At 43.2% G+C, this 71,802-nt stretch overlaps 3 protein-coding genes across 3 annotated transcripts; 1 reads left to right on the top strand and 2 right to left on the bottom strand.

Annotated features, from left to right (window-relative positions):
- Positions 1 to 745: 745 nt before the first annotated feature.
- RRM1 (ribonucleotide reductase catalytic subunit M1) lies at positions 746 to 35,147 on the top strand (the record flags this gene model as incomplete). Its single annotated transcript, XM_080691189.1, has 19 exons — positions 746 to 764; positions 3,498 to 3,586; positions 8,181 to 8,358; positions 10,150 to 10,250; positions 11,359 to 11,418; positions 11,897 to 11,936; positions 12,722 to 12,884; positions 15,707 to 15,848; positions 18,199 to 18,282; positions 20,600 to 20,761; positions 21,132 to 21,211; positions 22,971 to 23,172; positions 25,671 to 25,820; positions 26,027 to 26,248; positions 27,778 to 27,854; positions 29,644 to 29,779; positions 31,607 to 31,702; positions 33,007 to 33,195; positions 34,959 to 35,147. The coding sequence occupies 19 exons, from the start codon at positions 746 to 748 to the stop codon at positions 35,145 to 35,147; spliced, it is 2,379 nt and encodes a 792-aa protein (XP_080547315.1).
- Positions 35,148 to 41,031: 5,884 nt separating this feature from the next.
- Positions 41,032 to 42,051, bottom strand: LOC308270396 (olfactory receptor 52Z1P-like; the record flags this gene model as incomplete). Its single annotated transcript, XM_080706271.1, has 1 exon — positions 41,032 to 42,051. One exon carries the CDS (start codon positions 42,049 to 42,051, stop codon positions 41,032 to 41,034), a length of 1,020 nt encoding a protein of 339 aa, XP_080562397.1.
- Positions 42,052 to 58,639: 16,588 nt separating this feature from the next.
- On the bottom strand, positions 58,640 to 59,644 carry LOC308274825 (olfactory receptor 52K1-like; the record flags this gene model as incomplete). The annotated part of the gene is made up of 1 exon (XM_080712728.1): positions 58,640 to 59,644. The coding sequence occupies one exon, from the start codon at positions 59,642 to 59,644 to the stop codon at positions 58,640 to 58,642; it is 1,005 nt and encodes a 334-aa protein (XP_080568854.1).
- Between the last annotated feature and the right edge of the window lie 12,158 nt (positions 59,645 to 71,802).

Genomic DNA, 71,802 nt, shown 5'->3' on the forward strand with positions numbered 1-71,802 from the left:
TCAGAGGTAGAATCCTGCCCAGTAACACACACCGCACACAGAGCAAATGAGTCATGGCTCGTGGCTCTGGTTGGAAATCTCACAGGGCTCCCATTTCCTTCAGGATGAAATCCAAACGCCGTTGGCCTGTCTTGGCTTTCCTCCAACTCTTCAGAGCCGGGCTTCTGGCCGACCTGACAGTCCTGAGGCTCCCGCTGCCCGGGACCCCGCGCCCTCCGCTACAGCCCACGTCGGGCGGCGTCCCTGTCTTACAATGATAGAACAGTGGAAGCCAGAAAGCGTGTGCACGGCTGGGTTCCCGTGGCGATTTCAGAGGCTCAGCGAGGCAGGTCTCCGCTCGCGCAAGGGCCGGGGCAGGCTGGAGGGCTGGGGCTCCGCTCTGCCCTCACCCAAGATGGCGGCGGGGGAGCGGCGTCCGCGCCCGCCGCCACACGGCCGTGGCTTGCCCATACTCAACATGGCGGCCGCATGCGCTGCCCGCGGATCTCGGCCCTTTCGACCCCGGGCGTGGGCAGCGTCGAGCGACGTCAGTGAGCTCCGTCGCGCCGCCTTGTGCGTCACGGTGGCGGGAGCGGGAAGGAGTTCGGATTGTGGCGCCTCTGCGCTGGCGGGGAAAGTGCCGACTGTCTCCGGTTCCGGCCCCTGCGCCCCAGCTGCCCTTCGCCCGCCGCGGCACCGTCTCGGCCCCCCGCGTCCCGGAGCTGCAGCCGCGTCTCGACCTCTCCGCGCCCCAGCCTGAGCAACGATGCATGTGATCAAGCGAGGTGAGGGTCCGCGGCGGCGGCGGCGGGCGAGGCGGGACGCGGCTGCGGGCCCCGCTTCCCGCCCTGGCTTCCCGCCGCGCCTTCCCGCCCTGTCAGCCGGCTCAGCCCGTCTCCATCCTCCCGGCCATCGTGCCGCCCCCCGAAAAGAGTCGGTCCTGCCCTGCCTCGAGCGGCCCCTGTTCGCACCCAGCACTTTGCAGGCGCCGCTGTTCCCAACGTAAGCCTCAGAGATAGCGGTCGTCACCTCCACTTACTGAGGAAGAACCCCAAGCTCAGGGAGGGGTTGGGGGCGACTCGAAGGCCCCCAGGTAGTTGAGAGTGCCGCCAGGGTTCGGACCTGGAGCTGACGGTCGTATTTTACTTGATCATCGTGGGGTTGCTGATTTGCCTGAAGCACAGGAGGAAGCAAGGACCGAAGGGACTTTGAGCCTCACTGGGGCACTTGTCATTTTCCTGGTCACTTTTGTGGGGTGAGGGTGGGTGGAGTGAAAACACATTCCAGACACAGGCAGTACTGTAATTTGCCCTTGGAGAGATTGTGCTGCCCTGTGCCCTAGGAATTGTCCACAGGGAAGTTTGTGACTGGGACTAACTGTTCTTTCTCTCAAGAGAAGAATACTGAATCAAAGAAAGGTGGCCAAGGCTTCTGACAGAATGAGGACTGGGAAGGCCCAGGGACTTGCATTTTTTTTTTTTTTTCAACAGTTACCTTCCGATTAGACTTGCTGTGTCCCTTTGTGCCCGGCCCTTTGCTGGGAGCTTTTAAACGACATAGCCACCACTTTGTGAATAGATTGGAAAAGCAAAAGTAGCCCTAACGAGGCATATTAGAAAGGTAGGAATAGATTTTGAGGTGAATCTGCTTGCCTCTTAAAACAACAAAGTTCTTCCAAAGTTATAGACATTTACCAAATACTGGTTGACTGACTGGATGTTTGTGTCTCCATTCCAAAGATGGAAATGGCTCACATTTATCATAGGATCTGCCATGAATAGATTCACAAAGAATAACTGAAAATAATTATGTAGAAATGTAGAATGTGATTGCCATGTCGCTAGACAGGTTGGTGGTTTGTGTCCAGATTGGTTTGACTACACCCAAGAGATGGAAAGGTAAACAGTGGTGGTCCTTCTTTGTTTTTGATATCTTGAGAAGTTCATCATCTGCATTTCCCTAGCTCTCCATTTCCGTGGATGAGATCAACTACCAAAATACAGAGTACACTTTTATTGGTCTGTTCTTGTGATTGACAGATGAGCATTCAATTTTTAGGACTTTACCAAGAGATATATGTCTTATCATAAGACAAGTCAGTAATAAATTAAAAATATATGGACATACATAATTGGAGTAAGTAATAACTTGAATTTTAACCTTATGGATCTACTTTGAAACACTGGTTTAAAAAGTGCTATCTACAATAAGCTCTAAAAGGCAAAACTTTGTTTTACATTCCTTCAGAGAACATAATTTAATCCAGATGGTTTCTGCTGTTAGACTCTGCCATTGTAGCAGTCAACAAAACTTGTTGATTTTTAAAATGTACTTCGATTTGCTTATTTTATTTGTATTAATGGGGATTGAGCCCAGGGCTCTACCCTCAACCATATATATATATTTTAAATGTAGATAGATTTTGCTTCTCAGTGTGTTCTTTTGTCCCCACTTATTTTTGTCATGCCTGTGAACTCACAGACTTAACTCTTGTAGTTTGTGTTCTTTTTAATGTAATTTTTAGGAGGGCAATCAGCAGTTTTCTTGTTAAACACTGTGAGGAAAGTAATAAAACATAGAAGGCACTGCCATCTTCAAAAACTTTAAAGTTGTTAGAGATCTAGGAATAATACCTTGGAAAATTATTAGATAACAGAAGGCAATAGTAGAGGAGTTTTTTTTTTTTGTTTTTTTTTTTAATCTCCTGCTACCTTGAGCTGTTTTTCCCAATAGTATATTGAGATTAAGAAAAAGTTGAGCCAGGTGTGGTGGCGCATGCTTGTAATCCCAGTACTTGGGAAGCTGAGATAGGAGGATCCTGTGGGTTCAAAGCCAGACTCAGCTACTTAGTGAGACGTGTTTCCAAATAAAAATATTTGTTTTTTTGTTTTGTTTTGTTTTTTGGTGGTACTGGGGGTGGAACCCAGAGGCTTTCTACCTCCAGGCTATACTCCCAGACCTTTTTTATATTTTATTTGGAAACAGGGTCTCACTAAGTTACTGAGAGCCTCACTTAGTAGCTGAGGCTGGCTTGTCTCAGCCTCCCAAGCACGGGGATTACAAGCGTGCGCCACCATGCCCGGCGCAAATAAAAATATTTGTAAATAGGTCTGAGAGTGGATCTCAGAGGTAGAATGCCCCAGGTTCCGTCTCTAGTACTGAAAAAAAGAAAAGAAAAGAAAAAGTTGAAAGCCATTGCAACAAATGACAGAGTAGCTGACTAAGTTGTAAACTGTGCTTTGGTATTTAGTGTGTTGTTTTCAAAGTTCTGGATTGTAAGCCATAGTAATATATACACTTTATATAAATGTACACAAGCAGTATATGAATGTATATACATAAAACTCAAAATTCAGAGAAAACAATATACAATCTCTAGATGAATTTACTGGTGGTCTGAATCTTCTATCTGAAATAGCATTCATTTCGTGTTGGTTAATTTTAAAAGTTCATATATTGACTCCATTTGATTCTTTGACGTTTTCATCTTACATGAACTGTATGGTTTGATTCCTCAGATGGCCGCCAAGAGCGGGTTATGTTCGACAAAATTACATCTCGAATCCAGAAACTTTGTTATGGACTCAATATGGACTTTGTTGATCCTGTAAGTAAATATGTATCTTGGGTTCCTTGCTTCATAGGATTCCTTCTACTTGTCTCTTTTCTCTAGCCCTTCACTTACCTGATATACCTTGGTTTTGCTATTCTGGTTCTGACCTTGGATATAAAATGTGAATTTAATGCTTTAAGCTTTTTTTCCTTAATTTTAGCTCTCTGAGTTCTCACTTTTCAGAGAACTATGAATGAGAACAAAGAGGAAAACTTGATATTAACATTTACTGTCAGATATTTTCTTGAGTAAATTGCTTCATTTATATTGGTAAAGCTTTTTTTAAAGTGACAACAAGGCATGGTAGCACATGCTTGTAGTCCCAGTACTTGGGAGGCTGAGAAAGGAAGATTACAGATTTGAGTTCAGTCTCAGCAATTTATGAGACCGTTTCAAAAGGATGAGGGCTGAGTGGGTGGGGTGTAGCAAAGAGGCAGAATGCCCAGTACCAAATAAATAAAATTGTAATTTGAGTAAGAATTGGTTTGAAGTTTGCTTTTTGTGTGTGTGTGTGTGTGTGTGTGTGTGTGTGCTGGAGTTTCTGAAAGACCTACCTCCGGGCTACACTCCCAGACCTATTTTTAAACTTTTTAAAATTTGGAAACCAGGTCTCTTAAGCCAGCCTGGCTGGCTTGGAACCTGCATGATCCTCCTGTTTCCGCCTCTCATGCTCCGGGATTACAAGTGTGTGCTACCATGCCCGGTGTTTTTTTTTTTTTTTTTTTTTTTAAGTGTTTTGTTTTGTTACAAAACAAAACAAAACACTGGGGGTGGAATCCAGGGGCATTCTGCCTCTAAGCTATACTCCCAGCCCTATTTTTTATTTTTATTTTTTTGCAGTACTGGGGATGGGACCCAGGGACATTCTACCTTCGAGCTGTACTCCCAGCCCTATTTTTTTAATTATTTATTTATTTATTTGGTGGTACTGGGGGTGGAACCCAGAGGCTTTCTACCTCCGGGCTATACTCCCAGACCTATTTTATATTTTATTTGGAAACAGGGTCTCACTAAGTTGCTGAGAGCCTCACTAAGTAGCTGAGGCTGGCTTCGAACCTGCGCAATCCTCCTGTCTCAGCCTCCCAAGCACGGGGATTACAAGCGTGCGCCACCACGCCCAGCTTTTTATTCTTTATTTTGAAACAGGGTCTCACTGGGTTGCAAAGGACCTTATTAAGTAGCTGAGGCTAGCTGTGAACTGCTATCCTCTATCTCAGTCTCCCAAATGCTAGGATTACAAGTGTGTGCCACCATGCCTGGCTTTGAAGTTTGCTTCTTAAAGTCTAGGTGGAGGAGATGGGCGTGGTGGTGCACGCTTGTAATCCCCGCACTTGGGAGGCTGAGACAGGAGGATCGTGCAGGTTCGAAGCCAGCCTCAGCTGGTTTAAGAGACCCTGTTTCCAAATAAAATATAAAAATAGGTCTGGGAGTGTAGCCCGGAGGCAGAAGGCCCCTGGGTTCCATCCCCAGTACCACCAAAAAAAAAAAAAAAACCAACACAAAACAAAATCTACGTGGAGCCAGACATGTTGGGGCATGCCAGTAATCCCAGTATTTGGGAGGCATGGTAGTGTGGGCTGGGTTATAGCTCACAGGTAGAATGCCTCTGGGTTCCATTCCCAGTACCCCCTTTGCCCCCCCCAAAAAAAATAAAGCAAGTTACTTTGTTCTTTTTCCTTATCTTTTTAAACTCTGCTCTAGACCCTCATCTTCTCTTATCTGGACTACATTCCACAATGATCTCTGAAGTGTCTTCCTAGTCTTTCTCTAACCTTGCTCATGTCAAATTCATCTTCATATAGTTTCTACAATGACCTTCCTGCTGGGCGTGGTGGCACACACGTGTATTCCCAGTATTTGGGAGGCTAAGATAGGTTTGCAGGTTCGCAGCCAGCCTCAGCTACTTAGTGAAGCCCTCTAATTTAGTGAGATTCTGTTTCAAAAATAAAGAATAAAGCCGGGCATGGCAGAGCATGCTTGTAATCCCAGCGTTTGGGAGCTGATACCTGAGGATTATGGTTCATGGACAGCTTCATTTACTTAGAGGCCCTCCGTAACTTAGTGAGACCCTGTTTCAAAATAAAGAATAAAAAATAGGGCAGGGGGTGTAGCTCAGAGGTTGAATGCCCCTGGATTTCATCCTCAGACACACAAAAGTAAGTAAGTAAATAAATAAATAAATAAATAAATAAATAAATAAATAAATAAATAATAAATAAATAAATAATAAATAAAAAAAGAATAAAAAGCCAGGTGTGGTGGTGCACACTTGTAATTTCAGTACTTGGGAGGCTGAGACAGGAGGACTGTGCAGGTTCAAAGCCAGCCTCAGCTACTTAGTGAGGCTCTCAGCAACTTAATGAGATCCTGTTTCCAAATAAAATATCAAAATAGGTCTGGGAATGTAGCCCGGAGGTAGAAAGCCTCTGGGTTCCATCCCCAGTACCACACACACACACACACACACACACACACACACACACACACAATAAAAATAAAGAATAAAAAATAAGATTGGGGGTGTAGCTCAGAGGTAGAATGCCCCTGAGTTCAGTAGTTCAGTCTGTCTGTCTGTCTGTCTGTCTGTCTGTCTGTCTGTCTCTCTCTCTCTCTCTCTCTCTCTCTCTCTCTCTCTCACACACACACATTCTCTCTCTCTCTCTCTCTCTCTCTCTCTCTCTCTCTCTTTCAATAAATAAATAAATAAGTAAATAAATAACCTTTTTAAAATGAGAATCTTTTAGGAACCCTTTTTCAAATGCACTGGTATTACCCCAATCTTATTTAAGAATTTTATTTGTCCTGCTGTAGCATGTCTGCTCCCCTCATAGCTTTAGCCACATGGTATAGAAATTAATTACATGTCTCTATCATCTCCTAGAATTAATTAATCTATTTAGTGTTAGTGGTAGTAGGGGTTGAACCCAGGGATATTCTACCTCTGAGCTATACTCCCAGCCCTATCTTATTTTTTTATTTTGAAATGGTGTCGCTAAGTATCTGAGGGCCTTGCTAAATTGCTAAAGCCAACTTTGAACTTCTGATCTTCCTGTCTCTGCCTCCCAAATACTGGGGTTACAGGCATGTGCCATCATGCCTGGCTTATATCCTAGAGTGAAGGATGAATGGTATCTTATTCTTGTGATAGCCATATAGCTTGACATGTATTTAATTAGGTAGCTGGTAAATGTTTAGTTGATCAAAGTGAGAAAATTTTATGTACTTGTTAAAAAGTCAAGCCAGGTGTGGTGGCACATGCTTGTAATCCCGGCGTTTGGGAGGCTGAGACAGGAGGATCATAGTTTGTGGACAGCCTCAACTACTACTTAGTGAGGCCCTTTGCAACTCAGTGAGACCCTGTTTCAAATAAAGAATAAAAATCGGGCTAGGGGTGTAACTCAGAGGTAGAATGCCCCTGGCATTCTCAAATAAGAAGTCTCTTTTACATTTAGGACCTGTGTACACTAATCAAAATAGTAGAATGTTATTGTTGAGATGAACTTGAGACCTCATCCTGTTCTTTTGTTTTCTAGATAAGAAGGGTCCAAAGAGAAGGGGCATGATTTAAGTTAATGGGAGTGTAAAGAACTGAGGTCCCTTGAATCTTAGGTATTCTATTGCTTCATGCAAGCAAGCCGACTCCAGCTTCCTCGGGTAGATTGTATGGGAAAAGTCTGGATGCTGTTAGATCTGGCACAGTTAGCACACTGATAATATCTTATGCTGAGTGTTCTGATTTCTTGCCATCTAGCACCAGAACTGTCTGTATGACTAAACTACTATCTGTTTATTTATATATTTTTGTGGTACTAAGGGAGTAGATCCAGGGGCAGTCTACTGCCAGGCTACACCCCTACTCCAATTTTATTTTATTTTTAAATTTTGAAATAGGTTAATGAGAGTCTCACTACTTGCTGAGGATATCCTTGAACTTGTGATCCTCCTGTTTCAGCCTTCCAGGTACGGGATTACAGCCCTGTACCACCATGCCCGGCTACTAAACTACTTTTATACCTTCTTTTTGTGTGTGTTACTGCAGATTGAACCCAGGGGTGTTCCACCTCTGAGCTAGACCCCAACCTTTTCTTTTTTTTTTTTTTTAATTTTGAAATAGGGTCTCACTAAGTTGCTAAGGCTATCATTGAATATGTGATCTTGTCTCCACCTCCCAAGTACTGGGATTATTCTTTGTGTGTGTGTGTGTGTGTGTGGTACTAGGGATTGCAGCAGGGGCATTTTATTCTTTATTTTGAAATAAGGTGTCTGTAAATTGCTGAGACTGTCCTTGAACCTTTGATCCTCCTGTCTTGGCCTTCCAAGTATGGGGATTAGAGGTATAAACCACCATGCCTGGCTAGACTTTTTTTTTTTAAATGATGCCTCTTCACTATATATATTATGTTTTCTGGTAGTTCTTTTGGCTTATGAATCCTCACTACTAGGTTTCCCACATTCTGAAAGAGTTTTTCAGCAAAGGAAATTGTTTATATATTATAATAGAAATATGACTGTTTTCTTAATTGTTTTTGTTTTAAGGAAGCTATTTTTTCTCAGAAATCTCAATTAACTCTTGGTTTTGTGTTTATAGGCTCAGATCACCATGAAAGTAATCCAAGGCTTATACAGTGGAGTCACCACCGTGGAACTAGATACTTTGGCTGCTGAAACAGCTGCAACCTTGACTACTAAGCACCCAGACTACGCCATCTTGGCAGCCAGAATTGCTGTCTCTAACTTGCACAAAGAAACTAAGAAAGTGTTCAGTGGTGAGTCTGAGGCGAAAAAGTTAGAAAGAACTTAGTATTCTCAGAAAATTACTAAGTAGTAATTATATGAATTTTTTAAAGTACATCTTATTTATAAAAGCAAAGTGTTCAGTTTGATGACAAGGGAATTAGAACTTTCTTTTTCATGCTCCTGACCTACTTCGTGAAAGAGTTACTGGATCCCTGTCCTTTATACTTTTTGTCATCCCTTCCTTTCTATGTTTTCATCCTTCTTGTGGTATTGGGGATGGAACCTCGGTGTATTATATCATCAAGCTATACCTCCCATTTCTTTATTTTGAAATAGGGACTCCCTAGATTGCTGAGAGTGTGGCTAAGTGGCTGAGGCTGGTATTGAACCTGTTACCCTCCTATCTCAGTATCCCAAGTACTGGGATTACAAGCATGCACCACTATGTTTGGTTCTTTTTTTTTGGGGGGGGGTGGTACTGGGGTTCCTGGAAATGCTTCTACCTCCAGGCTACACTCCCAGACCTATTTTATATTTTTATTTGGAAACAGGGTCTCTTAAGTCAGAGAGGCTGGCTTTGAACCTCTGTGATCCTCCTGTCTCCGCCTCCCAATCTTGAGGATTACAAGCGTGGTGGCAAGTTTTGTTTTCTTTTTTTTTTTTTTTATTTGGAAACAGGGTCTCCTAAGCCAGCGCGCGCGTCTAGCTTCGAACTCGAACCTGCGCGATCCTCCTGTCTCTGCCTCCCAAGCGCGGGGATTACAAGTGTGCGCCACCACGCCCGGCTGCAAGTTTTGTTTTCTAAAGCCCATCTTTAGGCTGTTGGTGGTGGTGTGATTGGAAAAAATGAACAAGGTATTGTTTTTGTGTTAAACAATGTTACAGTGATCTTTTGTCATGATTATTAGTCACTTATCACTTTGTTTTAACAGATTAGGGAATGTGGGTGAGGAAGTTAAATATTTCATTTAGTATATAAGAAGCCAGAGATTAGAAATCTTTTGAGGCCAGGCATGGTGGTACACATTTGTAATCCCAGTACTTGGGAGGCTGAGACAGGAGGATTGCTCAGGTTCGAAGCCAACCTCAGCTATTTAGTGAGGCTCTCAGCAACTTATTGAGACCCAGTTTCCAAATAAATATAAAATAAAAAATAGGTCTGGGAATGTATCCCAGAGGTAGAAAGCCCCCCTAAATTCCATTCCCAGTACAAAAAAAAATAGAAAGAAAGAAAAGAAAGAAATCTTTTGGTTCTCAATTCCAGATCTATTATGGAAGGCCTCAAACATTATATCCCTCTTCAGTAGATTTATTGTGAAGATGTTAGTCCCCTGAAATTGAGCTATAGATTCAATTCAGTGCCAATCAAAATACTACCATTCATATGTATGTAAGTTCCATGCATAAACGAAGAGGCCAGATATTGCTCTGTTGTCTTAAAGAATCACACAGAGAAAGAGCTTACTAAGTTTGTATGTAGAACAGTGACTACTGAGGATAGAATCTGAGTTTTAGCTTGAGTTTCTTTTCAGATAGAAAAAAATGAGCAGTAGAGAATATAATTTATGCATTCCCTTATATTTCAACCAGTAACTCTTAGCAAGGAATGGGTATCAGAATTATTTAGGAATTTCTTTTTAAACTACCAAAACTTAACTTTCACTTTAACTTCAAAAGATTATTTTCTTAAATAAGGTATATATTCAGCATGGTTTATTGAGCACTTCCTATGCTGGACACTAAAGTGGGTTGGGATGAAAAAGGTGATTGAGAACAAGCTATGAAGTGGTTTTGACATATTTTATTTTATTTTTATTTAGATGTTATGGAGGACCTCAGCAACTACATAAATCCACATAATGGCAAACATTCTCCCATGGTGGCCAAGTCAACACTGGATATTGTTTTGGCCAATAAGGATGTATGTATAACATTTCTGGTGGAAATTCTTTGATAGACTTACTTTTTTTTAAATTATTTTATACTACTGGGGATTTGAATTCAGGGGCATTCTACCTCTGAGCTACACCCCTAGCCTTATTTTGTAATCTTTATTTGGAAATAGGGTCTTGCTAGGTAGGAGATTTGCTTTCTAGGAGACTTCTTGATAAGAGTCTCACTACTTGCTGAGGCTGTTCTCAAACCTGCGATCCTCCTTTCTCAGCCTCCCAGGTACTGGGATTATAAGCATTTGCCACTAAACCAGGCTTCCCCCAACCCTTTTAAAATTTTTGTTATGAACAGGTCTCACTAAGTTTCTGAGAGTCTTGCTAAGTTGCTAAGGTTGAACCCAGCATCCTCCTGTCTTAACCTCCCAAGTACTGGGATCATAGGTGTGTGCCACTGTATCCTGCTATAGATATCTTTTAATATGTATGTTTTAGAGCCAGGTGTGGTGGTGCACACTTGTAATCCCAGCATTTGGGAGGCTGAGACAGGAGGATCTGGTTCATAGACAGCCTCAGCTACTTAGTGAGGCCCTTTGTAACTCATTGAGACTCTGTTTCAAAATAAAGAATAAAAAATAAGGAAATAGGGCTGGGAGTGTATCTCGAGGTAGAATGCCCCTGGGTTCCATCCCCAGTACTGCAAAAAAAGTATGTTTAAACCTAATTAGAATACTTATTTTATATACATTTTTTAAAAATGTTGGATGGTGGGGTTTTTGTGTGTGGGTGTGGTGCTGGGGATTGAACCCAGGGGCATTTTACCTATGAGCTATACTCCCAATCCAGTTTTTTATTTTAGTCTTTTTATGTTTGAAACAGGGTCTCACTGAGTTGAGAAGATCCTTGCTAAGTATCTGAGGCTGTCCATGAACCGTGATTCTCTGGTCTCAGCCTTCCAAATGCTGGGATTACAAGTGTGATCCACCGTGCCCTGTTGGATGGATTTCTATTACAGCATAAAAACTTTAGTGTTATCTCTTTTGTATCCTATGTGAATTTTAGTTTTTGAGTCAATGTTGAATGATTTTATGAAAAATAAGTCTAATTGTTTTAATTATGGTTTTTTTTCACCTCCTTTAGCGCCTGAATTCTGCTATTATCTATGACCGAGATTTCTCCTATAATTACTTTGGCTTTAAGGTAAATAAATAAATAATGGGGTTCACGTACATGGAGGTTCCTCCTTAGATCAGGAAAGACAGGGTTTTGTTTGTGTTTTGATGGCACTAAATTGTTGGGAGTTGGAATTAGTGGGATTAAGGTAGTAGTGGTTTGAATTAAGGCAAATATAGCTTATTCGTTTGTAGTTTTGGAATTTTTCAAGTACTACTTCTGAATTACATGAGGAATTATGCAGATAATTTGTCAGAATTATCTCAGATTATTCTACTATTTTTGCAATAACTGTTGAATCCCTTCTATGTGCCATGTGCTTTTCTAAATATTTTTGTGTTAATAGTGTAATGTTGTCACTGAGAACATGAATGTTGGTGTTAGACCAGCTGAATTCAGATCTCTGCCCTAATTCTTGTTAGCAAGTTATTTAATTTCTTTGTGCTTCAGTTTTCTCATCTTTAGAATGAGAATAGTAAACTTTTGGCTGCTTTGTTTTTTCTAGACATTGGAGCGGTCTTATTTGTTGAAGATCAATGGAAAAGGTGAGAAATGAAACTTGTGTGTGTTATATTTTCTGACTTTTTTTTTTTTTTTTTTTTTTGGTGTTACTGGGGGTGGAACCCAGAGGCTTTCTACCTCCGGGCTATACTCCCATACCTTTTTTGTATTTTATTTGGAAACAGGGTCTCACTGAGTTGCTGAAAGCCTCACTAAGTAGCCGAAGCTGGCTTTGAACCCATGCGATCCTCCTGTCTCAGCCTCCCAAGCCAAGTGTGCGCCACCACGCCCAGCTTGATTTTCTGACAATTATATTGAAGATACAGCTTTGTGATTTTAGCCTCAACATCTTTATTTAGACTTTAAGTAACATTTTTTGAGCCAGGTGTGGTGACGCATGCTTGTAATCTCAGTACTTGGGAGGCGGAGACAGGAGGATCACGCAGGTTCGAAGCCAGCCGCGCGCGCTGGCTTAAGAGACCCTGTTTCCAAAATGAAAATATAAAAAAATAGGTCTGGGAGTGTAGCCCGGAGGTAGAAGGGCTTCCAGGAACCCCAGTACCACCAAAAAAAAAAAAAAAAAAAGAAGTACTGAGACTCATCACCCTAGCGAGACCCTGTTTTAAAATAAAAATAAAATGCCCTTGGAGTGGGTTCAATCCCCAGTACAAAAAAAAATTTTTTTTTTTACTTTAAGTTTAGTTTATGAAGAGTAGTCCTGCTTTTTGGTATAAAGTTTCTCTTGGTGTTCTGTTTTTTCATTCAAATACAGTTTAGCCTAGTTTTTCTGATATATTCCATCATATAAAGTCTCTTGTTTTGTTTATAGTGGCTGAAAGACCACAGCATATGCTGATGAGGGTAGCTGTGGGCATTCACAAAGAAGACATTGATGCTGCAATTGAAACCTATAACCTTCTTTCTGAGAGGTGGTTTACTCATGCCTCTCCTACTCTCTTCAATGCTGGTACCAACCGCCCACAGCTTTCTAGGTATGTGTTTTCTGTGGCCACTTTAACATTCTGAAATGATTTTTATTAAGGAAATAAGAAGATGACAAGCAGTTCATCACATAAAAATTCTATTTATCACTTGCTATGATTATGTGAGAAAATTACATGAGAAAGATCTCTGACTGCAGTGTGGTAAATGAATTAGAGAAAGGGCAAATACTGATAATGAAAAATTTCTAAAATTGGATTGTGGTGGGAGTTGCGCAGCTCTGAGAATTGTAAAAGCCATTGAATTAAGCAGGTTGTGGTGGTGCACGCTTGTAAATCCCGTGCTTGGGAGGCAGAGACAGGATCGTGCTGGTTCGAAGCCGGCCTTGCTGGCTTAAGAGACCCTGTTTTCAAATAAAATAGGTGTCCGGGAGTGTAGCCTGGAGGTAGAAGGGTTTCTAGGAACCCCAGTACCACCCCCCAAAAAAAAAAAGCAATTGAATTGTGCTTTTTTTTTTTGCAATATTAGGGATGGAACCCAGTGGCATTCTAAACCTCCTAGCTACACCCCCAGTCCTGTTTTTTTATTCTTTATTTTGAAACAGGGACTCACTAAGTTCTAAAAGGCCTCACTAAGTAGCTGAGGCTGTCCGTGAAACATGATCCTTCTGTCTCAACTTCCCAAATTCTGGGATTACAAGCGTATGCCACCACGCCTGGCTGAATTGAATATTTTAAATAGCGAATTATATTGTATTGCAAACTTTTTTAAAATGTAGGAAACAGGCACAGTGGTGCAAGCCTATATTCTCAGTATTTGGGAGCCTTAGACAGGAGGATTGTAGGTTCAAGGCTATTGAGTGGTAACTCAGTGAGACTCTTATTTCAAACAGGTATAGCTTAGTGTTAGAATGCCCCTGGGTTCAATCCCCAGTTCCCCTCAAAATAAAATAAAAAACTTATAAATAACAAAGCAAATGCCAAGAACTGGTTAAGGGATTCTTGTAGTAATTTATATTAAAAAATATGATAGTTTGAGCTGAGCATGGTGGCGCATGTTTGCAATCCCAGTACTTGGGAGGCTGAGACAGGAGGATTGCAGGTTCATAGTCAGCCTCAGCTACTTAGTGAGGCCCTCTGCAACTTAGTGAGACTCTGTTTCAAAATAAAGAATAAAATAGTTGGGAGCCAGGCATGGTGGCACATGCTCCTAATTCCAGAATTCAGGAGGCTGAGACTGGAGGATCATAGTTTGAGGCCAGCCTCAGCTACTTAGTGAGGCCCTCCACAACTTAGTGAGATCCTGTTTCAAAATAAAGAAAATAAAATAGGGCAGGGAATAGAATTCAGGATCAAATTCACCAAGATATACCCCCAGCTTTATATTATTTTAATTTGGAAACAGGGTCTCCCTAAGTTGCTGAGGCTGACTGCATACCTGTAGTCCTCCTGTCTCAGCTTCCCAAGTATTTCCAAGTACCTGGGCCTCACTGATCCCAGGTTGCATTGTTTAGAATAGCAAATTGAAAATAATCCTATGTCTATCAGAGGACACACGAATAAATAGTATAGTCATATAATGGAATATCTTATGGCAATGAAAAATAAATGAACAGAGTCTAAATGTGTTAATAAAAATGAGTCACTATGACAATACTGAAGTGAAAGCAGATTGCAGCAGAATAAATAAATATATAGCCAGAAAAGCTTTAAATGTAGAACATTTAAAGTACTAAAGTAGAAATACATGAAAATGTTAGGGGATTGCAATTAGGCTTCATTTGTAGTGTCTTAACTTCTCAAGATGGTGGCAAGTACAAAGTATTTGATATTTTCTATATCTTTGAATATCTGAATCATAGAAAATGGATAGAATCCATTTGAGTGGTTGAATATTTAAGATTGTGAAAGGATCACTGGTAGAGTAAATGTCCTGTAGTGGGAGCAAGATGAGATCCCAAGTGCAGCTAGAGGGACGGTCTTCAAAAGACTGTGAGGGAACTATGCTTTTGGTGGTGGTGGACATAGCAAAATGGTTAGCTGTGTGAGTGTGTGTGCGCGCTCGTGTGGTGTGTGTGTGTGTGTGTGTGTGCGCGCTCGTGTGGTGTGTGTGTGTGTGTGTGTGTTGCTAGGATTGTATGGTGCAGCTTTCCAAGACCCAGCCCTATTTTATTTTTTATTTTGAAACAGTCTTGCTAATTTACCATGTACTGACCTTGCACCTACAATCTTTCTGTCTCTTCTTCCCAAGTACTGGGATTACAGTATTCCCCACACTTGGCAGGATAGCTATTTTTTTTTTTTTTTTACCCCATAAATATTTCCTTTTTCTTGGCTTACTAATAATGAAAAGATTGATCTATACATGTGAATTTACATTTGCAGTTTTGTGAAAATGTAAGCTAATATTTTAGGCTTATTTATAAGACTTCTTCTAGACTTAAGATGTAGGTGGGCAGCAAGATGATTTTAATATATTTCATTGTGTCTTTTTTTTTTTTTTTTCAAGTATTGGGGATGGAACCTAGGGACATTCTACCTCTGAGCTACACCCCAACCCTATTTTTTATTCTTTATTTTGAAACAGGGTCTTACTGAGTTGCAATTGGCCTCACTAAGTAGCTGAGGCTGGCCAAAATCCCACGATCCTCCTGTCTCAGCCTCCCAAATGCTGGGATTACAAGTGTGCTCCACCACACCTGGCTTTTGTGTCATATTTGGTAAAGATTTTCTTACTCGCTTGGATTTTCCATTTTGGAACACTTTGGAACCTTATACACTTCAAATATTTCATTAGTCTTATTTACTGTCTTTGAATTGTATATTTTTGTGACTCTTGCTTCATTCTAAGTTGTCACCTTTTTGCCCCATAGCTGCTTTCTTCTGAGTATGAAAGATGACAGCATTGAAGGCATTTATGATACTCTAAAGCAATGTGCATTGATTTCTAAGTCTGCCGGGGGAATTGGTGTTGCTGTGAGTTGTATTCGGGCTACTGGGAGCTACATTGCTGGGGTAAGTTTCCCTTGTCTGGCTTTTAAAGGGGAATTCAAATTCAAAAGGAACCACACTTATAGTCGAGAGAGCATAATTTCATAATGCCAGTGTTGAGTAGACATGGGTCTTTGCTAGTTACTAGCTGATTATGTGACACTTTCTGTGAGTCATTTCACTTCCTCTTTTGCTTCATTTATTTTATCTCAGAGGTTTAGGTTATACTAGAGGACCTCTAGAATTTCTTATTGCTCAGATTTTACAATTTTGATTTATTTTGTCAGTAATGACAGCAGCTATTGTTACTGATTGCTTACTATGTACTAAATTCTTCATGTACATGTCTTACATGAATTATTTAATCTTACTACATTTCTATGAAATAGCTACTGTTATTGACAGTATGCTAGGAACTTTATCTCTTACAATGATTTTGGGAGTCTATGCACCAATGTTATCATTTTACAAGTGAGGAAGTTGAGTGAAAGTTAAGTTTCCTCCAGAGATTAATCACTTACTCTGTGTTGGAGTCCGGATTCAAGCTTTTTTTTTTTTTTTTTTTTTTCCTTTTTTTTTTTTTTGCTGTACTGGGGATGGAACTCAGGGGCATTCTACCTCCAAGTGACACCCCCAGCCCTATTTTTTTAATTCTTTATTTTGAAAAAGGGTCTCATTGAGTTGCAAAGGGCCTCACTAAGTAGCTGAGGCTGGCCACAAACCTGTGATCCTCCTGTCTCAGCCTCTCAAATGCTGGGATTACAAGCGTGTGCCACCACTCCTGGCAGGATTCAAGCTTTAAATGTTGATACTTTAACTGGGTATGGTGGTGCACTCCTAAAATTCTAGTACTTAGGAGGCTGAGGCAGGAAGATCAAAGGTTTAAGGCCAGCACAGGTAACTTAGCGAAACTTGTTTCAAAGACAAAAGGGCTGAGCTGGGCATGGTGGCGCACGCTTGTAATCGTGCTTGTAATCCCAGCATTCAGGAGGCTGAGACAGGAGGATTGCGTTTCTCAGACAGCTTCAGCTACTTAGTGAGGCCCTTTGCAACTCAGTGAGACCCTGTTTCAAAATAAATAAAAAATAGGGCTGGGGGTTTAACTCGGAGGTAAAATGCTCCTGGTTTCCATCTCCAGTACTGCCAAAATAAATAAATAAATAACAACAACAACAAAAAAGGGCTGGAGTTGCAGCTGAGACAGCACCCTTGGGTTCAATCCCCTTGTACCACACACACATAAACACGTGCAAAAAATTGACACTTTATGATATAAACTCTTAGCCTTTTCTATTCACTATTAATTTGGCCTCAAGGTATGATTTGGCATTAAGATTTGAATTTAAAATCTTTTCTCCACTACTAATAGTAAGGTGGCCTAGGGCCAGTTATTTTGTTGCTGAGTTTGTTTCCTCATCTGTAATGTGAAGAAATATTTAACCCAATGGAATAGCACTTCAGTAGGAAACTCCTCCATTATGTGGTGTTTGGAGGTTCTGTGAAATAGATAGAACTCATACTCAGTGGTAGTCAGCCATTGCTCACTTATCTTTCTAGACTCTTTAAATATTTACCTTGGCGTTAGATTATTGAGAAAACCCAGTGAAGTGATGGAGAGGCTTAGGGGAGGTCGGTAGAGAAGTGAGAGAGAATCAATAAAGAAAAACTTCCACTGGTGTTATGTATATATGTAATTATCAGTGCCAGTCTCAATATCATGTACGGGGAAAGGGAGGGAATAGGAGGGAACCAGGGGGAAGCTCACTAAGTGCCTTCTGCACGTATGTCCCTATTACTCTGAACTAATTTATGATGTGAGACTATAATGCACCAATAAGAGTCTAATAAAAATAATTGATGCGGTATCTTCTAGTTATAACTGTTGTTTTCTTAGCCTCATTCTATAATCTGTTTATTACTAGGAATGTTTAATTTTGATATATGCATTGCATGTACTGTTACTTTGAACCTTTTGTGAAAGTAATATTATGCTTTTATACTCTTACTCTACCTAAAGTATATCTTTATAAAATGACCTTTATTAGAAGGCTGCAGTTTAAATTCAGCTATATCTTGTGATCATTCTTTTGACTTATAATTGTTATATCTCTTTGTAAATTAAGGATGCCACAAAGTAACAGTATATATAATAATTATAATAGCCATATTTTGTTGATCTTCTGTTGGGCATTATGTACAGCAGAGGTAGAGATGGAAGGAAGGTAAAATTCATAGAGTGCTACCTAGAAATTAGGTACCCTTTCTGAAGAAAAATTAGGGAAGAGCAATTTGTTCACTTTAGGGCCATTTTATTCTTTTTCTTGTGTCCTCTCTGTTTCCTCCAGATACTTTTTATTCTTGACTTTTCTTTCAGACTAATGGTAATTCTAATGGCCTTGTACCAATGCTGAGAGTGTATAACAATACAGCACGATATGTTGATCAAGGCGGAAACAAGGTATGTATGATCTGTTACTTGAAAATAATTAAAACAAAATCTTTAACCATATATATTTGTAGTAAAATGGTTCCATTTATGCAGTTTCTAACTACTTTTTTATTTTACTTTTTTTATATTTTTTTTGGTGGTACTGGGGTTCCTGGAAGCCCTTCTACCTCCGGGCTACACTCCCAGGCCTATTTTTATATTTTTATTTGGAAACAGGGTCTCTTAAGCCAGCACAGCTGGCTTCAAACCTGCGCGATCCACCTGTCTCTGTCTCCCAAGCGTGGGGATTACAAGCGTGCGCCACCACGCCCGGCTTTATTTTACTTTTTAAATCAATTTAAGGTGACAAATTTTAAAGTATGTACACTTTATATAGCATGATGGGTTTGATAAATGTATACACTTGAGTAATTACCACATCAGTTATGACATAGAACGCTTCCATTACCCCAGAAATTTTGTTTATGCACTTTTGCATTCAATCATCTGTTACTCCCATCCATGTATACTTTATCCCTGGCTCCAGGCAGCCACTGAATCTATTCAGCATTTTTCTCTCAGTTTATTTGCAAGAATTTCTCAAATTGTGACTCAGTACTTACCCATGAAATGGGGTTGTAATGTGTTCCAATTTTTCTTTCAAAGGAAAGAAAAACCAAAACAACAAAATGCATCTTATTTTATAAAAGAGACAGTAGAGTTGAGAGAATTGCATTGATTACCCTATACTATCATCAAAATAGTTTGCAGCTAAAGCCTGCCTCTTATGAGTATGTAGACATACTAATCATCTATTAGCTTATAGATTTTTCTCTAATGGACTTGGGTAACATTGATAAGACCAATCATTTTTTTGGTCTTTAATAAGAACACATTATATTGTCAAAGTTAAAGCAGCTTTCTTTGGGCTTTATGTCCATATCATGTGGTGTAAAGTGATCTGGGCTATAACTGAAGATGAGGCTCCATTTGTAGTTCACTGTGTCATTTTGGACAAGTTACTTATCATTTTCATTCCACACTTTCTTTATGTCATGTTTTTGTGAGTGTGTGTGTGTGTGATACTGGAGATTGAACCCAGGGACATTCTATCTCCAAGCAACACCCCCCGGCCCTGTTTTATTTTTACTTTTATTTTTTATTTATTTTTATTTTTTAGTGGTACTGCGGTTCCTGGAAACCCTTCTACCTCCGGGCTACACTCCCAGACCTATTTTATATTTTATTTGGAAACAGGGTCTCAAGCCAGCAAGGCTGGCTTCGAACCTGCGCTATCTTCTTGTCTCTGCCTCCCAAGTGCGGGGATTACAAAAGTGCGCCACCACGCCCCGCTATTTTAATTTTTGAAACAGGGCTTGCTAGGTTGATGAGAATCTCACTATGTACTGAGATTGTCCTTGAACCTACCTATAGTCCTTCTGTTTCAGTTTCCAAGTACTGGGATTACGGATATACAACACCATGCTTAGCTGCATCAGTTCTTTTGTACTCCTAGAATTGTAAGAAATATTTTACTCTTTTTTTTTTTTTTTGGTGGTACTGGGGTTCCTGGAAGCCCTTCTACCTCCGGGCTACACTCCCAGACCTATTTTTTTACATTTTTATTTGGAAACAGGGTCTCCTAAGCCAGCGCGCACGGCTGGCTTCGAACCTGCGCGATCCTCCTGTCTCTGCCTCCCAAGCGCGGGGATTACAAGCGTGCGCCACCACGCCCGGCCTATTTTACTCTTTTTGTGTGTGTGTGTGGTACTGGGGGTGGAACCCAGGAACATTCTACCTCCAAACTGTATCCCCAGTCCTGTTTTTTATTCTTTATTTTAAAACAGGGTCTCACTGAGTTGCAAAGAGCCTCTAAGTAGTTGAGGCTGGCCTTGAACCTACAGTCCTGTTTCAGCTTCCCAAATGTTGGAATTATAAGCATGTGCCAGCATGCCAGGCTAGAAAAATAGTATTACGATCCAGGTGTGGTGGTGCACGCTTGTAATCCCAGCGTTTGGGAGTCTGAGACAGGAGGATGGCACAGGTTCAAAGCCAGCCTCAGCTACTTAGGCTCTCAGCAACTTAGTGAGACCCTGTTTTCAAATAAAGTTTAAAATAGGTCTGGGAGTGTAGCCTGGAGGTAGAAAAGCCCCTGGGTTCCACTCCCAGTACCACCAAAAAAAAAAAAAAAATTAAAAAAATAGTTTGACTTTATATTTTATAGTACTTTTGTATTATTTCACTTGTAGTGAAGATCAAATGAGTTATTATAAAAGTGCTTTGGAATATGTAAAGTTTCTTTGTTTCATTTCACTTCTGAAAAGAATGATGATGTATTTATTATTAGCGTCCTGGGGCATTTGCTATTTACCTGGAACCTTGGCATTTAGACATCTTTGAGTTCCTTGATTTAAAGAAGAACACAGGAAAAGAAGAGCAGCGTGCCAGGGATCTTTTCTTTGCCCTTTGGATTCCAGATCTCTTCATGAAACGAGTAGAGACTAATCAGGTAAGAGAGATAGGTACCTTTTGGCAATAGCAACTGGATTCATATGAGCTTTGTCTTCTTCTGTCATTTTAAATCATGTTTGGAAAGAGCTCAGCTTTGTGTGATTCCACAGAATCCGTTCTAAACAAGTTAAGAGATGCCCTGCCTGTCTTCTTGGGTTTCTGTTTTCTGATGTAGATGCTATCTGACTTAAATGCTTAAAGGGTCATGTACAAACAAGCAGAATTAGATTTTTGGATGTGAGCCTGAAATGATTAATTCTACAGCAGATTCCCAAGACAGCCTATGAGAGCCACCTTCTCCTGTTTCTATTGGGTTATGATTGGTTATTTGAAGATTCTTATGAATGGTACTGTTCTTACTTTCACAGGACTGGTCTTTGATGTGTCCAAATGAATGTCCTGGTTTGGATGAGGTTTGGGGAGAGGAATTTGAGAAGTTATATGAAAGGTATGAGAAAACTACGAAGTAATAAATATTTTAATTATGATTTCTCTTTTTTTTTGGGGGGGGTGGTATTGGGGGTGGAATCCAGAGGCTTTTCTACCTCCGGGCTACACTCCCAGACCTATTTTATACTTTATTTGGAAACAGGGTTTCACTAAGTAGCAGAGGCTGGCTTTGAAACTGTGCGATCCTGCTGTCTCAGCCTCCCAAGCGCTGGAATTACAAGTGTGCGCCACCACGCCCACCTATGATTTCTGTTATTGGAGAGATACAGATATCAGAATTATTTAAGTCATTAGCCCAATATTAGGAATCTTTGGAAGCATATAGGTGAAAATGTAATTAATAATTGAATTCTAGTGAGATTTTTTATTCCAAAAATTGGGTTCTGTCTTTTTTATTAAGACAAGTACTTGGCCGGGCATGGTAGTGCACGCTTGTAATCCCTGTGCTTGGGAGGCAGAGACAGGAGAATCGCGCAGGTTCGAAGCCAGCCTCGCTAGCTTAAGAGACCCTGTTTCCAAATAAAAATATAAAAAAAATAGGTCTGGGAGTGTAGCCTGGAGGTAGAAGGGTTTCCAAGAACCCCAGTACCACACATACACACAAAAAAAACCAAAAAAAAAAAAAAACAAGTACTTGAAGATCCAAGCTGAGATAGGAGGATCTGGGCAACTTAGTAGTACCTTATTTCAATAATAAAGAATAAAAAGGAGCTGGTCATGGTGGCTCACGCTTTTTTTGTGTGTGTATGTGGTACTGGGGGTAGAACCCAAGGGCTTCTCTACCTCCAGGCTATACTCCCACACCTATTTTATACTTTATTCGGAAACGGTCTCACTAAGTTGCTGAGAGCCTCACTCAGTAGCTGAGGTTGGCTTCGAACCTGTGCGATCCTCCTGTCTCAGCCTCCAAACACTGGGATTACAAGCATGTGCCACCACGCCCAGCCTGACATGCTTTAAATCCCAGTACTTGGAAAGCTGAGACAGGGGGATTTTAGGTTCGAGGCCAGCCTCAACAACTTAGTGAGGCCTTTGGCAATTTAATGAGACCTTGTTGTTTCAAGATAAAAAAAAAGTAGGGCCAGGATTGTAGCTCAGAGGTGGAATACCCCTGAGTTCAATCCCATTATGAATAAATAATTTTTTATTATTGCCATAAATAAATAATTTTTTTTAAAGGGCTGAGGGTATAGCTTAGTGGTAGAATATTTCTGAGTTTAATCCTCAGTGTCACACATAAAGAAAGTTTGGGACATGTAATAGGTACTGGGTGTTTAAATTGATCGTTATGAGGTAAAGACTAGAAGGATTATTACTTTGCTATATATAATATCTAGTACTTTTGATGATAAATTACGTTTTATATTGTATATAGGAATCATGAGTGACTATGACACACTTGTTAATAATTCATTAAAATTAGCACAGTATTAAGAGACATGACTAATTTTTGTTCCATTTTTACTATAGAAAAATAATATTAAGAGACATGTCTAATCTTTGTTCCATTTTTACTATAGAAGGTCTTATTAATTTGGTAGGATTATGAGTCATTTGAAGGGATTTAAAGCTGTCTGATTTTCTCTTGTGACTGTAGCTATAATAACATATATATTTCTTTTATTTCCCTTGAGTAGAAACTTGGTAAAACTTTAAGAGTTTGCATAATTTTATATTTTGTGTCTGTCTTCAAATTGTCTACAGCAAAGATTTTTCTAGGGAATAAATATTAAAATAATCTTAGCTTTGCCTTTCAGTTATGAGAAACAGGGTCGTGTCCGCAAAGTTGTAAAAGCTCAGCAGCTCTGGTACGCCATCATTGAGTCTCAGACAGAGACGGGAACCCCGTACATGCTGTACAAAGATTCCTGCAATCGGAAGAGCAACCAGCAGAATCTGGGAACAATCAAATGCAGCAACCTGTGCACAGAGGTAGTAGAGTATACCAGCAAAGACGAGGTAGGTCAGAAAGCGGCCTAGAGTGTGGAGAGAAGTCTTAAGTAGTTACTGTTTGTGAAATCTTCACTTGATTTCACTTGAGATGGGTGAAAGTTTTATGTATTGTTAAGTGAAAAGAAATATCCCCCAAGCTTTGTTTTTTTTTTTTTTTTTTTTTAGCCATATGAAAAAAATAAATTTTTCCTTATACCACATGTTGTGATAATATTTATTTGAGCAAAATAGCAATATAGAGTTGTGGTGGTTTTAGGAAAAACACACAAATGTGTTCAGATTGTTCATTTTGTTTAAAGTGCCATAAGCATGTAGAGTCCTTTCAGATAAATTTTATCTCACTGGGTCTTTAAATTGACATTAAAGGTAAAGATTAGAAGGGTTATTACTTTAATAGGTTAGCCTATTAACTATTAGTAATAGATGAGATAAAATTTTAATTTCAGATAAGATTTTTTAGAAGAGTCAGGGTTAGAGGAGACACATGGATTTGTTCATTTAATTTTTTTTAAAAAAAGGCTACATGGGAGGCTGAGATAGGATGATTGCAGGTTCAAGACCAGCCTCAGCAACTTAGCAAGACTCAGCAACCTAACAAGATCCTGTATGAAACCAAAAAAATAAAAGAGCCATGGGTATAGCTTGGAGGTTGAATGTCTCTTGGAGGTTGGTGGTCTCTAGCACCACCAAAAAACAAAACAAAGAAACAGTTTGGGGAAAAGCTTTTTCATTTGGGAAGAATGCTCTCTTTGACAGATTAGAGATAGGGCTTTTTTTTTTTTTTTCAGAGTATCAAGTAAGTTTGTTTTGATGGAGTAATAGAGTAAGGCTTGGTGTATGGAGGGATGGCTTGGCTGGGGAAAGAAAAACAGAAGGTGGGAGCTGACCTGTCACAGAGGTAGGAAGCCCTTTTAGGTTTCTACAGGGAAATAGCATTGAGATGCTAAGATAAGAAGGATGGGTCTTAAAGTTAGCCTGAGGAGATTGTAGTTGTGTATCAGGCTGATGGAAACGAGGAAGGAGCCATGGAGATAGGGAGAAAAAATACACATTGTGTGTGTGTGTGACCACACCTTGGATATAGAATCTGTGGGATTTAGAAATATGTAGTTCAGTGATGAAGAGAGGGGGTCAAAGATAAAAATTTTAAATTTTAGTGTTTGAGAATGTTAGAGGCATTTGGTAGTATCAGGGAGAAAAAAAATGCACATCTAAAAACAAAACTTCAAATGAAAACTAAGCTGGGCGTGGACACATGCTTGTAATCCCAGCATTTGGGAGGCTGAGACAGGAAGGTTGCTATTCACAGACAGCATCAGCTACTTAGTGAGGCCCTCTGCAACTTAGTGAGACCCTGTTTCAAAATAAAAAATAAAAAATAGGTCTGGGGGTGTTGCTTGGAGGTAGAATGCCCCTGGGTTCTACCTTTAGTGCCACAAAAAAAGAAAAGTCAGACTGAGCCAGATGTGGTGCATGCTTGTAATCTCAGTACTTGGGAGCTGAGACAGGAGGTTCCAGGTTCAAGGCCAGCCTCAGCTACTTAGTGAGACCCTATTTTAAAATAAAAAATAAAAATAGGGCTGGGGGTGTGACTTGGAGGTAGAATGCTCCTGGGTTCAATCCCCAGTACTGCAAAAGAAAAGTCAGAGTAAATGGGAAGTAGGTTAAACATATTGCTAAGGTTATAGTTTAATTCAGAATTCATTGAACACTAGTTATGTATAAAACATACTAAAAGCCCTATGAATATAAAAGAATATGGACCAATCAGTGCCTTCTGGAAACCTTGTTATTTAGTTGGAAAAAAACTGACATGTACTCAAGTAACTATTGTACAGGTTATAGAAGCTAGGGTGATTTAAAATTTTTTTTTTTTTTTTTTTTTTTTTTTTTTTTTTTTTTTTTTTTTGGTGGTACTGGGGTTCCTGGAAGCCCTTCTAATATCCGGGCTACACTCCCAGACCTATTTTTTTAGTTTTGGAAACAGGGTCTCTTAAGCCAGCGCGCCTGGCTTCGAACCTGCGCTATCTTCCTGTCTCCTCCTCCCAAGCGTGCACCACCACGCCCAGTGTAAAATTTTTTGCTTTTGTTGGTGCATTATAGTCTCACATCATAATGTAGATCATGTTGACAATGGCATTCATGCACACAGTACTTGGTGCCCCCATCCATTTCCCTCCCTAGAGTGATGTCTTTAAAACAGTAATTGGGCTGGGCATGGTGGCGCACGCTTGTAATCCCCGCGCTTGGGAGGCTGAGACAGGAGGATCGCACGGGTTCGAAGCCAGCCTCAGCTACTTAGTGAGGCTCTCAGCAACTTAGTGAGACCCTGTTTCCAAATAAAGTATAAAATAGGTCTGGGAGTATAGCCCGGAGGTAGAAAGCTCCTGGGTTTCACCCTCAGTACCACCAAAAAAATAAATAAATAAAACAATAATTGGTTTATGTCATTTGTCTGCACAAAATTCCTCTGTGATTTTTGACATGTTTTCTTTGCATTCTAGGTTGCAGTTTGTAACTTGGCTTCCTTAGCCCTGAATATGTATGTCACAGCAGAACACACATATGACTTTAAGAAATTGGCTGAAGTCACTAAAGTCATTGTCCGAAATCTGAATAAAATTATTGATATTAACTACTACCCTATTCCAGAGGTATGAATAGATTTCTGTGCTTACTGGAATTGCTGGAATACAAAATAGAGGTAGATATCATGGGCTGCAAGTCATAATTTAAATGGTTGTCATTGGATTGATGCAAGAAAACTGAGATAAAGAGGGAGTATACGTCATTGGTGTAGAATGCTAGTTTTTGCGTTGAGTGATGTTTTCTTTTTTTCTCTAAATCTCTTGGCACAAAGGCACACTTATCAAATAAACGCCATCGCCCCATTGGAATTGGAGTACAAGGTCTGGCAGATGCTTTTATCCTGATGAGATATCCTTTTGAGAGTCCAGAGGCCCAGTTACTGAATAAGCAAATCTTTGAAACTATTTATTATGGAGCCCTGGAAGCCAGCTGTGACCTAGCCAAGGAGCTTGGCCCATATGAAACCTATGAGGGCTCCCCAGTAAGCAAAGGAGTAAGTATATGGATGAAATTTTTCTTTCCTTATTGGGATGAATGGTGGCCCCTCACACCCCAAAGGGGTACATCCACATCTGAATCCTTGGAACCTGTGAATATTATCTTTATTGGTTCAGAAAAGAGCCTTTGCAGATATAATTAAGGATCTTGAGATGACTGACATCCTGGATTATTCAGGTGGCCCTAATATCCAATTACAATTGTCCTGCAAGAGATACAGCAAAGAAGGAAGCAGCGTGATCACCAAGGCAGGCAGACAGAAGCCTGGGAATGCTGATAACCATAGAAACAAGAAGAGGCAAGGAACAGAGCTCGAGGGAGCACGCCCCTCCCACACGTTGATTTGAGGCTTTGGGTTTCAGAAGCACAAGAGATAAAATTTTTGTTATTTTGATCTTCCAGTTTGTGAATTTGTTATATTAGCCATGGGAAACTTTAGTACCTTTGTCCTCTGGAGTAAAAAGAACACTTTATTTTTATCTCTTATTTATAATCAGACATTGCTAAAATGATTTAAGAGGGATGGTGCTTGTGTTAGTGTTCTCTTGTCCAAGCTCACCTGGTTGTTGGCAGAATTTATTTCCTTAAGCCAGGTGTATACTTGTAATCCCAGTGACTTGGGAGACTGAGACAGGTGGCTTGCAGGTTTATAGCCAGCCTCAGCTATGTAGTAAGGCCCTGACAACATAGACTGTTTCAAAATAGAGAATAAAAAAATAGGGCTAGTAGTGTAGCTCGGAGGTAGAATGGTCCTGGGTTCAATCCCCAGTACTGCCCCCCCCAAAAAAAAGAAAATAATTTTCTTATATCTTGAGAACCCATGACATCTTGCTTCTTCAAGACTAGTGGGAAATAGTCTCTCATTTCATAAAGGGCCTTCTATTATCTCTTTTGAAGGCTTTTATCTGATATGTCAGGTCCTCCCTTTTGTGTACATAAAGTCCATGGAATTGCAACATTAATCACACCTACAGAAATCCTTCACCTTTGCTATAATCGTCAGACATCCATAACATTCCTAGTTCCTGTCCACACTCAAGCAGAAGAGATTATCGATGGCCTGTGCACCAGGGTCTGGGAATCTGAGGAGTCATCTTATCCTTAACCAATATTCTAGTCTGCTTCTTTTTTTTTTTGTTTGTTTGTTTTTTTGGTGGTACTGGGGTTCCTGGAAGCCCGTCTACCTCTGGGCTACACTCCCAGACCTATTTTTATATCTTTATTTGGAAACAGCGTCTCCTAAGCCAGCGCAGCTGGCTTCGAACCTGCGCGATCCTCCTGTCTCCGTCTCCCAAAGCGCGGGGATTACAAGCGTGCGCCACCACGCCCGGCTCTAGTCTGCTTCTGATCAATATGACTACATGATAATTTGCCCAGAGAAGTCTCTGGTTCTTGTGTTTCCTACACAGGCTGACGAGAAGGCAGCATTTGTTGGGATATGGATACATGGCAGTTAGTCATTGTTTTTTGTCATGGTTTTATATTGCATAGTGACATCATAAATTTGGGTTGTTTATTCCTTAGATTCTTCAGTATGATATGTGGAATGTTACACCCACAGACCTATGGGACTGGAAACTTCTCAAGGAGAAGATTGCAAAGTAAGTAGAGATGGAGAGTAGCATTGAAGTCAGGAAGCCTGGGTGCTCCTGGCTCCCCAGAAGTTAGGTATGCATTTAACTTCTGGAACTTGTATTTCTTCCCCTTTCAATGGCAAAAGTGACCTAGCAGGCCAAGCTATATTTGGAAAAATATTTTGCAAGAAAATGTATTATAGTAACCTGCAAGTTGCTTGGCACATTGAGAGCATTTCAATACATGATAGGTATTATTATTAGTTGATCTTGTTTTAGGAGCACACCACCTGTATCAGGTAATTCTTTTTCTCATAAACCTTCATTTTTCCCAAATATACCTGCGTGCGTGTGTGTGTGTGTGTGTGTGTGTGTGTGTGTGTGTGTGTGTGTCTGTCTGTCTGTGTCACTGGGGATTAAACCCAGGAGCATTCTATTACCAAGCTACACCTTCAGCCTTATTTATTTATTTATTTATTTATTTATTTATTTATTTATTTGCAGTTCTGGGGATGGAACCCAGGACCATTTTACCTCCAAGCTACAACCCAGCCCTATTTTTTATTCTTTATTTTGAAACAGGGTCTCATTGAGTTGCAAAGAGCCTCACCAAGTAGCTGAGTCTCTCTGCAAATAGCGATCTTCCTGTCTCAGCGTACCAAATGCTGAGATTACAAGCACGCACCACCATGCCTGGCTTATTTTTATTTTAAAACAGGATCTTGCTAGGTTAATGAGTGTCTCACTATTTGTTGAGGCTGTTCTTGAACCTGCAGTCCTCTCTCAATCTCCCAAGTACTGGGATTACAAGCATATGCCACAATGCCTGTCTTATTTTTAATTTTGAAACAGGGTCTCACTAAGTTGCAGTGTGCCTCAATAAGTTGCTGAGACAGGCAGCCAACCTGTGATCCTCCTGTCTCAGCCTCCCAAGTACTGGGATTACAGATGTACACCACTATGCCTGGCTACATATATATTCTTCATAAATATTCTTTCTGGCACTGCATAATTTAAAAAATGTTAAACTTCCAGGAACTTGTAAATGGTAATCAGAAATATGCTTTGAGCATAATGTTTCCTTTTCACAGAATAATGGAGAGTTATAATGATACATACATGATTTCGGCCACTTTCATTATTTTGTTTTCTGAAGGGGTCTAGCAAAGTGATTATATAGGCACTTAGAAAAGAATGAGAAGGGTTAAATGAATGAATGTACTCTGATATAGTTGGGGAACTCTTCAGTAGTGATTCGAGCATTTCTGAGAACAGTACTATAATCAAGTGCTGTGACTCCTTAGTGCTACCGCAGAAGTGGCATAAATCATAACATGATAAGGATTGCCGGCAATAAAAATTGTGCTAATTTCGTTCAGGGATCAGGCATTTATTTATTTATTTATTTATTTATTTATTTATTTATTGTCCTGGGGGTGGCACTCAGGCTTTTCTACCTCTGGGCTATACTCCCAGACCTATTTTATACTTTATTTAGAAACAGGGTCTCACTAAGTTGCTGAGAGCCTCACTCAGCTGAGGCTGGCCTCGAACCTGTGCGATCCTCCTGTCTCAGCCTCCCAAGCGCTGGGATTACAAGTGTGCGCCACCACGCCCGGCTCAGGCAGGCATTTAAGAAAGGGAAGAGCAATAGCATCATCCATACTGTAGGCATTTAACTCAGAAGAGAGCATGTGAGCTAAATGTATATATGATGTTACTCAGCATCCTTGTATACTACAGTGACTTAAAAGTAGCTGCTTTCCTGGCAGGTTATAGCTTTAGCACTAGCATCTAATGATTTCCTTTTCTTTAGGTATGGTGTGAGAAACAGTTTACTTATTGCCCCCATGCCGACTGCTTCAACTGCTCAGATCCTGGGGAATAACGAGTCCATTGAACCTTATACCAGCAACATCTACACTCGCAGAGTCTTGTCAGGAGAATTTCAGGTGAGAAGTTCACAACCAGATTTACCAGGAGAGCTTTTAAAAGGTTGATGGTGAGGGTGGGACATGGGGAAAAGCTTGATAGTGGGAATAGATGCTCACTCATATTTAGTACCTTTTTCTTAGTTTGGAGTCAGAGCTTTGATACAGAGCATCATCTTTATCTCTTATATTGTTTTATGTTAATTCAGTACACGGATACCTGTTAAAAGAATGATGAGGGGTTGTGTATGAAAATAATTGCTGATAGGAGAACTCACATGATACTGTGCTGCAACCTCAGATGCCTAAGTTGGGATACTGAAGATGTGTATAGAAGTATCATTTAGAGCCAGGTGTGGTGGCGCACGTTTGTAATCCCAGCATTTGGAAGACTAAGACAGGAGGACCATGGTTTGCAGACAGCCTCAGATACTTAGTGAGGCCCTCTGCAACTCAGTGAGACCCTGTTTGAAAATAAAGAATAAAAAAAAAAAAATTAGGTTGGGGTTTAGCTCTCAGGTAGAATGCCCCTGGGTTCCATCCCCAGTACTGCAAAAAAAGAAAAAAAAAGTATCATTTAAAATTGGTTTTCAGGCCAGGCGTGGTGACGCACGCTTTGTAATCCCAGCATTCAGGAGGCTGAGGTCTGGAGGATCGCGGTTTGCGGACAGCCTCAGTTACTTAGTAAGGCCCTCTGCAACTCAGTGAGACCCGGTTTCAAAATAAAGAATAAAAAATAGGGCAGGGGTTGTAGCTTGGAGGTCAAATGCCCCTGGGTTCCATCCCCAGACCCGCAAAAAAAAAAAAAAAAGATTGGTTCTCAGACTTCCTTACCCATTAGAATTTCTGGTGGATGGACCAGGGTTGCTGTTTTTTTTTTTTAATTTTTTTTCTTAAAAACAAATAGGTAATTCTTATGTGCAACTAGGCTTGAGAACCACAATTTTTTTCCCTCTAGTACTAGCGATGGAACCCAGGGGCATCCTACCTCCAAGCTACACCTCCCCAGCCCTATTTCTTTGATTCTTTATTTTGAAAGAGTCTCACTGAGTAGTTGCAAAGGGCCTCATTAAGTAGCTGAGGCTGTCCTCAGACTGCCATCCTCCTGTCTCAGCTTTCCAAATGCTGGGATTACAAGTGTGTGCCACCACACCTGGCTAAGAACCACTAATTTAAAAAGATTCTTTTTTTGTGTGTGAATTTTCAGATATCCTGAAATTAATTGTAAGGTTTAGATATATTTCTAATTTTTTTTTACTTAATGTTTATTATATCCTTACTTAAAAAAAAAACGGATACATCTCTATAAGTTTACCCAGCTGAGGTAATGTTAGTTCTTTTTACTCTTGCAAATCCGAAATACTGTTTTTTCTTAGTTAAAAGATTTTAGCCTGTGGGGTAGGATGGAGAGGAGAGGGAAGTTCACCATGTGTTGTGTGTATGTCCCTATCACTCTGAACTACATCACGACGTGTGACAGTGCAGCAGTAAAAGATCATGAAAACATTTTTGTAGGTTTACTGAGGAGTAATTCACAAAAACTATTGCCCAAGGTATAGTGTCATGATTTGATATATGTATGTATGTGTGTGTGTATATATATATAAAACATATAATGATTATCATAATGTTTAATATTTCTTGAATAATGTCATGATCTTAAAGGATACCTTTCATGAGGTTGGATGAGCCTCAGTTTTGTAAAAAACAGAATTTTCTAAAAGAATCTAAATGTTAAGTAATTCTTCAGTAAATAGGCTTGTTTACTTTGAGCTCTAGGCCTAAGTTCCTGTGTAGGCTATGTTATTCTTATTTATTTCCTTACATCTTTTCTGCTTTTCCACTTAGATTGTAAATCCTCACTTACTGAAAGATCTTACTGAGCGGGGCTTATGGAATGAAGAGATGAAAAACCAGATCATTGCATGCAATGGCTCTATCCAGGTAGAGAATAAAAATGAAGCGTGCTGTTCAGGAGCTGAGTTGAACATGTGGTGCCTCTATTTATCCCAACAGTAGTGAGGGAAATGGCCATTCTTTGTGGTCATATAAGCTCTATTTATGTAGTTGTGTTCACCTCTGCATTGTTATACTAATATTATATACGTCTTTACTTAGCACAAGTTTACATATTTATCTTGCTGCTGATACAGTAACAGAGAGTAATAGTTTCCAGTTTTCCTGCACATCTGGGGATCTTTTAAGATCCTGAAAGTTAAACTCCCTGTCAGTTAAGTAAGAATGCCTTAGAATTTGGGGATTGCTGATAAAAAGTCTGAAATTAAGAGAGTCAAACTTAAAAAGCATGGTAGAGATTTAAAGTCTGATAGTCCAAAAGACAGTCACAAATAGTGTTTAAGTAGTAAAATGTTTGCAGCTAAGAAACAAGAAGCACTTATTTGTGGATAGAGAGTTCTGGCTAATTGATCTACTTGCCAACAGAGAGTCCTATAACCTTTCTATTTTTAATGACAGAAGCTAGCATTAGCCAGTTTGTGTTTTTATTTATTTATTTATTGGTGGTACTGGGGGTGGAACCCAGAGTCTTTCTACTTCTGGGCTGTATTCCCAGACCTATTTTATATTTTATTTGGAAACAGGGTCTCACTAAGTTGCTGAGAGCCTCACTAAATATCTGAGGCTGGCTTTGAACCTATGAGATCCTCCTGTCTCAGCCTCCCAAGCACTGGAATTATAAGTGTGCACCATCACGCCCAGCAAGCCAGTCTGTGTTTTAATGCAGATTAATCCCGGATTTGAGAAACCTGATTTATTTATTTATTTTTAAATTTTTATTGGTGCATTGTAGTCATACATCTTAATTTAGTACAAGGTGCTATTTATTTTGACTTCAAATACAGTTTGTGTAAGTCCAAGTTTATTTGAAGGGGTTTATCTCATTACCTCTTTGCTCATGTTGCTGTGAGTTTGATCTTCACTATTTGTAGTTTTCTGTAAAACTCAAAGGTAATTTATTGGTGCTCAGCTCTTACTTTTCCTTTTCTTCTTAAATACCTGTAGAGTACTGAATGTTTTGGCCATAAACCAGTTAAAGATGCTTAAATCACACCACCAAACTGATATTTGGTTGCTTAGATGGGGTTTTGTTGGCCTTTAAGCAAGAGTCGAGCAGGCTGGGCCGAATGGTAAAGTCAGATCAGGCAGAAAGTCCAGACCCTTGTGTATTCTGTTAATCATTCTACTTTCTTTAATTGGAGTAGAATAAGCATTTGCTTTCCTTATTTCAGAGTATACCGGAAATTCCTGATGACCTGAAGCAGCTGTATAAAACTGTGTGGGAAATCTCTCAGAAAACCGTCCTCAAGATGGCAGCTGAGCGAGGTGCTTTCATTGATCAAAGCCAGTCTCTGAACATTCACATCGCTGAGCCTAACTATGGCAAACTCACTAGTATGCACTTCTATGGCTGGAAGCAGGTTGGTAGAGAAAATCAAGGAGTTAATTGTTAATTTGGTATATTTTGGAATTGGACTGTGTGTGTGGGGGGATACTGGGGATGGAACCCAGGGGCATTCTACCTCTGAGCTACACCCCCAGTCCTATTTTTCATTCTTTATTTTGAAACAGGGTCTCACTGTGTTGCAAAGGGCCTCACTAAGTAGCTGAGGCTGTCCACAAACGGTGATCCTCCTGTCTCAGCCTCCCAAATGCTGGGATTACAAGCATGCACCACCACACCCCGCTTATAAGTGGGCATTATTATATTGTAGCTACTTTTGTTTTTTGGTTCTGGAGGAGCCCAGGGGCATTCTACCACCAATATACCTCCAGCCCTATTTTATTTTGTGACAGGGTCTTACTAAGTTGCTGAAGAGCTCACAAAGTTAATAATCTAAGTTAGATATGTTGTCTTGGGCAAAGTTGAAATCATACACATAAAAAACAAAAATATTTGACATTCCTAAGAGTTAAACCTATTTTAGATGAGAAAAGAACAATGTTTAGCTGATTGTCTAAGCTTTTTTGTGGGCGAGGGTACTAGGAATTCAACCCAGGGGTGCTATACACTGATCTGTATCTCCAGCACTTTTATTTATTTATATTTTTGAAACAAGGTCTTAGCCTACCAAGTTGCAGGGATTACAGGTTTTTGCTACCATGTCCTGCTTAACTAAGCATTTTGAAAGTACTTTTCTAGAGGAAATAGAATTGCAAGGTTAGAAAAGAGTTTGGAAGCCAGGCATGGTGGCGCACTCTTGTAATCCCTGCGCTTGGGAGGCTGAGACAGGAGGATCGCACAGGTTCGAAGCCAGCCTCAGCTATTTAGTGAGGCCTTCAGCAACTTAATGAGACCTGTTTCCAAATAAAGTATAAAAAATAGGTTTGGGAGTATAGTCTGGAGGTAGAAAAGCCCCTGGGTTCCACCCCCAGTACCACAAAAAAAAAAAAAGAAAAAGAAAAAAGAGTTTGGAAGTGGGTATCCTGGCACATGCTGGTAATTCCACTACATGTGAGGCTGAGACAAGAGAATTGCAGGTTCATAGCCAGCTTCAGCTTTAGTAATGTAGTGAGGCTCTCAGAAACTTAGTGAGGTCCTCTTTCCAAATAAATAAAATAGAGCTGGGGGAGTAGCTTGGAAGTAGAATGCCTCTGGGTTCAATCCCCAGTACCAAAAATAAAAAAATAAAAAAGTTTGAAACCTGTGTTTATGCCTATAATTCCATGCCGGCATAGGAGGATCATAGGTTTGAGGCCATTGTGCAGTAATTTAGTGAGATCCTGTTTTAAAATAAAAAATAAGGAAAAGAGCTAGAGTATAGCTGAGAAGCAGAGTGCCCCTGGGTTCAATATCCAATATAAGGGAGGGAAGGAGGAGGGGGAAAGAGTTTAACCTAATTAATGGGAATCTACTTAAAAAATTTTTTTTAATTGTTATATTTTTATTTTTGTCTTGCTGGGGATTGAACCTAGGAGCATTCTACCTCCAAGCTACATCCTTCGTTAGCCCTTTTTATTTTTTATTTTGAAAGTCTCAATAAGTTGCTGAAATTCTTGCTAAGTTGCTGAAGCTGGCCTTGAACCTGTGATTCCCCTGTCTCAGCCTTTCAAGCACTGAAATTGCAGTCATGCACCACCATGCCTGGCAAAAAATTTATATTTCGCTCTATATTTTAAGCATTGATTGTGAATGTATAGTGATTTCACAAATTTTCTCCTAATGGTTATATTTCCCTTGTAGGGCTTGAAGACTGGGATGTATTATTTAAGGACAAGGCCCGCAGCTAATCCAATCCAGTTCACTCTAAATAAAGAAAAACTGAAAGATAAGGAAAAGGCATCAAAAGAGGAAGAAGAGAAGGAGAGAAACACAGCAGCCATGGTGTGCTCTTTGGAGAACAGAGATGAATGTCTGATGTGTGGATCCTGAGAAAGGGCTTAGGAGAGACCGGCACCTGCCCAAACCGTACCACTTGAGCTTAGACAGGAGGAATGGGTTTGCTTGAGGTGGTAAGGCTTTGCTGGACTTCATTGCAATGGAGTAATTGATTTAAAGTACTGTTTCTATATAGTGTGCAGGTAATGATTTTTTTAAATATTGCTGTATTGGGAATCAAGATGGATGTTTTAGGAATGTAAAAATGTCATGTTGGAAATAGGAAGTGATTTAGTAAGGTTTCATCACCTCTAGCACTTCTTTTCTGATGATCCTAGTTGGAGTAAGGAGACTTAGTTTTGCTCCTGGTAGGTTTCTAGAAGCAAAACTGAGTGATAACCTATGAGAAGTATTGATAAGACCTTTAGCTAGATAAGGTTCAATAGGTCATTCTAAAATAAAGATAAACCTTTCTAAGTGATTGTGTGAGATTAATTTTGTTATTTCCATACAGAGTTCAAATTTGAACAAACATATTTTCTGTTCTTTGAGAGTTCATGGAGTACATTTTAGTACAAATTAATTATATTCAATATAGATTCCATGTTAATTTTTGCCCCTTACATAGTAAAATACACATTCAGTGGTATTTAGTATACCCACAGTATTGAAAGATCATCCCCACTGTTCCTAGAACTTTTTCATCATTCTGTTTTTTTTTAATTTTTTTATTTTTTATTTTTAATTGGTGCACTGTACTCATACATCATAGTGGGATACATACTTTTGTAGACATACATGCACACATCGCCCAGTCAGCCCCCACCCGATCCCCACCCCATTCTCTCCCTATCCCTCCCTCCCATGCTTGGCTTAGTAGTTGACATCTAGTATTATAGCAATTTATCAAAAATTAAAAATGATAATCTCACATAACAGTTTCACTTGTCTGATACCAAGCTTTTGATGACTTAAAGATAACATTTCAATATTTCTTTTTGCTTTCTTTCTTACCAGAGAATCTATTTTTTCTATTTTTTAGGTGAAACTATCATATATTTATATATTTATTTTTCAGAAAAAAATCTATCCTAATATGGAATATGGACTCTAGGTACCCACATCGATCTTGAAAAAGAACAAAGCTAGAAGATGTATATTTTCTGATTTCAAACCATATAAAGCTACAATAATTGAAACAGTGTAGTACTATTCTAAAGGCAGATATATAAACCATTGGAGTTAAATAAAAGCCTAGAGCTAAATTCTTCCCTATATTGTCAAGTTATTTTTGACAAGGTTTCCACGAACATTTGGTGGTGGAAATATTAATCTTTTAACTAAATATTGTTGAAAAATAATAATTACATGGAAAAGAATAAAATTGGGCCCTTACCTAATCCCATATATAAATATTAACTCAAAATAGATAAAAGACCTAAATATAAATCTTAAGACTATAAACTTTTAGGAGAAAATCTGGGTCATAAAACCTCACAATATTGAAATTGGCAGTGATTTCTTGGTTATGATTTCAATGGCACAGGCAACAGAGGAGTATACAGACTCCCTAAAAAATAAAAAAAAAAAAAATTGTATATCCAAAGACAATGTAAACAGAGTTAACAGTTACTAATAGAATGGGATAAAATATTTCCAAATACTATATCTGAAGGTATATTAATATTCCAACTAGAAATCCTAGAAATTAACAACAATAAAGGCAAACAATACCCTTTACAGATAGGTAAAAGACTAACATAAGTAATGAATCTCCACAGATAACCAATCTTAGTTGTCTGTTGGATGGAAAATCTTGTTTCTCTAGTTCTGATGTGTGTTACCTATTTCTTCTTTATAGTTAATCTCTTTGAGTATTTTCTCTAGTGCTGGTTTTGAAGACATAAATTCCTTCAGTTTCTGTTTGTCATGGAAGCTTCTTATTTCTCCATCTAATTTGATAGAAAGTTTTGCTGGGTAGGAAATTTTTGGCTGGAAGTTGTTTTCTTTCAAAATTGGGAATATGTTACTCCAAGCCCTTCTGGCTCTCATAACTTGGTTTGGGAAGTCTGGAGTGATTCTAATTGGTTTGCCTCTGAATGTCACTTGGCCCTTTGTTTTTGTTGCCTTTAAGATTCTCTGCTTGGCTTCCACAGTGGTCATTTTGACAATTATATGGCGTGGGGATCCTCTTCTCTGATCCTGTCTAAAGGGAGTTCTATAAGTTTCCTGGACCTGCGTATCGACCTCTTGCTCTGTGTCTGGAAAATTTTCTGCTATTACTTCCTTGAAGAGATTGTTGATCCCTTTGGTTTCACTTTCTTTTCCCTCCTCTATTCCAATTATTTTTAGGTTAGCTCTCTTAAAATGGACCCATATTTCTTCAATATCAGATTCCTGCTGTCAGATATTTTTTCCTAGATTAGAAACTATGCGTTCATTTTTGGAATGATCATCTTCTAAGAGCGAGATTCTGTTCTCCATGTGGTCTAATCGGTTGTTTGTGCTTTGAATTGAGGCCTTTACTTCATTAATTGCATCCTTTATCTCTTTTTGGCTCTCTCTGAGTTCTTTTCAAAGCACCTCTATTATTTCTACAGTTATTTTCCTGATTTGATCTTCTAGAAATCTCTGATTTTCTGTTTTATCGGGTTCTGATGTTGTGGGGTTGTGAGCATTCATTGCTCCAGTATTATTCCTCTTTCCCATGATTTCGGAAGTTTGTGCCTTCTCTGGGTTCTTCCCTTGGGTCACTATGACTTCACTTAAGGTGCTCTGGATCTCGAGTCAGTAGTATCTCAGACCCCACTACTCCTTTACTGGGTTGTATCACAGAGTCTCCGACCCAGAGAGTCGATAGAGGCTACTTTAGACTGTGGGGGGTGCCAGGTTGCACGTTCTCCTATGGTGTGATATCACTGCCACCGCCCCTCTCCCACTGGGTCAAGTCCCAGTGAGTACAGTACTGGGATTTCTCCGCTGTGGCCCACAATTTGACTCACTGTTCTTGAGTACGCAGATGTAGCTGTACTGAATTCGGTGAATTCGGTGCTGTTGCCGCCAGTGGCAATATGGCGCCGCTGCTACGCCCTTGGCTATGGGGCTGGCGTTTTTTTTTTTTTTTTTTTTTTCTTGGTTTTGATTTCCACTCTGAATCCCTGCAGCGTGTGCTGAGCTCAGCCACTGGGAGCTTTTGATGCCCTCTGCGCCGAGAAATCCCGCCTGCCTTTCCGCAGCGGCTCCCCTCGGCTTGCTGTGGCCGTTCCGTGAATTCGCCGGTGCCGCCAGCAGTATGGCACTGCTGCCGCGTCCTCGGGCGTGAAGCCACATCCTTGGGCGTGAGGATCTCTGTGGCTCTGTTCTCAGTCCGCTTTCTCTCTGGAGCCTGGTGATTTTTTTTTTGTTTCTCTGGTGATGTTGTTTTCTGGCTTTGAAAGGCGCTGATTTTGTGGTAATGGAGATTTGTTGTTAGCGGGACTCTTAAGCCCCGCTTTTCTCAGTCGCCATCTTCCCGGAAGTCCCTTTTTCATCATTCTTAACAAAAAAATCTGTACCCACAAAAGCAATATCTTTTCATTCTCCCTCCCCTTAGTTCCTCATAACCTGTTTTACTTTATGTTTCTGTGTGTGTGTGTGTGTGTGTGTGTGTGTGTGTGTGTGTGTGTGTGGTACTAGGGATGGAACCCAGGAAGTTTCTACCTCCGGGCTATACTCCCAGACCTATTTTATGTTTTATTTGGAAACAGGGTCTAAGTTACGGAGAGCCTCACTAAGTAGCTGAGGCTGGCTTAGAACCTGCACAATTCTGTACTCAGCCTCCCAAGCACTGGGATTACAAGTGTACGCCACCATGCCTGGCTCTTACTTTATGTTTTTGCGAATACATTTATTCTAGGTACTTCATATAAAAGAAATAGAATATTTGTCCTGTGTCTGGTTTATTTCACTTAGTATAATTTTATGTGTTCCCATGCTGTAAGGTTTTTTTTTCTTCTTCTTTTGCGGTATTGGGGATGGAACCCAGAGGCTTCTACCGCTGAGTTATACCCTCTGCCCTACTTTTTAATTTAATTTTATTTTATTTTTATTTATTTTTTTGTGTGTGTGGTACTGGAGATTGAACCCAGAGGGATTCTACCTTTGAGCTACACTTCCAGCCCTATTTTTAAAATTCTTTATCTTGAAACGGGGTCTCACTGAGTTGCAGAGGGCCTTACTAAGTAGCTGAGGCTGTCTGCAAACTGCAATCTTCTGGTCTCAGCCTCCTGAATGCTGGGGGTTCTTTGATTTTTTTTTTTTTCTTCTGGGATATTTTTTTCTTCTGTGCAGCTTCCTTTTCTGATTTAGAAACAATCTGTTCCTTACCTCCGATTGCTGGAATTAGATGATAATCTGTATTTAACTTTGAGAAACTACCAAACTTTTCCATAGTAGCTGTACCCTTTTATATTTTTACCAGCAATATGCAAGGGTTCCAGTTTCTCCTCACCAACACTTAGTATTTTTCATATTTGTGATAATAGCTTTTCTAATAGCTTTTCATAATTTCATTATGTGTCTTGGCATGGGTCTCTGAGTTTATCCTTTTTGGGCTTTCTTTGACTTTTTGGATTTGTAGATTCACGTCTGTCATTAAATTTGGGGGAATTTTTGGCCATTAATTTTTAGGTAATATTTCTACCCCTTTATCTTATGGAACTCTCGTAATACATCTATTGGTTAACCTGATGGTGGCCCTCGGGTCCCTTTAGGATCTCTTCAGTTGTCTTCATTCTTTTTTTTTTTTTTTTCCTGCTCCTCCAAGTCAATAATTTCAATTGTCCTCTCTTTTAAGATAGCTAATTCTTCTTCCTGCTCAAATCTTGGTCTTGAATCTGATCCTACTGTTTCAGCCTCCCAAGTACTGGGATTATCTCTTGTTCTCTGAGGCCATGCTCCTAATTTCCCAAGTCTCAAGTTGGTAGTCTTCTTACCCTGGCAATTTTCTCTCAGCCGCTTCCTGGGATGATTCCATTCTACAAGCATCTTTTCTACATGGTATGCCACCATACCTGGCTTCTTCCAGCTCTTTTTATATTTTATTTTGAAACAGGATCTTGCTAGGTTGCTCAGAATCTTGCTACATTAACTGAAGCTGTCCTCGAACCTGTGATCCTCCTATCTTAGTCTCCCAAGTACTGAGATTACAGGTATGCACCACAATAGCCAGCTAAAACCTCCATTTTGACCTAGGTGTTTGGCTCATGTGGGGCTCCCCATGGTAGAATCTACTCTGGTCTTTGTGTCAGATTAGTACTCAGGAAAAGATCTACTCTGAGTATCTGTCAGACAGGGCCCTCTGGGCATGACCTAACCTGTTTGTGTAGGCTAAACTGGACACTGAGATCAGCCCAACCTGTGTGCCTGGGTCAGATTTGGGGTCTCAGTCAAGGTCTTCACCTGTATATGAGATTGATTGAACTAGAGAATCCAAGCTAGTTCTTGGATTAGACTGGAAGCCTCATAGGTGAACAGTGTAGTTGGTCACGATGGATACCATAAGTCTTAAAGTATATTTGGGAGAGACAACTCTAGGGAAACGCTTGAACTGTATACTTTACACTAGTGTTCATGGCAGTTCATAGTCTGTTTGATTTGCTCTATACGTCTCTTAGTGAAACTATACACATCCAGATATTAATTGGGGCTTTCTTGGGAATGGGGAGGAAGGACAGAAGAATAAGGAGAAATAGGTATAACCTATTTTATTATTGGAGTATGAACAAAATATTCTAAGAATTCAACAGGCCACAGTTGACCAACAGTGGACCTGATGTTAAGCCCATAATCTGCTAGGGAAATTTCAGTCCATCTCTGAGTTATCTTTTATCCGTCCTGCTTATTTCTTGTTCTCTGAGGCCATGCTCCTAATTTCCCAAGTCTCAAGTCGGTAGTTCTCTTACCCTGGCAATTTTCTTTCAGCTCTCATGTTCTGAGGCTTCTTTCGACTCTCCTCCACTTCCTGGGATGATTCCTTTCTACAAAGCATCTTTTCTACATGTTGCCGGATCTCCCTAGTCCTCACTCCGTAAATGAGAGGATTCAGGGCTCCCGGCAGGAGCAGGTATATGGCACTAAGTAGATTCTGGACATCCTGAGATACAGTCTTGGCCACTCTGAAGACAATAGAAGTGGAAAGACCAGAGAGGTAGATGGTGAGGATGACCAGTAAGTGGGAGCCACACGTGTGCAAGGCCTTAGCTCGGGCTCCCCCAGAAGAAATCTGGAAGGCAGCATAGATGATGCGGGTGTAGGAGGTTCCCAGCAAAGCCAGATCAAAGGTCACAGTGACCAGCCTCATGGCCAGCCCTAACCGGTTGTTGAAGGTCAAGTCTCCACAAGCTATGCTCAGCAGTGCGATATACTCACAGGTGAAGTGTCGAATCACTGTCGTGCGGCAGAACTGAGCTTGTGCTGTTAGTACCACCAAGGGCACAGCCACTCCCAAGCTCCTCGTCAGGGCAAAAATGGCTAGTACACCGAGCAGGCGAGAAGTCATCAGGTCAGTATAGCGGAGTGGGTGGCAGATGGCTACGTACCGGTCCAGGGCCATGGCCAGCAGGAGATTGTAGTCCAGAAGGAGGGTGAAGTAGATGAAGAACATCTGGGCCAGGCAGCCCTGTAGGGAGATGGGATTGGCATAGTGCACGAAGCCCTCCAGCATTTTAGGTATCACCACTGTGGCGGCACAAATGTTGACAGCCAGGAGCAGAGCGATGAGCACGTACATGGGCTGATGCAGATTCCGCTGGGCCACAACTGTGTGGATTACCAGAGCATTAGCAGAGATGATGGCCACATAGAGGAAAGTAAGAGGCAGGACCAGGAGGGACCGCCACTCCTGCAATCCAGGAAAACCCACCAAGAAGAAGTTGGTGTAGGAGATGTTGAAGATGCTCATATTTCCATCCTCACCCATTAGTGTCGGCACAAGGCTAGTACCAGAAGTAGGGTTTAGAAACTGTTAGACTGAAACAGTAATGAAAAAATGCTTATTTCTATTTTAGGGCCTGAGGATTTTGTGGTGGAAATCTACCAGTTATGAGCATCTCTAATCCCAATACTTGGGGGGATGAGACAGGAGAATTGTAGATTCAAGATCAGTCTCAGCAACTTAGTGAGATCTCATTTAAAAAAAAAAAAAGGATCGGGGGTCTAGCTCAGAGGTAGAATGTCCCTGGATTTAATTCTGAGTACAAAAAGAAAAAAAAAAAAAAACAGTTAAAACACAACAGAAGAAAGACAGTTGAAGTGTGGTTGAACTAGAGGCAGCACGGAGAGTAGAGGATTAACAAAGTTCTACTTGTCTGATCTGGTGAGTGGAGAGCAGAAGACACCATCTTGGTAAGCCCTCATAGAATTGATGGCTGCCATAATTTGGCAGCTCACTTCAAAGTACAGTTCTTCAGGCTGCCCCATGAACTGTGGCTGCTGCTGAAATTGCCTGGACCAAGAAATGACAGGCTTATCCTGTGGGGACCAGAGTGACTACAACCTTCCTCATCAAGACCAATGTGAATCTTCAGACCAACGAGTCAAACCACCCAGTGAACTCCAGTGGCTACACCTGAATCTGTATAGACTACAGAACCTTCCTGCAGGGATCCAAGCAATGCTCAAGACTGGGTTTACAAACCATCCCAGTGGTAGCCTGTACAGCTTCAAGAACTCACTTGGCAATGAACAAACCCATGGGGGTCGATGAGTTTGCAAGCCATCCCTGTGGAAGTGAGGGTGAGCTACAGTCAGCAGAAATGTAAATGAGCAGATCATTCCTGGGAGCACTTGGAGAGGTAGAACTTGGAGTTTGCTCTGTGCCCTGCCCTGTGGGGTCTCTAGTAATCACTGCAGGACCTCTGGCACTGGTATCTGTGGGGTTAAATAACTCAGCCAACCATGCTGCAGGCTCAGAAAATAAAAGCTCTTTCCCAGTGGTGTTTGGGTGCCACAAGGAACAAGGTTGGTAGCCAGTAAGGTCTCATGTGATTGGAGCTGCCTGAAGTAGCAGCAGTGTTTGTGGGGCTAAATAACTGAGCCACCCAAGTCCCCAAACAGTACAATCTCTCCTTGCTAGAGTTTAGGCCCCAACAGTAGGGAACCTGGAGGCCAGGGTCCAGCAAAGCCTCATGTGATTGCAGCCAGTGGAGAAATAGCAGTGTCTCTGGGTCAGTTTGACTCAGACAGACATGCTACAGGTTGGGAATGCAGTACTCTCTCAGCCAGCAGTTTGTGCCTTAGTGAACTCAAACGTCAGTGGCTAACTTGTCTCCACATGATCACAACCTGCAGAGTAGCCGTGGTATCCCTGGGTCACCAAAGCTCAGCTAACTGGGCCAGAAAGCACAGAACATCAAAATCTCTGGCCCTGCTGAGCTTGGGCCCAGTGAACACAGGTTCTCAACTATTAGAACAGCTACAGTGTCCTTGGGGCATTAAATTTCAGCTAGCAGGCTAAATTTCGTTTAGCAGGTTCTAAACGAAATATTATAGTCTCTAGCCCTGCTGAGTTTGAGCCTGGAGAACACGGAGGCCTGCAACCAATTAGATACTCTTGCTTGCCTGCACTGACTATTAACTATATCCTTTTAAAGAGGTTCTGGGGGACTAACTAAGAAGTCTGGTAATATGGCTCAGATTTGTTGAGACAAATATATACCTCCAACATAGGCCTTACTGTAAAGGGATAACGAATAGGCACAGGAAACCCACGTAAAGAGGAAGAGGATGCCAAGACAAAAAAGATACAAACCTAAGAATTCTGAAAACATAAGAATAAAGACTAATAAGGAAATAATAACCCCCCACAACTTAACAGCAAGGGATACCACTGGTACTGAGCTGTGGAAAATGCCAGAAGGAGAATTCGCAATTTTTATTTTCTTTTTCTTTTTGGTGGGGGGTAGTACTAGGGATTGAACCCAGGGGCATTCTACCTTTGAGCTACATCCCAACCCTATTTTTTATTTTTAAAATGGAGAATGGAAACAAGTAGGAGTAGCAACTCTCATATCTGAAAAACAGACTTTACACTAAAACTTTTCAGAAGAGACAAAGCAGATCATTTCTTAGTAATAAAAGAAACAACCCAACAATAACAAAAGGTAGTAAACATTTATACCCCAAATGTGGGTATACCCACTTTGATAAAACAAACTTTAGGACATTAGGTCTCAGACCCCAGTACAATAATATTGGGAGACTTCAACATACCTCTCACACCCCTAGATCAGTCTTCCAGAAGATGAGTAAAGTGTCTTTAGATCTAAAGAACATTATAAACTAAATGGACCTAAAATACATACACAGAATATTTCAACTAACAACAGCTAAATACTTACTCTGCTCAGCTGCTCATGGAACCTTTCCTAAAATAGACCATAGTCTGGGCCACAAAGCATATACCAGTACAATAAAAAAATGATATGATTTCTTATATCTTTTCATATCATAATGGAATGAAAGTAGAAATCAACAACAGGGTGCTAGGCAGGGTGGTGCATGCTTGTAATCCCAGCACTTGGGAGGCTGAGACAGAAGGATCTCACAGGTTCAAAGCCAGCCTCAGCTACTTACTGAGGTTCTCAGCAACTTAGTGAGACCCTGTTTCCAAATAAATATAAAATAGGTCTGGGAGTGTAGCTCAGAGGTAGAAAGCCCCTGGGTTCCACCCCCAGCACCAAAAAAAAAAAAAAAAAAAAAGAAGAAAAAGAAAAAAAAAAGAAAGCAACAACAGGAAGACCAAAGGAAATTACAAAAGACTAAATGATACACTCTTGAATGAAGACTAGATCACAGAAGAAATCGGGAGAAATAAAAAAATTCTTAGAAAAAATAAAAATAGAGACACAACATGCCAAAATCTATGATACATTTTGAAGGTAGTTTTAAAAGGAAAATTTATAGCACTAAGTGCCCACATAAGAAAAACAGCCATCAAATAAATAACCTAGTGACATACCTCAAGGCCCTTGAAAAACAGGAGCAGACTAATGGCAAAGACTGTAAAAGGCAGGAGATCATTAAAATGATCAGTCACTGAGCAGACATCAGTGAAATAGAGTACAACAACAACAAACAAAAACAAAAGATCAACAAAACAAAAAGCTGATTCTTTGAAAAGATTAACAGGATTGATAAATCTTTAGCCAACAGAACCAAAAGAAAGAATTGACCCAAATTATTAAAATGAGAAATAAAAAAGGAGATATCACTATAGTGCAGAAATCCAGAGGGTCATCAGAAACTTTTGAAAGTTTACACTCTAATAGACTAGAAAACAGAAGAAATCAACAAATTTCTAGACATACACAGCCTATCTAAATTGAATCAATATAGAAAATCTAAATCAACAAATAGTATTCCAATCAGCATTTTTACAGCTATAATATAAAGACCTGACCATGTAACTTAGAGGGAGAAATATTTATTTTCTAATGGTTTTGAGCTCAGTCCATGTGAGGCTAAAGACTGAAGATCTCAGGGCATGGCAGTGGGAGGTGAGCAGAGGGAGAAAATTTGGGCTGTGCTCCTCACATCATAGACAGAGAGCAGGGGAGGAAAAACTATATATTACATACATTTAATCCCAAGGCTACACCCCAGGGCCCCCGGCCTGGCTCACCACCCAGGTGAATCTATTACAATAGATTTACTCACTGCTGGAATTATAACCCTTATGACTCAATTACATCAGTTTTAAACAAGTGGGCTTTTTAGGGGACATTTTGTATCTATAACAAAGAACAAGCAAAGAGATATAAACAGCAATGAAAAGCCTTCCATCAAATAAAAGTACAGATCCAGATTGATCCCCAGCTGAATTCTACAAACCTTTGTAGAACAACCAAACCAAATACTTCACATATTATTCCATGAAATAGAAAGAGATGGAATCTTCCAAACTCCTTCTATGAGGCCAGTATCACCTCAATACCAAAACTGAATAAATATCCCTCAAGAAAAGAAAATCACAGTACATTGATGTACATAGATGCAAAAATTCTAAACAAAATACTTAGCAGTATGCATTAAAATTTTATCAAGAAAATTGTATACTATTCCCAAGTTGGTTTCATTTCAGAGATGCAAGGCTGGCTCAACATATACAAATCAATACGTCATTCACCAGATAAATAGAACCAAGAACAAAAATCACACGAACATCTCCATAGATGTTGAAAAAGCATTTGACAAAATCCAAAACCCATTCATGTTAAAAGCACTGCAGAAGCCAGGTGTGGTGATGCGTGCTTGTAATCCCAGTGCATCCTTGTTTTCCCATTTGGAAAGCTGAGACAGGAAGATTGCAGTTCTTGGACAGCCTCAGCTACTTAGTGAGGCCCTTTGCAACTCAGCGAGACCCTGTTTCCAAACAAAGAATAAAAAATAGGACTGGGGGTGTAACTCGAAGGTAGAATGCTCTTGGGTTCTATCCCCAGTACCGTAAAAGAAAGAAAGAAAGAAGGAAAGAAAGAAAGAAAGAAAGAAGAAAGAAAGAAAGGAAAAGAAGGAAAGAAAAGAAGGAAAGAAAATCAGAATAGAAGGAACTTACCTCAATATAATAAAGGCAGTATATAATAAACCCAAAGTTAACATCATATTGAATATGGAAAAAAATGTAAGAATTTTCTTTTTTAAAGCCAGGAACAAGATAAAGATACCCACTGTCACCACTGCTTTTTAATATAGTCCTTGAGACTTTAGAGCTAGAACAATAAGGCAAGAGAAGAAAATCAAAGATGCAGATAGGAAAAGATGAACTGAAATGATATTTGCAGATGACCTGATCTTATACTTAGAAGACCCAAAAACCTCAACCAAAAGACTTCTAGAGCTGATTAACAAAGTAAAGTTTAATCAGCAAAGTAGTGGGATACAAAATCAGTTTTTAAAAATCAGTAGCTTTACCGGGCGTGGTGGTGCACGCTTGTAATCCCAGCATTTGCAAGGCTGAGACCTGGAGGATCGCGGTTCGCGGACAGCCTCAGCTACTTAGTGAAGCCCTCTGCAACTCAGTGAGACCCGGTTTCAAAATAAAGAATAAAAAATAGGGCAGAGGGTGTGGCTCAGAGGTCGAATGCCCCTGGGTTCCATCCCCAGACCCGCAAAAATATATATATAAATAAATAAAAATTTAAAAAAGTAAAAAAAAATCAGTAGCTTTTCTATATGCCAAACATGAACCCATTGAGAAAGAAATCCAGAAGACAATTCCATTCATAATAACCTCAAAAACTATTAAATATCTTGTAATAAATCTAAACAGAAGAAAAATACTTCAACAATGAAAATTGTAAAACACTAAAGAAAGAAATTGAAGAAAGATCTTAGAAGATGGAAAAATCTCCCATGCTCTTTGATAGGCAGAATAAATAGTATCAAAATGGCCCTTCTACCAAAGTTATCTACAAAGTCGATGCAATCTCTATCAAAATACCAAAGTCATTCTTCACAGAGACAGAAAAAAATAGTACTAAATTTCATATGGAAAAACAAAAGACCCAGAATAGACAAAACAATTTTTTTTTTTTTTTGGTGGTACTGGGGTTCCTGGAAACCCTTCTACCTCTGGGTTACACTCCCAGACTTATTTTATATTTTTTTATTTAGAAACAGGGTCTCACTAAGTTGCTGGAAGCCTCACTGAGGAGCTGAGGCTGGCTTCGAACCCATGCGATCCTCCTGTCTCAGCCTCCCAAGCACGGGGATTACAAGCGTGCGCCACCACGCCCGGCCCCTGGGAGAAGCTATTTGCCAGCTATTCCTCTGATAAAGGACTAATATCTAGAATATACAAATTACTTAAAAGATTTAACACTGAAAAAAACTAATAACCTAATCAAGAAATGGGCAATTGAACTAAACAGACTCTTCACAAAAGAAGAGATACAAATGGCCAATAAATACATGAAAAAATGTTCAACACCATTAGCAGTCAGGGAGATGCAAACTAAAACGACCCTGAGATTCCATCTCACCCCAATTAGAATGGCTATCATAAAGAGGTCAAACAAAAATAATTGTGGATGTGGATGTGGGGAAATAGGAACACTTCTACAGTGTTGGTGGGGTTACAAATTAATATCGCTGCTATGGAGATCAGTGTGGGATACCTCAGGAAACTGGGAACGGATGCACCATACGATCCAGCTACAGCCTGCTTGGTATCTTTTCAAAGAAACTGAAATCAGAATATTATAGTAATATATACATATTCATGTTTATAGCAGCACAGTTCACAATAACCAGAATATGGATTCCATCCTGGTATCCAACCACAGATAAATGGATTACAAAATTATGTGATATAAGCCAGGCGTGGTGGTGCACGCCTGTAATCCCAGCATTTGGGAGGCTGAGACCTGAGGATCGCGGTTCGTGGACAGCCTCAGCTACTTAGTGAGGCCCTCTGCAACTCAGTGTGACTCGGTTTCAAAATAAAGAATAAAAAATAGGGCAGGGGGTGTAGCTCGGAGGTCGAATGCCCCTGGGTTCCATCCCCAGACCCAGAAAAAAAATTATGTGATATATACATAATGAAATTCTACTCAGCAATAAAGAAGAACAAAATTAAGTCATTTGTAGGAAAATAGATGGACCTGGAAAATATTATTAAGCTAGATTAGCCAATCACAGAAAGTGAAGGGTCATATGTTTTCTTTCAGATGCAGAAACTAGGGAGAAATGGGGATACCAGAGGGACTTGATTAAGAGGAATAAAAAATATATGGAAACTCTTTGGTCCAAGGAGCTTGGGAAGGACCAGGTAGGGTGTACCAGGGAAGAAGGGAAACGGCCTGCGATTGTGGCCTCACCGCTGGGGGCATACTCTGGCCCAGGGAGAGGGAAAAGCAACAGGCTGCAGACACTGCTCCCTTCCTAAGCCCCTTGAGACTGGCTGTGCCCTCCTGCCTGGCCTTGTCCCTTGGTGGTGTGTCATGGATGGTGATCTTGCTTTTCTTTCAGAAAGTGAGTATGGGGAGGGTAGAGAGTGCTCACTGGATCTCCAAGCACAGAGGAACCAGAGAGAGAGAGTTTGCTGGGGCATTGCTTGTGAGTAGCTGATGAGAACAGGAAGAAGATGGAAGAGGCTAAATATGTTATTTTATGGGTTTCAATGCATTGGACGGATTTTTGCATAATTAAGGCAGTAGATATAGAAAGATACACAATTTAGTAACGTGCCCACTCCCTTTTTTTTCTTTTTGTGGTACTGGAGATGGAGCCCAGGGGCTTTCTCCCCGGGCTACACTCCCAGACCTACTTTATATTTTATTTGGAAATAGGTTCTCACTAAGCTGCTGAGAGCCTCACTATGTAGCTGAGGCTGGCTTCAAACCTGTGCTATCCTCTGTCACAGCCTCCCAAGTGCTGGGATTACAAGTGTGCGCCACCACGCCCAGCTTGCTTTTTTCTTAGGGGTGCCCTTTGATGGTGGTAGGTGTGATGATTAAAAAGAACTAACAATGATATATAAAAAACAGCTAACAAAGGCCGGGTGTGGTGGCGCACGCTTGTAATCCCCGCACTTGGGAGGCGGAGACGGGAGAATCACGCAGGTTCAAAGCCAGCCATGCTGGCTTAAGAGACCCTGTTTCCAAATAAAAATATATTAAAAACATAGGTCTGGGAGTGTAGCCCGGAGGTAGAAGGGCTTCTAGGAACCCCATACCACCAAAAAAACAAAAACAAAAACAAAAACAAAAAATAAACAAACAAAAAACCCCAAACAAAAAATCAACAACAAAAAAACCTAACAAAAAATCTTCACTTTACCAACCAAACGGAAACACAGACAGGTTAAGTCTAGTTCCAAGTCACACAGGTAGTAAACGGCAGACCTGATTTGAAGCCAGGCGTCACTGCAGACTCCATTCAGTAACTACTACAGGATGGCCAGCTCATGCTGGCTAGCCTGGGACTTGCAGGGTGTTAGTACTGGAAGCGTGAAGTCCCAGGAAAACAGGGACATGAGGCAGTTGAATATTAATACTACCTACACCAAAGATCAGAGACACCTTATAAATTGTGGAGCAGTTAGAAAAAGTTCTCTTTTTTATAGGTTTAGATGTATTGCCTGAAAATTGGTGTTTGTGTGGGCCTTACTAGAACCACCCTCTGAATACTCAAAAGATGAAGAGGCACACCTGTGAATTCACACTGTAGGAGGAACTCAAAGGAAGTGGATTTGAAATCCCCAAAGCCCACCCTGTAATCTCTTTCTGAAAATCCTGGAGTATTTTTTTTCTTTTTAGAAAGGCAGACTGCCACGTGCAGCGCCTCATTTGGATGTGTCTGGAGTCTTGGAAGCTTGACTACCCTACATTCTCCTACAAATGGACCTTGAGAGCTTGTTTGGAGGTTCTAGCAGGGGAGCGCAGCTACTCGTATACCCTTGACCGAAAACCGGTCCTCCTCTATTCGGGGAATAGAGCGTGCGGCTTCGGGAGGGACGCACATGGAGCGGTGAGGGAGGAAGGAGACACCCGCCTAGCAGCCAGATCAGCCGAATCAACCCTGGCGATCAATGGGGTGACAGATGTTGCAGCCAGATCGCCCTCACATCCCTGGAGTATTGCTATAGACAACATAACAGAGACTGTGGGAAATCTACCGTTGTTGAGGATGGGTAAGGGCCAGACAGTGTACGGGGGAAGGCGGTACAAATCCTTATAGTAGACATTTGTGGAAGATGCTTATGGAGGTTAGTAGAAACCTAGAGTGAGGGGAGAGGGTGCAGGACAGAGTGAAGAGATGAGGAGACTGGAGCTGGAGGAGCAGCAGCAAGGATGTTCAGGGAGCCCAGACTTCCCCTTCCCACGTACGACCAGAGGGTGGTCATCCTTAAGGAGAGAAGGCGGATGCGGGTGGCCCCCGGATCCCTTACCTTGGACAAGGGTGCTCAGTCTCTAGCACATGAACTGTAACGTGCGCCCCTGCTTTGGGTCTTGGGATCCTCAGGCAGATCCTGTAAGGAGTTTCTTTGACTTGGGGTCCAAAGCAGTAAGTAAAGAAATTTAGAAAAACAGCCTCATGAGGAACAGAGGAGACAAAAAGGACGATGAGCGGTGGGGAGATGGGTTAACTGCATGATGAAAAGCTTAAGGAAGAGAAGAGGCTCTTCTAGAGTCAAGTCAATCAGACTTAAGAACCAACTGGAAGTAGAAAGAAATAGAGGAATCAGTGATAATTTCAAGTTTTTTTTTTTAAAGCTATGATGACTCTTGGAACTGTTAAAACCTGAGAAAGAGCCAGGTGTGGTGGCACAGGCTTGTAATCCCAGTACTTGGGAGGCAGAGGCAGGAGGATCTCAGGTTCAAGGCCAGCCTCAGCAACTAAGCGAGGCTCTCAATAACCTAGTGAGACCACGTTTCCAAATAAGAAACAAAATCAGACTGGGGGTATAATTTGGAGGTAGAAAGCCTCTAGGTTCAATCCCCAATACCAAAAAATAAAATAATAAAACCCGAGAAAGGAGGAATGGGATTGTGGTACTAGTAGGAACAATTAATAAATTTCTTTTGGATGCTTTGAGGATTCACAAGTGATGGGATGTTCAGCCAGCGACTGGACATAGGAGAGGGGAGCTCCCATGAAGGATGAGGGCTGGAGGTGAAAGTACAGGAATTATAATTTTATAGAGAACATGGGGTAGACTCCTAAGGGGCAGAGAGAATAACAGATCAGTGAAAGGAACTAAGAGAGAGGGAAAGAGAATGAGAACCAGGAGCAAATAAAAACCAAAGAGCCAGAGTCCAGAGGAAGAGAGATCTGGAGGCCTCAATATTAAGGAAAAGAAGCCGGGCGTGGTGGCACACACTTGTAATCCCCGTGCTTGGGAGGCGGAGACAGGAGGATCGCGCAGGTTCGAAGCCAACTGCACTGGCTTAAGAGACTCTGTTTCCAAATAAAAATATAAAATAGGTCTGGGAGTGTAGCCTGGAGGTAGAAGGGTTTCCAGGAACCCCAGTACCACCAAAAAAAAAAAAAAAAAAAAAAAAAGAAAGAAAAAAAAAGATTAAGGAAAAGTACAGTAAATTACCCTATATGGTGTTTTTTTTTTTTGGTGCTGAGGACTGAGCAGCAGGGTGGTACAGACAGCAGTGCTGAGGTGAGCGTGCCAGGCATCTCCTATTTTCTGGAGGCAGAGGCATACCCTTGCCCCCGTGAAGGTCAAAGCCACAGAGAGGAACTCTTAGCATTCACTCCTGTCCTCACACCGCCTGGCTGCAGTAGTCATCTTTCCAGTAGAAAAGCTGTCTCTCCTCTCTCTTTCCTCAGGATAACTTCCACGTCTCTCTTTCCCCTTAGCTTATAAGAAAGTTCAAATCTCTGTCACTGGAGAAAATAAACTCCTTTTGAGCTTCCCATAACCCTCTGGATTCCCATTTTCCTCCTTACCTTTAAAGCTGGGCCCCCTCATGTCCTTCTCATGCTTTAATCTGGCTCGCTTATCTATCTCCCCACCAGACTGAAATGTTCCTCGTGGAGAGACCATGTCTTGTTCATTTCTGCCACAGGGCCCAGCAGAGCGTCTACTGCAGAACCGGCGTTGTGTTGAAGGAATCAGTGAATGTACTCAGGGATCTTATTAAACCTTCTCATTTGCAGCTTAGTCAGCTCCCTGAGCTTGAGTGAATGAATGAAAACCTAACCTGCCAAGGCTCAGCGTTCTCAAGTGATTTGCTTAGTCTCTCCTAGCCAGAAGAAGCAAGCCTCAAATCTATGACTTCCAGGACTCCTCTTTCCTCTGCTTTCTTGTTCCCCCTAGGCCAGGCAGCATTGGACAGGCCTCAAGCATTCTTAATCTCAGCAGCAAAATTAGGAGCTTGCCGGGTGTGGTGGTGCAAATTTGTAATCCCCGCGCTTGGGAGGCTGAGACAGGAGGACCACACGGGTTCAAAGCCAGCCTCAGCTACTTAGTGAGGCTCTCAGCAACTTAGTGAGACCCTGTTTCCAAATTAAAAAAAAAAAAAAAAAAAAAAAAAAAGGTCTGGGAGTATAGCCAGGAGGTAGAAAGCCTCTGGGTTCCACCCCCAGTACCACAAAAAAAAAAAAAAAAAAAAAAAAAAGAGCTAGCTTTTTATTGAATTCTTATTACATGTCGGACATGGTTCCAAGTGTTTTTCATATAACATCTCTTTATTCATGATAACCCTAAGAAACAAATACTGTTTATTAACTCAGCTTACAGATGAGGACAGTAAGGATTAGAGAAGTTAAGTAATTTTCTTTTTTTTGTGTGTGTGGTACTGGGGGTGGAACCCAGGGGCTTTTCTACCTCTGAGCTATACTCCCAGACCTATTTTATATTTTATTTGGAAACAGGGTCTCACTAAGTTGCTGAGAGCCTCACTAAGTAGCTGAGGCTGGCTTTGAACCTGTGTGATCCTCCCATCTCAGTCTCCCAAGTGTGGGGATTACAAGCGTATGCCATCATGCCCAGCTTTTAAGTAATGTTTTTAAAGGACTGTGGGTATTAAATGATAGGACTGGGAAGCGAACTTAAGGTTGTCAGTGGCAAAAGGTGGAGTTTAGTTCTAATCTCAGGTTTATCTGCCTCTAAATTCCCGTAAATCTCTTTCTCCTCACCGTGGGAGCCTGTAGTGGTTTCCGGCGGGGTTGCAGCCTGCTGTGGCTTTGGTTTCTCCTCTGAAGAGGAAAGGCCTGAGCTCAGTGCCCAGCACCAAGGCGCTGATGTATGAGGCCACGGAGGAGGGATGGATAATTACACCTGCAGCTCCAGGGAGGACCCCCTGCAGATTCCCAGAGGGGAGGCGTTTCCAGGGCCTCAAAGGAGAAACCCAAAGAATCTGTCTGTTCCTCTTTGTTGTGTTACCTTAGGGAATATTTTAGGGCTAATAGTCTTATAGTGCACTTTTTTTTTTTTCTTCTTGGGCCTGGGGATTGAACTCAGAAATATTTTACCTCTGAGCTATACAACCAGCCCCTTTTACTTACTAATTTTGAAACAAAGGCTGCTAAGTTGCTGAGGTCTTCATTTAGTTGCTGAGGCTGGCTTCAAACCTGCAATCCTCCTGTCTCAGCCTTCCAAGTACTGGGATTACATGTCTGGGTCACAATCTATTTTCAAACAATATCAGCCACTTTCCGAATAGCTTGAGATCCTTATGAGGACTTTTGTTCCCTCTTTTCAACATTTGTGTTACCATTTTCATATATTTTATTTCTACATGATTACAAACCCCACAATATGTTGTCTATTTCTGTCTTAGTTTTGTTTTATCCTAGAGATATTTAGGAAAATAAGACAGAAATCAATATTATGTTTGTAAAATTCATTCATGTTATATGTGGCTGTCAAGCTGTCACATATTTTATTGCTGAGATCATTCCAATATATGAATGTACCATAATATATTTTCCTATTTTATTGCTGAAAGACACTTATGTTATTTCTGGTTCTTCAAAATTAGGAAAAATGCTACTATGAATTCTTTTACACATGTATTTTTATAATTTTTTGTTTGAAAAAGAGTCTTGCTATGCGGGCGTGGTGGCGCACGCTTGTAATCCCTGCGCTTGGGAGGCGGGGACAGGAGGATCGTGCAGGTTCGAAGCCAGCCGCGCTGGTTTATGAGACTCTGTTTCCAAATTAAAAGTATAAAATAGGTCTGGGAGTGTAGCCAGAAGGTAGAAGGGCTTCCAGGAACCCCAGTACCACCACCAAAGGAAAAAAAAAAAGAAAAAGAAGAAGAGTCTTGCTAGGTTGCTGAGAGTGTTGCTAAGTTTCTGAGGCTGCCTTGAACCTGCAACCTTCTGTCTCAGCCTCCCAAGTACTGAGATTACAGGCATGCACCATCATTTCTGGCTTTTATACGTATATTTTTTGATGCTCATGTGCCTGAGGAACATGATGCTCATGTTGCGAGGTCACAGGGTATGTATGTCTTCAATTTCACTAGATAATAACAAATTGCCTTCCAAAAGTGGTTGTAATAATTTGTAACATCATAATTAGTTTATGAGACTATCTACTGACATCTGTTGGGAAATTATGATACATATTCAAAACTACTATGTCTGTTTTCTTTTTCTTTTTTGCAGTACTGTGGATGGAACCCAGGGGCATTGTACTTCTGATCTACATACCCAGCCCTATTTTTTAGTCTTTTTATTTTTGAGAAAGGGTCTTGCTGAGTTGTAAAGGGCCTCGCTGAGTAGCTGAGGCTGTCCACAGACCATGATCCTCTGATCTCACCCTCCTGAATGCTGGGATTACAAGGGTGCACCACCACCCCTGGCTCCAAAACTATTTTGATGTAGTGAGGTTTATAGTGTACAACAGAAGTACCTGTATGTGAGAGGTTTCAGGCAACACCTTCCTACTTCCCTTCCTGCCTTCCTTGGATTGAACCCAGTGGCATTCTACCTCTGAGCCACACCTCCAGCCCTATTTTATATATTGTTTTGTTTTGTTTTTGTGATACTTGGGATTGAACCCAGAGGCATTCTACCTCCAAGGTATACCTCCAATCAGATTTTATTTCTCATTTTGAAACAAGGTCTCACTAAGTTGCAGAGGCCCTTACTAAGTTGAAGAGGCTGGCTTTGAACCTATGATCCCTCTGTTTCAACCTCCTACTGGGATTACAAGCATGTGTCACAACATCCAGCTTATTTTTATTTTGAAACAGGGTCTCTCTATTTTTATTTTGAAACAGGGTCTTACTACTTGCTGAGGCTGTCCTCAAACCTAAGATCCTCCAGTTTCTGCCTCTCAAGTACTGGAATTAAAAGTGTATGCCATCATGCCTGACCTATTTTATTTTTATTTTGAAACAAAATCTCTCTAAGTTGCTGAGGGCCTTGCCATGTTGCTGAGGTTGGCCTTGAACCTGTAGTCCTCCTGTCTCAGCCTCTCTAGTACTGGGATTACAGGTGTGCACCACCACACTTGGTTCATCTTGACACTTGAATTTAAATTTTTTTTTCTGTACAGTGGCTCCCTACTGCTGCTAAAATGTCATTTTCTCCAGTCTTGTGTCTCTTCTTTCCTCATTATCATGAACCAACATGGTCCTCCTCTCTCAGCCTCCCAAGTATTGGGATTACAAGCGTGCATCACCACGCCCGGCATAAGCAATCTAGAGTTTATTTAAAGCATCTGTGAGGATGTGTATAGGTTGCATGCAATGACTACACCATTTTATGTAAGGTGCTTGAGCTTTAGCTGCAGGTTTTGCTCTGGGGCCTGGGGATTCTGGAGCTGATCCTCCAGGGACACTGAGGGATGATGATGGTACAGTTTGTCTATCGATGATCTAGTCAACATCCTTGTTTAATGGTCATTTGCCTCCTTCAACACAAGTGACATATTCTCCATCTAGTCCAGGCCACAGATACCATGGCCATACCCTAAGGCACCCACCACCTAGAAGTATACCACCTCTGAGGTTTTATATTTTAGTGAGTTTTTTTTTCCCTGTCATCTTATTCTTTCTCTCCAGTATCTTCATTTTATGTTTCATGATGACTGACAGGACTTTCATCTTTTCGTAATTGTTCAGGACACTTGTGTGTTCTCTGCTCTTCTGACACCCAGATGTGAGGCAGTGCCACGACTCTCTCTGCAGTGCTCCTGTTTCTCTGCTGTACCCTGGCGACAAGATGCAAGCCTTTCCAGGACAGCTCCGAGGCTCTGGGGAAAGCGCAACCAGGCAGTTCTGCGCAGCTGCTCAGCCGTTTTCACAAGAGAAGGCTCCCTCCTTTCAGGACTCAGCCTTCCTGCTGGGCTCTGGCTCCCCCAGGGTTCCTCATTTCAGGGATCACCCTTTGGCTTTCCTCGAAACCAGTTCCCCCTCTCCCAGTTAGGCAGGTGATGCTATTACCTCTATTTGGCAGAGGAGGAAACTAAAGTTCGGAAGAACTGCAAGGTTGCCTCCTGTTCTCACAACCTGACTGAGCCAAGAAGAGCCAAGAAGCACACTCGGCTCCCTCCCTCCCAAGTCCCACATTCTTTCTCCTCTGCCCTCCCCTATGTCGGTTGCTTCCCATCCCCAAACTGTTCTCCATCCAGATCCACTCAGAATCACATGGTTCTCTTTCAGCCCCACCATTCCACTGCACTGGGAACGGCTGACGAATGCCTATGCCTCCTCTATGAGCCCCAGGAAGATAAAGACCATATAATGCTCTTTTGGGCTTCTCCAAGGGCTGAAGAAAGAGACTGCCCTGGCTAACATGGTTGTCAGCAACCTGCGCATCGTGGAGTCACAGGGCCCTCCTGTCCTCTTTCTTGACCCGGCAGAGGATTTAACATGGCCGACGGTGTAGCCTTCTTTGTGTGGTCCTCGTCCTTGCTTTGGTCCTCCCTTGTTTTCTCTCTGCCTCTGACCCCCACATAGAAACCAGGCTTCGGACTTGTCTTCTTCACTCCTGCTTTAGACTCAGGCCACTGTGGTCTCATCTGAAGCCCATAACAGCCTCCTAAACAGCTTGGCCCCCAGCTCTGTCTCCCTCCAATGGATACTCCACCAGGACGGCAGAGTGCTCGTTGTGAATAGGAAGATGATCTTTCTGGGTCTCTACTTTTATTTTATTTTATTTTAATTTATTTTTTGGTGGTACTAGGGGTGGAACCCAGAGGCTTTCTACCTCTGGGCTATACTCCCAGATCTTTTTTATATTTTATTTGGAAACAGGGTCTCACTAAGTTGCTGAGAGCCTCACTAAGTAGCCGAGGCTGGCTTCGAACCTGTGCGATCCTCCTGCCTCAGCCTCCCACCGCGGGGATTACAAGCGTGCGCCACCACGACCGGCTGTCTACTTTGGACTCTAAGATGATCACGCTCCGCCTGGAGGAAAACCTCCTTATCACCACAGGCGAGGCCACTCATCGCCAGCCTCTGCCAACAACACAAGCCTCACTTCCTTCCCGTAGCCCTGTACCGCTCTGAGCTGGGGAATCGCGGGCGAGCTGGCGAGCGCGTGCCTCTCTGTGCCTGGCCTGCCTCTGGGCCCTTTCTTGGCTCTTGCTTTGCCTAGAATGACTTTTCTTCTCTGCATATCCTTCCTCCCCAGAAAGTACCTTATTGTTCTTCAAATTCAGCTGATATTTGCCTTTTCTGTGAGGTGTACCTAGTGTTAATGAGTGTCCCCCCCTCCATATTCCCACGGAAATTTGTACATAAAGCTATTATTGGGCCCCCCTCTATGGGAGAGAGAGGGTTTTTTGTTCTCTCCTTTGCAATCAAGTTAGCATGCTTTATGTATAATAAACACTCGATAAATGAGGAAATGAGTGAATGAATCAATGAAATGTAGGTAAAGGGAAAGAAGGGAGGAAACAGAAGCCAGAGACAGATGCTTGTTCTGCAGGTGTCTACGTGTAACTCAGAGTAAGCAGCTATTTTTCTGATAATGGATATAAGACTTTCAAAGATGGATGCAAACAGCCAGGGCAAACGATAGCAGGGACAACTCACTCACATAATTCCCCTCCCCTCATTGAGTGGTGAGTGATTTTAGCATCCACTGGTCCAGAATCAGCCAGGAAGCTCCTTCTGTAAGGGTGGGGACTGAGGCTTCTCAGCTGGAGCCTGCCGCGGTGGCCTGGGGAACGGAGTTGCCAGGTGCTGCCTGATTTCCTTGGTTCTGGCCCCATAGATGATGGGGTTGACCAGACATGGGAGCAGCAGGTAGAAGGCGCTGAGCAGGTTGTGCACGTCCTGGGAGGCCGTCCGGGCCACGCGGTAGACGATGGATGAGGACATGGTGGACGAGTAGACGGTGAAGATGACGAGGAGGTGGGAGCCACAGGTGTTCAGGGCCTTGGAACGGGCCCTGCCTGAGGAGATCCGGAAGGCGGCGTGGATGATGCGGGAGTAGGAGGCCCCCAGGAGGAGCATGTCCAGCACCCTGTTGAAGATGCGGACCGTGAGCCCCACGGTCTTGTTCAGTGACACGTCCCCACAGGAGAGCTTCATCAGGGCCATGTGCTCACAGGCAAAGTGGTGGATGACGTCGGAGCGGCAGAAGCGGACGCGGGAGGCCAGCCCCACCACGGGAGCCACGATGCATGTGCTCCTGGCAGCTGCCACCCCCACCAGGCCCGCCAGCAACTGGCCCGTCACTATCTCTGGGTAGCGGAGCGGGTAGCAGATGGCGACGTAGCGGTCCAGGGCCATGACCAGGAGGATGTTGCAGTCAAAGACAATGAGGAAATAGATGCAGAACATCTGGAGCAGGCAGCGAGCCAGGGAGATGCGGCTGAAGGTGGGGAAGAAGCTGAGGAGCATGGCGGGCACCACGGTGGTGGCGGCACAGATGTTGACGGCCAGGAGCAGGGCGATGAGCAGGTACATGGGCTGGTGCAGGCTCCGCTGGACCAGCACCGTGTGGATGACCAGGCCATTGGCAGAGAGGATCACCAAGTAGAGGCTGAGGAATGGGAGCACCAAGAGGGCGCGGGAGTCCCGCAGCCCTGGGAAGCCCACCAGGAGGAAGCTGGTGTAGGACGCATTGGTGCTGCCATTGCTCCACCCAGACATCGTCTTTGGGTGGGCAGATGATGCAGGGAAAGGGGGAGGAGTCGCAGTGTCAGAACCCACCTCTCTCCGCCCGCCTCAACAGGCTGCCCTGGGTGCCACGTCCTCCATCAACTGTGATGTATGTTTCAATCTAGAAAACAAAGAGTTATCTGTTAATATTGAATGAGATGCTTCAAGAAATTGCTATCAGAGAGAGAGAGAGAGAGAGAGAGAGAGAGAGAGAGAGAGAGAGAGAGAAGAGAGGAGCACGCTAGCCTTTTCCTTTCCCACATCCCATGGGGTGGGCAGCAGGAAAGGGAGCTTAATCCTCATCTTGAGCCAGTGAGGGGCCTTTAAAAAGATATATCAATGAACCTAAATTGTATCTCTAATTATTATTATTATTATCAGTATTGGGATAGAATCCAGGGGCTTTCTACCTCTGGACTGTACCCCCAGACCTATTTTATGTTTTATTTAGAAACAGGGTCTCACTAAGTTGTTGAGAGCCACACTAAAAAGCTAAGGTTGGCTTTGAACTTGAGCTATCCTCCTGTCTCAGCCTCCCAAGTACTGGGATTACAAGCATGCACTACCACGCCTGGCTAGAATCACTTATTCTTAGTAAATATACCTGTGCTGTTTGGAGATCAACACTTTCTTTCATTAGATTACACACTAGCCGGGCGTGGTGGCGCACGCTTGTAATCCCAGCATTCGAGAGGCTGAGACCCGAGGATCGCGGTTAGCGGCCAGCCTCAGCTACTTAGTGAGGCCCTCTGCAACTTATTGAGACCCTGTTTCAAAATAAAAAGAATAAAAAAGAATAAAAAAATAGGGCAGGTGTAGCTCAGAGGTTGAATGCCCTTGAGTTCCATCCCCAGACCTGCAAAAAAAAAAAAAAAAAAAAAAAGAATTACACACGATTTAGCTGGCGTGGTGGCACATGCTTGTAATTCCAGTATTTGGGAGGCTGAGACAGGAGGCTCTCAGTTCACGAACAGCCTAGTGAGGCCCTTTGCAACTCAGTGAGACCGTGTTTCAAAATAAAGAATAAAAAAATCAGGTTGGGGTGTAGGTTGGAGCTAAAATGCTCCTGGGCTCTATCCCCAGTACTGGAAAAAAAAAAATTACACACTATTTGACGATCAGTTCTAGGACCTGAGAATTAACAGGGATCCACTGAGTTGCCATCACCTTCCTCTCATTTGGTAAATTGGTATTCTTGACAATTGCTGCTCTTATCCCATTTCTCAGGCAATATTTTGAGAAAACAAAAACACTGGTTAGTTCTGTCAGTAACCTGGGATTTACCTTTGAGTAGCACAGATGTTCTCTTATGATCTCTTCCCTATTTGGGCTTTTATTTCCTTCTCAACTAAGTTTGATCTCTCTCTTTTGGTTTCAGAAATTTTCATATAATATAAAATATAAATGAAGATGGGAGATGAACATTTTTTTCTCTGTCATATTTTATTACATGCCAGTTGACCAGGCCATGCAAAGCCTCATTTGTTTGGTCCTTTCTTCCTTCCTCTCTCTCCTCCCTTGTCCTCTCTTTTTCCCGGAACAATCACCATAAAACCCCATTCTCCTCAACCCTGGCTGCATAATTGTTCCTTCAGGAATGCAGACCTCTAATCCTGGGGGCCATCCGAGGCTGACCCTGAGGTATGAGAGAAGAGGAAGGTGTGGAGTGGGCGCCCTGGGACTGTGGCTGAGGGAGGTGGCCATGGTCCAGGGCTGGGGTTCTCACAGAAGAGTCTGGAGAGTGACAGGAAGGGCAGGACTGCTCAGGTCTTGTCTTCTTTGTGGTGGAGAGCGGCAGAGACTGGGAGAGGGGAAGCTGATTCTCCTGTTCTTCCTTGGTCTCCACTGGGATCATAGGACCAAAGAACCAAGGTGCCAGAGACTGAGAGTCCAGGAACCCTTGGACATCAGAGGAGGCCCGCCCCTTAGGGAGAGGGTCCGGCCCTCCTCTTGCAAGATACCCCAACCAGTAGACACCCGGCATTTGCTTCCTGCTCTCTAGTGTTGGGAAGGGTAAAGTGGTATTTTTGCAGCCCATAGGTGCATGGCTTTGGAGGGCACCTATGCTCTTGTGAAATAGCCCATCTTATCACAGGTGGTCCATCTCAGTGTGGGACAGAGCCCACTCATAGCTGAGCCACCACCATTCTCTCTGAATATCCCCTGCACTGCTCCTGTGTGTATCCTAGGAACAGAGCCCATCTTGTCTGCTTAAGGGACGCGTGTTTGGGTTGGTTTCCAGGTGGTCTTGACAGGACAAGGTGCTGGGTGTGTTTTCCATCCCCTTGCTTCCTGGGAGGCAGCATGGGACGGGGCTGATACTGAGAAGAAGAAGAAGAGGACTGGGTGGGTGGGAGGGAGGGAGGTCAGACTGGGAAAGGGATGACTCATAGCTGCAGCATGCAGGGCTCTCAGGGACACGGTGGCGGGGTAAGACAGACTTCACTGTGAAGGAGGTCCAGCCCCTCACTCTGCGACTCTGGGCAGGGACTTAGGCGGGCCTCATCTGTAAGCTGGGAAGTGCAATATTGGTCTTGTAGGTGACAGAGAAGAATAAGTTCCTGAAAACTAAAGCAGATGAGCACCATAGGTGCTCAAACAAACATGAGGGCCCTTTCTCTGTGGCTCCTTTGGGAAAGGGAAGAAAGCAATCCCAGGGTCTTGCCTCAAATCCTGGATATAAGACGTGAGTCTGAGGACAGAGGCAAAGCCTTGGTCAGTGGGCTACGACACACACAAAGATTCCTTTCATGAGCCGGGTGTGGTGGCGCATTCGGGAGGCTCAGACAGGAGGATCACAGTTCGCAGACAGCCTCAGCTACTTAGTGAGGCCCTTTGCAACTCAGTGAGACCTTGTTTCAAAATAAAGAATAAAAAATAGGGTTTAGGGGTACATCTTGGAGGTGGAATGCCCCTGGGTTCCATTCTCAGTACCGCAAAAAAGAAAAAGAAAAAAAAAAAAAAGAGATTCCCTCCATTGTACTCCTGAGTGTGTAGACATGGGTCAGATGCACTCTCAGGGTCCATCTGACCAGGAGAGGGGACATTCAGTCTTAGATCTGCTCCTCACTCAAAGCAGGGTCCCTCAGGGCACTGGTAGTATTGCCCCGAGCTGATGGAACCCTGCGTCCTCAGACACAGACTCCCTGGGTGAATGTGTCCGTATCAATGTGCAGAAGAGAAGGGAGTGTGTACCTGTGAGGAGAAGCCTGGGTTTGCTTATCTCCATTGAGACGAACAGGAATGAATGGGCTCAGTTTGCTACACATGGCTCTGGGTTAGACTCACAAGATAGCTCAGGACGTACTTCCAGCTTCAAAAGGCCTTCAAGCCCAGGGTTAGAAGCTGGGATGAGGATGCACGGGGTGTTCCCCTCTTTCTGCTTGGTCAGGGGGAGGTGAAGAACTTGGCCAGAGGAATAGGGGTGATGGGGATGGCCTTTGCCTTCACTCCGTGGGCTAACCTCTGGTCAGATTGTCTCCCAGCTGAGAGCCTCCCCCAAGCTTTCCACATGGCCAAACACAAAATTTCCTACTTACCAGGACTCACATAGGCAGAAGTGAGGACAAGTCAGGTCAGGCTCTGGTTCCTGGAGTGAGTTAAATTCTCTCCATCCCGCCCTGGGGAACACCGAAAGCTCCCCCAACTCCAGGCTCTGACTTAGCCAATTAGCAGGGCCCCAGAGCTCACCAGGATGAGAATCTGTCCCATGGAGCCCTGGGGGCTGGGCAGTAGTAAGAGCCAGAGAGCTCTTGATACAGCCATGGGGGATGCTGAGGGGGCTTCTTGGGGAAGGCGAGGGTCCCTTTGGAGAGCAGTTCTCCAGGGTTGACTCCTTTGACTCTCTCACCCACGCACTCCAGGTGATCCCAGAGATTCCATGGGTCTATCACCTGTCAACCCTGATGACCCGTTTGTCTATATCCAAGTCTTTCCCTTGTATTCCAGACCTGTAGAGTGGCTTATTGGAAGTCTCCACCTGAATATTTCACAGGAAACTCAAATGTATCAAGCCCCGTTAGGGTTGGGAAAAGATCCAGGATCACTCTTTATCTCTGGTCCCTCCTCCCCATGCCCTGCCCAGCCTTTATTTTTTTCTTTGCAATGCACTCCTTATCTCTGTTTCTTCCACCATTAACTACACCCTTTTCTCGGTAACATGGTTTCTAGCTTGCTCGCTGGGACTGTCTCTTGGATGACTTTTTTGTCTCTGTCTCACACTCAGTAGGTAGCAGTGCACTTATTAAACTCTATTTTTTTAATATAATTCTTTATTTTTTTTTCTTTTAACAATTTTTTTATTGAACATAAATAGTATACATTTAAACTATATTTGGTGCCCTCTCCCCCTCGCCCCCGTTTTCCCTTCCCCCCTCCCACCAATGGTTGTCCAGGTTAACCATATCATATTCATAATTTTACACATATTCAGATGTAGACCCTCATTAATCAAGATCTGCCTTCCTCCTAACCTATCTTTCCATTCAAACTTTGCTGATATTTCCCCTCCATTATCTGGAGTCCCACTGTATCCTCTGCGTTTCCTAGTTTGGGCATATTAGAAGAAACATATGTATCTTCTCCTTCTGTGCTTGGCTGATCTCACTTAACATAATGTTCTCCAGGGCTTTCCATCTTCTTGCAAATGATATAATTTTGTTCTTCTTTATGGCTGAATAGAATTCCATTGTGTGTATTTCCCACAATTTTGCTATCCATTCATCTGTTGATGGTGGTCTGGGTTGGTTCCATATTTTGGCTATTACGAATTGTACTGCTATGAACATAGGTATGCATATGTTACTGTATTTCTCTGAATTCAACCCCTTTGGAAAGATACCCAGGAGTGGTATAGCTGGATCATATGGTGGATCTATTCCCACCTTTCTTAGGAATCTCCACACAGATCTCCATAGTGGTTGAACTAGTTTGCATTCCCATAGTTCTCATGGTGTTGAAATCAAGGTTGTTGGAAGAGTCAGATTTTTTTTCTGAAGGCTCTGAAGTTTCAGTCACTGCTTACTTGAATCATTCAGAATTCAGCCTTTTCAGTCTTAGGGCCGAGATCTCTGCCTTTGGTAACTTGGTAGATGAAAAAATGGAATTTTCTTAGCTGGATGTGGTGGCATATACCTGTAATCCTAGTACTTGACACAGGAGAATTGCAGGTTCAAGACCAGCCGCAGCCACTTAGACTCTTATCAACTTAGTGAGACCCTGTTTCAAGACTTAAAAAAAAAACTTGAGAAAGGGCTGGGTATGTAGCTCAGAGGTAGAATGCCTCTGGGTTTAATCCCCAGTACTGAAACAAAACAAAACCAACAATAAAATAACCCCAGAAGTTTTCTTGATTCTGTGTTGGCCGCCATTTTCTTATGTTTTCTCGGACTCCTTTGTGTATGTGAATAGGCTCTTTATTGCAATGTATGAAAAGAATCTTAGTGTTTGGTTTGCTTAGCTCCCCTCCTGGCGAGTCTCCATGATAAAGCCCAAGCTGTCCAGTGGGGCAGGACGCATGGCCGTGCTCGGTGCCTGGCTCTGCAGCACCGTCTCCCATTACCGTGTCTGTCATGATCCTGGTACCTACCACATCACATTCTGACAGTTTAAAACACACCAAGCTGCCGGGCGTGGTGGCGCACGCTTGTAATCCCTGCGCTTGGGAGGCGGAGACAGGAGGATCGCGCAGGTTCGAAGCCAGCCACGCTGGCTTAAGAGACCCTGTTTCAAAAAAAAAAAATGTATAAAATAGGTCTGGGAGTGTAGCCTGGAGGTAGAAGGGCTTCCAGGAACCCCAGTACCACACACACACACACAAGAAAAACAAAACAAAAAAAAAACACCAGGCATATTGCCAGACACTTGTATGGGATAGACTCTTGTTTCATTTTCATAGAAACCTAAGAGGATAGGCTTTATCTCTTGCATTTGGTAATTGAAGAAATCAAGGTAAAGTCCATTTGAAGTATTTAAGATTTCCCATATCAACTGGGCGTGGTGGCACAGGTTTGTAGTCCTAGTACTTGGGAGGCTGAGACAGGAGGATCCCAAGTTTGAGGGCAGTGTCAGCAAGTAGCGAGACTCTCATCAACCTAGTGAGTCCCTGTTTCAAAATAAAAATACAACTGGGCTGGGGGTAGAGCTCGGGGGTAGAATGCCCCTGGGTTCAATCCCCAGTGCTACACGTGCGCGCGTGCGCGCGCACACACACACACACACACACACACACACACACACACATCCCATATAAGCCTTATTGTTTCATATCCCTGGACTTCTCCTACGACTCTACAAGTTGAACCGGAAGCTTTGCCTGGGAGAGAAGACAGAGGGCGACTATAGAGGGAAACTGAGAGAACCCAAAGGGTCTGCACTGGATGAACTGTAGGCCTAGTACAGCTCTTGTGCAAGTGCAGGGCTCGGCACCCAAGCCAGCAGAGGGGGAGGATGAGGAAGCACCAGGAGCCTGATGCCTGGCACCAAGTGCAAGGAGCTGAGACTAACCTGTGTCTTGGCTGGGTTCATGTGTCCAAAGGACAGAGGAAGATCAGCACAATCCAGGCCTGACTCCTGTCTGGAGTCTAATCAGGGAGGAGGAGGCAGGGGACCTGGGCCAGATTCCTGTAAGGAAAGGTAGAGCAGCCAGGCGCCTTGGGTTCAGCAGCCACACACAGGGAGTAAGGGGAGCTTGGTAGGTCCTGAGTGCACGGTTGGCACCTGTGCTGACGGCTGTTGGAGAGGGCCGCTCCCCTGCTGCCCAGAACTTGGCCAAGAATCACCGGCTCCCAAATCCAGCTCATAGGATCTCACAGGCCTCAAACGTGGCCGTAGTTTAGAGTGTGGAGGGACACAGTTCTCACCCTCTGCAGGGTGCTCCAGGGGCAGCCCTCTGTACTCAGTGGACACAGCTGGGCAAAGCGAGGTAGTGGGTGTGGGGAGGGGTGTGGACTGTGTCTCGGGGCCCTCTGCCACACCTGCTTTCTTTCTCTAGGAACCCTGGCCACCTGCCCTTCCTGACCTCTGACTGTGCTTCCTATTTTGCTTCTCTAAGTCTTTATGATTCTTGTTAAGTTGGGTCCTGCACTCATGTGACTTTGTGTCACATGACCTCTGCAGGGCAAAGGAGGGGCTGAAACCCCCGCGAGAATTGGGCGTTCCCACGAGTAAAACCCCCATCTCGCGAGATGCATGCCTTTAAAAGGAGAGCCTGCGTCCTCTAGCTTCGGACAGGCGCGCGGGCCCCACGGTGCCTCGCCCTGATCCCCGGGAGAGCCGTGCCATTAAAACTTTACATGCCACGTGTACCGGACCTCTCTCGTGTTTTTCACACTCCGCCGTACTCACTTATTTTTATTTTACTCGCATTTAATTTTTTATTTTACTTATCATTTGGTGCCGAACCGGGAGAACTCTTGGGCCCCTCCCCATTTTTTTCCTTTTTTTTTCTGTTTTCTCTTTTTATTTTTACTTTCTTTTTGAGCCCCGGACTCTCCGACCCGCCAGCAGCTCGACTGTGAGGTCCCACACCAGCACTCCGCTTGCAGGCATTGCTCCCGCCACTGCCGCCACTGCTGCCCCGTGCCTGCCTGGACCGTAAGCCTTCTTCCCCAGCCCCGCGCTCTCCGGGCGAGCCGGCGGCCTTCTTCCCGCCCCGGGCTCTGCTGAGAGTCCGCGGCCATCTTTCCAGCCACGAGCTCTGCTGAGAGCCGGTGGCCATCTTTCCAGCTCTGAGCTCTGCTGAGAGCTCGCGGCCATCTTTTCGGCCCCGTACTCTGCTGAGAGTCTGCAGCCATCATTCCAGCCCTGCACTCTGCTGAGAGCCAGTGGCCATCTTTTCCTGCCCACGTGCTCTCTTCTGGAGCGCCGATGGCAATCTTCCATTGCCACTGCGGCCGCAGCCACCACTGCCGGGGCGTGCAGGCTCCGCCGGCCGCCAGGCTGCCAGTTCCACCCGCCCGGAGCCAGGCTCCTTGGGTGATGCTGGCACCTGTTCTACTTGCTGACCTCCTGCACGGGCCAGGACCTCTGCCTGCCGCTTGGACCTCCTAAAACCGCCGTTCCCGCCTGCCCACGCCGCCCGCCGCTGGAATGGGACCACGCCGCCCGCGGACTGCGCCACACCGCGCACCTATGTCTTCTCCGCGCCTGGCGTTGCTTAGACCCGCCTGCCGGGGCCGCCTGCCTCCTCCATCTAGGTAGCCGCCACTCTGCTAAACAGCCCCCAGCCCGCCAAGTCCAGCCCGCGCTCCATCTGGTTCCTCCACTCGGACTCGCGCCCTGGCGCCCTTCACCCTGTGCCTGCCCACCCCTGCTGCCTGGGCCTGGCCATTCCGGTAAGCAGCCACATGGAATTACTGGTGGGGGGGGGTCGCCAGCTTTGGCCCGCCATCTTGGACACGTGGAATCACTGGGGGGCCGCCATCTTGGCCCCACCATCTTTAACCCCTCCCACCTCATGGCCTCACTGGAGGCCTCGCCATCCTTAACCCCTCCCACCTCATGGCCTCACTGGAGGCCTCGCCATCCTTAACCCCTCCCACCTCATGGCCTCACTGGAGGCCTCGCCATCCTTAACCCCTCCCACCTCATGGCCTCACTGGAGGCCTCGCCATCCTTAACCCCTCCCACCTCATGGCCTCACTGGAGGCCTCGCCATCCTTAACCCCTCCCACCTCATGGCCTCACTGGAGGCCTCGCCATCCTTAACCCCTCCCACCTCATGGCCTCACTGGAGGCCTCGCCATCCTTAACCCCTCCCACCTCATGGCCTCACTGGAGGCCTCGCCATCCTTAACCCCTCCCACCTCATGGCCTCACTGGAGGCCTCGCCATCCTTAACCCCTCCCACCTCATGGCCTCACTGGAGGCCTCGCCATCCTTAACCCCTCCCACCTCATGGTCTCACTGGAGGCCTCGCCATCCTTAACCCCTCCCACCTCATGGCCTCACTGGAGGCCTCGCCATCTTTAACCCCTCCCACCTCATGGCCTCACTGGAGGCCTCACAATCTTTAATCCCTCCCACTTTCCACTCCTAACCAATCCTAGGAGTCAGCGGCCATCTTTCCGGCCCGAGCCAGGCAGCTTGGCACTTGCTCTGCCTGCCAACTGCCTGCGCGGGCCAGGACCTCTGCCTGCCGCTTGGACCTCCTAAAGCACCGTTCCAGCTTGGTTCTCCGGTCACCGCCGGGACCTCTGGCCGGTTTGCCCCACCCGCCCCAAGCCAGGCTCACTGGCGGTGCTCCTCGGGCCCAGCCTCAGCGTCTGGCGCGCGCCTGGAAGCCATTTTGTCTCCACGCCGCCTGCCCGGCAAGCCATGCCGCCTGCGCACCCCCACTGATCCCACCTGCGCCAGCCGCCAGTGCCGTCCACACCAGCCACCGGCATCCACGCGCCCCAGCTCCACCACGCTCCCAGCAGCTTCTCAGCGCTTCTGTCGCAGCCAGCGCTGGCTGGCAACACTTCACTCCGGTAAACTGCCTCCTTCCCTTGGTTAGCGGGTTCCGGACTTGGGTCTTCCGGTCCACTGGGACCCAAAAATCCAAGCGCTTGGTGACCCATTGTCCCCTGGTCCACTGGGACCACCCTGTGGATGACCAGGTCATCCTCCGGTTTTGAGAAGGAATGAAGACGTTCTTCCCTATCTCTTAACCTCTGTTTCCGAACGATTGAGCAGGGAAATCGGGGACGCCCATTTCCTGTTCTTCGTTTCCGCCCGCGAACCAATTATGGGGAGTCGAACCTTTATACTAGCAGATGCCCTGAGAGCCTGTCTGCCTTGATACGAGTTGGGAAATAGGTTGCGGTGGCCCAGGAATAGTTAGGAACTTTTATAAGCGGTCTGGTATCCCTCCAAATGCTCTCCCCCATCAGCTTCCATTTATTTTCCTGCCAGCTGCCATTTTGTGATGGCGCATAGTCACTGTCTGGTGATGTCACAGTCACCATCTTGGCCTGCACCAGACTGCAATTTTGCTGGGTGGCCCGCTCGGGCGCGCCCTAGGTGCTGCGGGAAACGACAGGCCGGGGCTGGGGCGACACTCTCTGTCTGCCCGTGCGGAGTCCGCGTTGCCATTCTTGCTGGACACCCATCTCGGGACGTGCTCTTTGTGAGTATAGGTCCGTCGCAGCTGACAGAACCTTAACATAGCATCTAAGTTTTAATTCCAGAGAGAAACAGGCGGAAATGGAGCATACACTCCGACTTTGCCAAAAAGCAGATCCCTGGTAGCTGCCCTTCGGCTGGCGGTGGCGGCTCAGCCCCCTGGAGCGCCACCTAGGTCTGGAGGACTGCAACAACAACTACCTCCAGGAGCCTGCCTCAAGTGGGGCAAAGCCATGCCTACCAATCAGACTGCTCGGCGTGTGGCCAGGAGGGCCACTGGAACAGTGCCCTTGGAAAAGGGTGAGCCCCAGGTGCCTCAACACAGGGGGAGCACCTTTCCAGACCAGGCCCCGCTGCTGGCCCTACTCAGCCTGGCTGAAGACTGATGGCTCCTGGATCCCTCAACCTCCATCCTCTTTGCCAGCTCAGGGTAGCTCTCCAGGTACTGAGTAAGCCAGTCTCCTTTTTGGTCGCCTGCTCAATCTCATGATTTGTTTTTTTCTTTAATAGCCCTTGCCTGTTCAAGCCTCCTCAAGCGCACATCACTAAGCTGTCCAGGGTAACCTCCAATTCGCACTGCAGCTATGCACCCACCTGCACCCCCTTCTGGGGGACTGGACTCCCAACTCCTCCCGGCCTGGGGCCCCTGACGACGCCCCTTGACAGCAGGAAGAAGCTAGAGGGTCCAATCGTCATCCATTATCCCTACCATCAAAAGGCCGGAATGTTAAGTTGGGTCCTGCACTCATGTGACTTTGTGTCACATGACCTCTGCAGGGCAAGGGAGGGGCTGAAACCCCCGCGAGAATTGGGCGTTCCCGCGAGTAAACCCTCATCTCGCGAGATGCATACCTTGAAAAGGAGAGCCCGCGTCCTCAAGCTTCGGACAGGCGCGCGGGCCCCACGGTGCCTCGCCCTGATCCCCGGGAGAGCCGTGCCATTAAAACTTTACATGCCACGTGTACCGGACCTCTCTCGTGTTTTTCACACTCCGCCGTATACTCACTTATTTTTATTTTACTCGCATTTAATTTTTTATTTTACTTATCAATTCTGGTTGGAGAAGTTGTAATATTTATTTATTTGTATTGTAAAGTAGAGTGTGAGGTCAGCTCTTATCACATTTTAGATGCACAGTGCAGTGTTATTAACTCTGAGCACGAGGCCGTAGAGCAGGTCTCCAGAACTTACTCAGATTGCATGGCTGGAACTGTGTACCCATGAAGCAGCAACTCCCATTTCATTCTGCTTTCGATTTCTATGAAGTAAACGACTCCAGATACCTCACGTAGGTGGAATCACACAGTGTCTGTCCTTCTGGGACTGGTTTATTTCTCTGTCCACTATGTCCCTGAGTGTGACCCATATTGTTGCATATGACAAGATTTCTTTTATGGTGAAATAATATTCCATTCTGTGGATACCACGTTTTCTCTATTCATTCATTTGTCGATGGGCCCTTAGGTTGTTTCCACCTCTTGGCGATTGTGAACAATGCTGCGGTGACTATGAGGGTGCAGGTGTTCCTCGGAGATCCTTACTTAAAATCTTTTGGATAAATACCTAAAAGTGAGAGTGCTGAACTGTATGGTAGTTCTGTTTTGCTTGAGAACTTGTAACCTTTAATCTTTCTGTGCTGTATTTTTCCCTTTGCCTGCCCAGACCCACTTGCTACTTTTCCACTCTGCTCCCCATTTCAGGGAGACCGCATCCATGAATTACCTTGCCTAAAACCACAGGCAAAGCCGGGCGTGGTGGCGCACGCTTGTAATCCCCGCGCTTGGGAGGCGGAGACAGGAGGATCACACTGGTTCGAAGCCAGCTGCATGTGCTGGCTTAAGAGACCCTGTTTCCAAAAATAAAATAGGTCTGGGAGTGTAGCCTGAAGGTAGAAGGGCTTCCAGGAACCCCAGTACCACACACACACACACACAACCTAAAACCAACAACAACAAAAAACCCCAAAACCCCCCCAAAAAACAAAAACCCCAAACCACAGGCAAGGCAAGCAGTGAGAGAGCCTGCTGGAGGAGAGCTGATCAGGA

This window comes from Muscardinus avellanarius (genome assembly GCF_963383645.1).
Source record: "Muscardinus avellanarius genome assembly, chromosome: 1".
NCBI lineage: Eukaryota > Metazoa > Chordata > Mammalia > Rodentia > Gliridae > Muscardinus > Muscardinus avellanarius.